General features: G+C 29.5%; 1 protein-coding gene across 2 annotated transcripts; it reads left to right on the top strand.

The window, feature by feature from the left end:
• The first annotated feature begins 10,591 nt into the window (after positions 1-10,591).
• Positions 10,592-52,516, top strand: LOC107436259 (vascular endothelial growth factor receptor 1). Of its 2 annotated transcripts, XM_043049795.2 has the most exons (22): positions 10,592-10,826; positions 12,381-12,505; positions 16,543-16,714; positions 18,647-18,928; positions 21,264-21,412; positions 22,151-22,325; positions 22,631-22,936; positions 26,083-26,412; positions 28,270-28,434; positions 28,535-28,678; positions 30,804-31,097; positions 33,105-33,244; positions 34,809-34,959; positions 35,157-35,261; positions 37,604-37,723; positions 39,731-39,962; positions 41,063-41,264; positions 45,118-45,240; positions 45,334-45,404; positions 46,092-46,232; positions 48,568-48,673; positions 52,073-52,516. In XM_043049795.2, the coding sequence occupies exons 1-22, from the start codon at positions 10,739-10,741 to the stop codon at positions 52,394-52,396; spliced, it is 3,945 nt and encodes a 1,314-aa protein (XP_042905729.1). In that variant the 5' UTR covers positions 10,592-10,738; the 3' UTR covers positions 52,397-52,516. The 2 variants fall into 2 exon arrangements, 1 of the variants encoding a protein (XP_042905729.1); XR_006226014.2 differs by lacking the exons at positions 46,092-46,232; positions 48,568-48,673; positions 52,073-52,516 and having other exon boundaries at positions 45,129-45,240.
• Positions 52,517-72,089: the final 19,573 nt, after the last annotated feature.

The raw sequence follows: 72,089 nt of genomic DNA on the forward strand, positions 1-72,089 counted from the left end.
AAGTAACTTCTTTAAAAAAAAGAACATGTAGGTAGAAAAGTTTTAACTTCCATTGCAGATAACGTAAAGCAGGGGTCTGTTTGGAAGAAATTTGGGTCCGTTAACCCTTTAACGGGCCGTTTATTTCTAGTAAAAGTAAATTAAAGTATTTTTGGAATTGAAATTGTTTTAAGAACAGTAATTGATATATTAAAAAGAACTCATTTAGTTTATAAAAATGCCATTTTTTTTGGTGGTAAATATATTTAACATGACCTATTAGGAACTTACTGACTTTTATTTTTCTTTATTTATAAAATAAATTCCTTAAATGCTACAAACTTCAGTCGGAATTATGTATTTTATAAATTTTATACGTTTTTTAAAAGTGACAAATGGTTACCAATTTTATTCAAACTCACTTCAAGAAAGCTGAAGTTATTGAAAAATGGAAACCTAAATTAAAAGTGNCAGGGGTCTGTTTAGAAGAAATTTGGGTCCGTTAACGGACCCTTCACAAAATATCTTTTCATAAAAACGGACCCTTCACAAATTATTTTAACTTAAAAACGGACCCTTCACAAAATAATTTATCTTTTAATCGGAACTTTCATAAATTTGTTTATCTTCATTTTTGTTAATCGAGTAAACCCTTCCCAGGAAGGGGGAGAAAGTCAAATGTAAACGAACTAAGTTTTGTCTTCGGCAGACGCTTCTTCCTTCATTCGTCCGAAATGAATATTCTGCTTTCAGCAGTATAGGTTAAATACCAAATATTTGTATGCTGCAACTCTAATTTAATAGCAGTAATTGCTGTTTATTTTTTAAGATAAATTTTTTTAAAATTATAATTTTACAGTGTTGAGCATAATCCTGTATCTCTTTACAATTTAAAAACTCCTTGAAAAAGTTTTTTGCAATAACAGGGTCCTATTTGCACAAATTCACAAAAGCTGGACCCTGGTTGAAAGAATTTGACTTAATGTTTATTTTATATTCCCAAATTACGAGTAATTTTTTCACAATTTTACAAACACGGACCTTTCGCAAAATGTCTAGACAGATCCCTGTATAGGCAAATCGCGAAAACTGAACTATTTCGAAGAATAAACATGCAAAATCACTGAATTGATATCAAAGCAAAACTGAAAAAAAAAAAAGTATTTTCTTTAAGAAACATAGTGGATTTATTCCCGCATTCAAGAAACGAACCTTTGTGGCATTGAAATAAAACTTAATTAGGTTATGCAATATTAAACATTGAATAAAATCCATCAAAATGAATAAAAGAAAGTTTTATACATCAGCTTTTCGTTTCGATCAAGCTATTTTTAACTTAAAGGGCTTAAAACAGGAAAAATCACAGTTGCTTCAGTGAGAGCATTTATTTCTATATGATAGATTACTACACAGAATGCATTGCATGGAAAACTTATTTCTGATTGGTTCAAAATACATGTCACTGATATTCTTTTCTGGATTGATGTTTGATGATGATGATCATAGCGCCTCTACCGGTATACTCGGAAAATGGAATGTAGAGCTCCTCCAGAGTGGAAAAAGCAAATCAACGTGATGCAGGATAGATCTTGTTTATCTTGTTAATCATGATGAATCACTAAGAAAAGTTTGTGGATAACGAGAAATATCATGCTTTACCTTGCATAACTGAGGTCAATGACCTCTGCATAGGTAATTTGTTGAAAAGAATTACATTTCTAATTTAAAAATAACTTAATGTCTAAAATGAATGATCTAATATAAATAATTAAAAAAAAAACAACTAAAGTGCATACAAAGAATCGAAATGGAAAAAAAAAAAAAAATTCTAAGCCCCCTAAAGCAGAAAAATAAACTTTTTTTTTTCAAAATAGATAAAATTTCAAAATCTGATAACACCTGCTCTTATAGTTGATAAATTCTGAGTAGTTCTGACAAGGCGTGGGGCAGAAGCCACCTTGGTGTCTGCTACCCTTATTTGGGTGTCTCAGGCGTTAATTTTTGAGGGTGACAAAATATAAGCTAAATTATACTATAGCTTTCAAAAATTTTCGTATGGAAAAAAAATCGTTCTTTAATGTTTGCAAAATAATATTTTTAATTTCCAAGCTTTTTTTCAACATAGTAATTTTAAACCGAGGATCACTATTTTTTTACTTAATTTTAAACCAATGATTCATTATTTTTTTTACTTAATTTTAAATTAATGATTTATGATTTTTTTTAAAGTTAATATTAAACATTGATTTGATGATTCATTAATTTCTTCTAAAATATCAGAGAGGATTTAAAATTTAAAATTATTGAGGAGAAAATATCTTTACAACAACGATTCCATTATTTGACCACCAGACACAGGAAAGTACTGATTATTCGGATTCGGATGGTCCAGTTACCAAAAAATTCGGTTTATTGGACATTTTTGAAAAACGAATGTAATTATCTATTTTTTTTTCTTTTGTTACCTTTTATACTTTTTTTCAGGTTTAAACCTGGTAATTGTAGTACTTAATTGTTGTAGCAAATTATTTATGTATTGTAGTATAGGAAATGTGTATAATTTATGTATATAGCTAATGTATATAGTAGTACGAAATGGTTATTGAGTATGTGATTTGTTAATTTTTTTTATTACATATTAATAAAATATTTTAATAGATTTTTATGACCACCAGAGTTTATGAATAGGTTTGATCACCTGATACAGAAAAGTACCGATTATTCGGATTACTAGTGACGATCCAGTTACCAAATAATTTGGTTCATTGAACATTTTCAAAAAAAACGAAAAAAAAACGAATGTAATTATCTTTTCTTTTTCTTTTGTTCCCTTTTACAATTTTTTCTAGTTAGAACCTGGTAGTTGTAGTAATTCATTGTCGTATCAAATTATTTATGTCTTGTAGTTATAATAGTAGTATAAGTAATGTATATAATTAATGTACATAGCTAATGCATATAATACGAAATGGTTATTGTAGTAGTGTATAGTTTGTGATCTGTTAGTTTTTTTAATTACGTATAAATTAAATTTTATTTGAATATTTTAATAGGTTTTTATGACCACCAGGTTTTATGAATAGGTTTGATCACCTGATACAAAAAAGTACCGATTATTCGGATTACTAGTGACGGTCCAGTTACAAAGAAATTTGGTTTATTGGGCATTTTTAAAAAACTAATGTATATTTTTTTTCTTCTTTTTGTCCCCATTTGCATTTTTTTCTGGTTGGAGCCTTGTAGTACTTAATATTGTCGTATCAAATGATTTATGTATTGTAGTATCCTGTATTTTTGACATCGAATTTCTCCCGCATACAGTTGTGATACCAATGCCATGTTTCAGTTCTGTGATATTTGAAATTTCGCATTTTTTTTAAACTTTTTAATAATTTCAATTTTTTGATGTAACAATAATAGAACACTTGAAATCTTTCCAACTACGTTTCAAAACATTTCCTATTATTACAAAACTTGTTAGCTGGATTTTCATTTTGTCTGAAAAAAAATCTATTACTTTCAGGACACTGGAAAAAAAAATGAAATAACTCGATGAAAGGGAAGAAACTCAAGATGAGTTAACAACAATTTTGAAGAATAGTTTTTTAAACAAATTAAATTCAAATATAGTACCCAAAATGTTACTACTGTAAAAAAAAATTATTTTCCTTGTTTTAAAGTTTTATGCAGAAGTTAAAATCTGTGGGAATCTTTAGTGGATATGCAATTTTGTGCTTTTTTTATATATTGTGATGATTAGTACTCGATGTATATAACTGTATATAGTAGTCTTATGTATAGTAGTATTATTAATGTATATAGTAGTATCATGTACGAAATGGTTATTCTTTATGTTGTATGTGATTTGCAGAATGATGTATATGTTTATGCAGAAGTTTAAATCTAGTGGAAATCTTTAGCGGATATGCAATTTTCTGCTTTCTTATATTTTGTGATGATTAGTACTCGATGTATATAACTGTATATAGTAGTCTTATGTATAGTAGTAGTATTAATGTATATAGTAGTATCATGTACGAAATGGTTATTCTTTATGTTGTATGTGATATGCAGAATGATGTATGTGTTTATGCAGAAGTTTAAATCTAGTGGAAATCTTTAGCGGATATGCAATTTTCTGCTTTCTTATATTTTGTGATGATTAGTGCTTGATGTATATAACTGTATATAGTAGTCTTATGTATAGTAGTCTTATGTATTGTAGTATTATTAATGTATATAGTAGTATCATGTACGAAATGGTTATTCTTTATGTTGTATGTAATTTTCAGAATGATGTATGTGTTTATGCGGAAGTTTAAATCTAGTGGAAATCTTTAGCGGATATGCAATTTTCTGCTTTCTTATATTTTGTGATGATTAGTGCTTGATGTATATAACTGTATTTAGTAGTCTTATGTATAGTAGTATTATTAATGTATATAGTAGTATCATGTATATAGTACGAAATGGTCTTGAGTGTGTGATTTGTTGGTTGCTTTATTACAAGTTATTGCTTGTTATAGTTTATTATTTGTTTTCTATTTTCCTTATATTAATAAAATTTTATTAGAATATTGTAATAGGTTTTTATGCTCTTTTAAATTAAGTTTGCTATATCTACACCTCAAATATGCTAATTTGTGCTGCCGATATTTTTAGTATGCGAAATTAGCCACAAAACGTAATTTCTCCTTTTATGGTCTTGATAGTGCGGTCAAGAGAGCGGTCCAAAGTCTGGACCCCCTAATTTTAATTTCTACGTATTTCGCCCCATCTCGTGAACTTTTCAAGCGAATTGAAAAAAATTTTGCATTAAGTTCAGAAATTCATTTATCTGAAGATAGTTTCATGTAAAAATTAACTTATAGCAAATATTTATTTTAATTAATAATATTCGAAAGAATTTTCAATTTTAAGGCTATAATTTTTACATCATTTTTAAGAATGTATGTTTTAACATATGTTGTGCCTAGAGAAGTTTTATTATTGTGTTTAAATTTTCACATTACTTTATACCATTCATAAATGTTCTGTTAAATATACATTATTACAGCCTAAAACATTTAAGAAAGGTACCGCAAAATGATTTTGAAAAATAATTCATATTTAATTCAATACATTTTATTAGCTTTCATATGGGATGAAGGTTTAACTAAACTATGCAATTTGAATAAAAAATGCATCTAGGGAATTCCTCAAAGATAGATTTGAAGAAAACGGGCCTAAGAAAGCAAGCTGAGGCGTTTAAATTTTTTTTAATTAAGATGAAGATTTTATGAAAATTACCGCAAAAGTTTGCAATTTCAGATGTAAAGAATAAAAGCATTTTTATTGCAATACATTTCAAAAATTGCTTTTATCGTTAAATATAAGAATTTCTGATGCGTAATTATGAAAAATATATTTATTTTTGGATTCGAACTACATATAGGAAATTCTCCACAAAGAAATCCATATTGTTACTTTTATAATGAACTGAAATAGATTCGAGGAAATGGTTCTAAGTACGCACTTGTTCATTTTTAATAAGGTTTAAAATGTTAAGAAAAATGACACTTGTTTTCCCTTTTAGATGTAAGAAATTTTATTAAATCTTCTTTTTTTGCTAAGTTAAACATTTTATACATTTAATCAGAAAAAAGTGATGATTTAGAATTTGAAATACATATACAAAATTATTCACAAAGGAATCTATACGCAAATAATTAATTAAAATCTGAAAAAAATAGACCTGAGAAAGCAATTAATACATTTTAAGTGCTTTACTTAAACCTTATTATTTTATTCATTTTCAATTAAAATGTAAATTTTAATGAAACTATTCCAATAGTTAGCAGTTTCAAAAAATAATAAAAATTAAAAGAAAAGTTTTATTTCATTATCATACGAGGCAATTTACTTAAACCTCATTATTATCCTATCCAATTTATTCATTTTCATTAAAAATTAAGATTTTAATTAATCCGATCCAATTTATTTTAGCGTTATTATTTTATTCATTTTTTATTAGAGTGAAGATTTTATTGTAACTACTTTAATAGTTTGCAATTTCAAATATGATAAGTACAAGAAACTTATTTTATAATTATACTACTTATTTTACTATATTATTTATACTATATATATTATTTATACTATTTATTTTATAATTATACAAACTCAAAACGAGAGTGCAATTTTTTTATAGCTTTACTATATTAGATATTATATAGAAGTAAAAGAAAATAATAATAGGATTCAAAATAAATAATTAGTAATTCTTCAGAAAATTCGACATTTTTTCACAAATAATAATTAATTTGGGAATATCTTAGGAAATGGGTCTAACAAAACAAAAAGTTTAAAATAATTTATCCTTGAAAGACAACAGAGAACTAATTCGTTAAAACGAAATATATTTTTAGATGTTTTTGTAGGTAGTTTTAAACATTTATATAAACATCAGTTATAAAATTAGTTACGGTGCCTTTACATAAGTAACTTAAAAACTATTGTTTTTTTTACATAAATACCAAAAATCATTACTATCTCTGATACAATTTTTTCTTTTTTTCTGAAACGCTATTATGGGTATCCTCCTCGCATATTTGTAATAAGATCATGTGTGAAAGGCAACGAGTGTTATACGTTACACCACGTCTGATAAAAACAAATGAACTTTTTTTCATTAATATAAAAAGTCATTTTTGAAGCATCTTGTTTCATTAAAAATATTTTAACAAAATAAATTAGTCTCTCACTTTTGTTCGACATATTTCAGTGATCAAAAACTTCAAAGAATAACATTTAAAAGAAATTCTAACCTTTTCTTAGAGAGACTGGTTTCTAAAACATTTCATTCACTTTTCTTACTTTTTAAAACTCTTTCTGACATAAAATTTTTTTAAAGAAAATGTTGAGATTTTTTTTTCTTTAAATAAAACATCTTTATGATCAGTTGCTATTGCATAATATGGAGGAGGAGCATTTTTCTCATTATTAAACAATGATATGGGGGAGAGAAGAAGGTAAGTTTATTTATTTTTAGAGAAATTTGTTTATTATGATTGGAGTTTACGGCGACCCATATTCAGGACCGTAGCCTTGTAATTTTTAACCCAATTCCGAAGACAAGAAAACTTCAGGATTTAGTATGGGGAGAAATTTTGCCTTCGTGGACGACTCTTAACGGAACTAACCCGCGTTTGCGTTACACGGAGAGGTAAACCTCCCACGATTAGCCTGACTGCAAGGGGACTCTAACCCATGATGTGGTGGACTGCTCGTTAAGACACAGTTCCCTGCAGATCACCGAAGGCAAGCATCACTGGCTGCGGTCAGTGTGAGGGTGGGTGACCACTCGGATCAGTCTGCGTAGGGACCGAGGGTGTGCGTTATTGGTCCTCGTTAAACTGTTCTACCGTAAAGTGCTCGACTTCGCGTGCTGGTCGTCGGGTATCCGAAGCGGGGGTGCCATCCCCTCTGCAGAGGATCAAAATTGTGATGGCATGTCTTCCGATCATCCTCAGGGATGTTTCCCAGACCGTTGCCAATAGCCCATTGTGCAGCTCTACTGTGACGTAAATGAACTACTACTACTACCGTCTACCCCAGTAGATATTTTACCCCAGCAGTGTGGTCGGTGCGAGCCGGGTGCGGAATTAGCATCAACCAGCCTTAGCATGGATTTGAACCCGGTTCACCTGAGCGATCCCCTGAGCGACAACGGCTCGATAATTGATATTAATAATTTTTATGCTCAATGTGTTTATTCTCTCAGCATGCTCTCCAGCGAATGATATATGCATCAAGTGCTGCTGCTAAAAATAAAAATTATTAATAATTTAATTCTCGACAATGTAGTGAATGACGTTTTCGATATCCTTTTATTGTACTTTTTTTAATCTGCTTTTTCACATTTTTCGAAAAAATAAACTTTAACTAGACGGTTCTAAACGTAAGCTTATAAAAATTCATAATTAATAACACCCTAACTTGTAGATATTTTGATTATTTATACTATCGTAGAGGAAAAATGGAAATTGGTTGAATAGTTTCTGATATATCGAAGGATCGAGGATATATAAAAATATTTTTTCCCGGCACACGCAAATTAAGTCTGACATTTCGTATCCGTAACGTGTTATATAACTCCATAACTAAGCATTATTCACTGTAGCGTGTAATTTAAAAACATCCAATGTCAAAAATCAATATAATTCATTACTTTACGCATAAGCTTTCCAAATAAAGGGGATAAAAAATCTGAGAAAACTGTGTTGTACTTTCCTAAAAATCAGACAAATTTTAATTCACAAAGAGACGTCCGATTATATTCGTAAACCAAGAAATTCATACAAGAATGAGTCTTTTTAATATTTATGGCTTAATAACTTCAATAACACTGCTAGCGTTAAATGTTTTGTAATTCGTCTCAAACCAGTAAGTCAAAAATCTGAAGGAATGTTTATTAAGAAAAAGAGAATGTTTTTGCGTTTGAAATCGTGTATTAAATTATGATTTGCACCTGCACGAATTAAATTTAATATCTTAACTGTGCCCCTCAAATCTGGACATTATGGTATCAATGTCAGTGATTTTAGATTCTTAGGAACACACTTGAAAAAAATGATGTGAGAAAAAAATTTAAAGTATAAAATTCGTTTTAATTTAAATATTTTGAATTAATTTATTTGAGCCCCCTGTCGGGGGAGACTTGACCCTTTGTCGGGCAAAATCTGGCGCCATCCTTGCCTCCTAAATAAATTTACAATATTTCAATTATAAAATATTTATATCTTCTTATAAGCAGAAATGTCAAGAAGATTTTCAACTTTAATGGAACATTCACGGAAAGTTTTTTTTTTCGTTTTCCTTTTCTCTCCTTTATTTTTATCCCGTTTCACTAGATCGAACTCTAGAATTCCCTAACTGGATATACATCACAGACACTTTTGTTGAAATTAAACAATTGTTCACTAAATCAAAACACCAAACAACAAATCTCCAGACAACTTTAAAATCCACCACTAGAGGACAGCACGACTCAGCTCACTTTTTCTAACAAAAGAATACTTTTGATGATTTATAAAACTTTTTTTGAGCTCTCTAGAGAGAAATATTTATTAATGTTTAATAATATTTATAAATCTATCTCTTTTAACAAGATGATATAAAGTTTAATTGTCTAATCGCAAAGTTTTTTATCATGTAAATAATCCCCTGTAAAAAATGACCCTCATTTATATCATCATGTAAATATGCGCAATTCATCTGTTTCTGTTATCATTTCATGTAAATACCTATATCATCCCTGTATATATTTTCCTTCAATTGTAAATAAACTTGTGCGTAAGTCAGGAACTGACCTCCAAAGCCATGAAACAAATTTTATCGACAACTTTATGACTTAACGAAAGTCAGACATCGCAACTAGGATCTTGGATCTCACCCCCCTTTTTTTTTCTCTTCTTCTTCTTTTTAATTTTTTTTTTCTTTCCTTTTTTTCTCCTTTTTTTATCGTATACTTAAGAGAATATATTTAACTTATTAACTAGTGGAAATCTTCAGCANTTATTAAAATATAAGTAATATTATATTTTCTATTAGTTATTTAGTTTAACAAAGGTGTATAACGCTAACTGACTTCTCAAAACTGTAAAACTTCATCAACACAATACATACCAATGTTAAGCGTACACAAGCACGTTAGTATACGAAACTACTGTTTGTAGTTATTTGTGTTTCAAATGGTCAGTAGCTATGCCAGCGCCATCAGTACAGTTTCTCGTGGCAAAATTTGCAAGTACAAGAAATTCGTACTTCTTTCTAATTATCTTGTTAACAATGAAGAAATGTATCTTGAAAAAATTAACAGATGAAAGTATATGTAATAGCTAAACAAAATGAAATAACAGAATATTTTTTTGTGTGTGTGTGGGGGGGGGTAGTTTGTTAGAGGGTTGCACCCCCTTTTATATTATTCTGCCGGCGCCCTTGGTATCATCCCTGTATATATTTTCCTTCAATTGTAAATAAACTTGTGGGTAAGTCAGGAACTGACCTCCAAAGCCATGAAACAAATTTTATCGACAACTTTAAGACTTAACGAAAGTCAGACATCGCAACTAGGATCTTGGATCTCACCCCCCTTTTTTTTTCTCTTCTTCTTTTAAATTTTTTTTCTTTCCTTTTTTTCTCCTTTTTTTTATCGTATACTTAAGAGAATATATTTAACTTATTAAAAATTTATTTTTCGCCAAAATAATGTAAATAGATTATTTTAAGAAATTTATCCCTTTGTCAATAACAACTTTCATACAAGGGATAAACACTTCGGTGTATAGGTTTCCTGCTAAATTATTGTAGTTCCAGTTCCAGATTTGAAATCAGCGACACGCAAATATCTCAGCTCGATTAAAAAATAAATTATGAAACAGAAAAAAGGAATGAATTGTTCCCCAGTGAAATTAATTGATAAGTTTTTATATTTTCCTTTCATTTAATGATCAGCATTTTTTTTTCTTTTTTTTTTACTCCGGAACAAAATTATCTATTTTACCCGTTTAACTATTTGCAGGATGTATTTCCGTTGAAAAGGTACATCCTGAGTCAAAATTTCGTGAAACGCAGAAGGTGAAAAGCTACAAGAAGATATGTGTTTAAAGCAAATAATATGCTTATGGAATTATGAAAATACATTATTTATTTATGTTCAAATTCAAAGATTAATTCTTTGTTAAAAAAAACTTCGAAATTACTAAAACAATATGACATTATGATATCTTTATCCATAAAAAAAGCTGGAGTGAAGTTATTTTTATTCATTTGCATAAGCAACGTGAATGAAATTGTAATTTCATCAGGTAAGTTTTTATAGCTTATGCTTTGTAATTTGTCACAGAGAACAACTATGTTAAAAAATTACTAATTTTATTTATTTTTCTGAATTACTTAACATAGCCATTATCAAATTTTGATAAACAAAGAAAACGTCTACTAGCTATATGTAGAAAGTGAATAATAATAAAGCAAATTCTATGCAAACTATTTAGAAACGGCAAGCAAATTTAATGCAAACTATATGCAAACTGCAAGCAAATTTAATGCAAACTATATGCAGACTGCAAGAAAACTTAATAATACAAACTATTTTTAAATTTAATAATGCAAACTATATAAAACTATAATTAAAAATAATGCAAACAATTAGATTTACTTTTTAGTTTTTTAAATAACATAAAATGGCCATTATGCATAAAGTTTTGATAATAAAAAAAATCGTCTTGATACATTTCGAAAGATAAAAGTTCAAACTTAAAATTTTTCAAACAAAATGTAAACTTAATGCAAAGTATGTGCTAAATGAATATAGCAAACTATTTGAAAGCTTAATAATGCGAATAATAATTAAAATAACACAAACAATATGATTTAGTTTTTTAAATTACTATAAATGGTTATTGCTAAGTTTTGATGAACAAAAAAATAAATAAATAAAAACGTCTTGCTACATTCCGAAAATTAATAACTCATCCTAATAATTCAAACTTAATAATGCAAACATATTTTAAACTTAATGCAAACCATGTGTAAACTTATTAATGCCAACTGTAAGCAAATTGAACATTAACTATTTTCAAACTTAATAATGCAAACTATAATGAAAAATTACGTAGAAAATCAGATTTATTTTTTAAATTGTTAAAATGATCATTACGAAGTTTTGATGAATAAAGACTGTCTTGCTACATTTCGAAAGTTAATAATACAAATTTAATAATGTAAACTGTAAGCAAACTTGATATTATGAACTATTTGTAAACTTAATAATGCAAACTGTAATTAAAAGTAATACAAACAATGAGATTTTAGAAAGCATTTGTTATCGCAGGGACAGTTAATTTTAATGTGCACATCATACTTCGCCATTTATTAATTTTAATGCACTTTTTAATTCAATATTCAATACAATATTCATGCAGCTGCCGCTTTCAAAATTGCTTCTATTTATTCGGTTAACAGTTGGGGTCAATGTTTCGAATAAAGGCCTTCTTCCATAGTGATTCCTCCGAATTCGGTGGCGTTTTTAGTTTTGTCCTAGCTTAAACATTATATTGCAATCCAGATTAGAACTCCTTTGGTTCCATTTTTGATAAAGATTTTAAAATATATAGATTAAAGATGGTCACAAAATACCCTCTATAATCCTTCACTCATATTGTTTAATTTCTCATTTTTACATTAAAAACTGCACATTTTAAAATGCTCGGAGAGAAAATTTTATTACTTTTAGAGTAACCACTTTTCCTCTGTGAATTTGAATTTTTTTCTATTAAAAAACCAAATAAATTTTGAATTTCCAACTGATTTCTAATCTGGAAAAATCTATGATTAATTCCAATTTTTTTAAATTTCAGCTGATCCGAAAATGGAAATTAAACTTAATGTTACAGAGCCTTTTATTGACATTAAAGTAAACTCAACGATCGTTATAAAGTGTGAAGGACCGCAATATCTGTCATGGGGTTATATTGATCCAATGGTGAGTTATGTTCCATAAAAAGAAGCAAAGTTATGTTATTTGCCTGCTTCTGATATGCATGTTTTTAATCTTTATTAGTTCTGATATTTTTGCGTATTATTCTTGCCTAAAATATCAAACGAATAGTATTTTTATTAAAAAATATACACCGAAGAGCCATTACATTATGACCACCCTCCATCTATAACAATGGACTCGTCCAGGTTTTCATGGTTTCTCGCCCAGGAACAATGTTTTCATGGGGCACATTAGGACCCATAATCCTCATAGAACAATCCCTGACGTCTGTAAGCTACTTGAACATAGTTGCAGACCAGGTTCACCCATTCATGGCAACAGTTTTTCCTGCGGGGGATGGTGTTTACCAACAGGATAATGCACCATGTCATAAGGGTCGAATCGTCATGGATTGGTTCGAGGAACATTCCAGTGACTTTCAAGTCATGTCTTGGCCCCCAAATTCACCTGACCTTAATCCAATAGAGCATTTGTGGTCCTACTTGGAAAACCAAATTCGCGCTGCCACGCTACCCCCTCGCAATGTGAGGGAATTGCAGGACCAGTTGGTGAGAGCTTGGTACCAGATACCTCAGAATATCTATCAGCACCTTGTGGAGTCAATGCCATGGCGGGTGCTAGCAGTTTTGAGGACTAAAGGTGGTTCTACATGTTATTAGCAGTGTGGTCATAATGTAATGGCTCTTCGGTGTATGTATCGTAAATTACGCTAAGGAAAAAAAAAACATGATCTGCATGCGTTTCGATCTAATATAGTAAAATACAAATCTTAATCTTGAAATGGGTTGACCTTGAATTTTATAATTAATTGACCCACTTTCGGCCAAAGATGCGTAAACGAATCATTTCTATTAATATTTTATGATATTCTGATCATAATAGATTTGTAATGCGTTTTTGGAGTCTGATTTTAATAACGCAGGATATCTGTAATCAAAGTTGTTCAAATAATGCTAATTTCGCTTGTTGTATTTCGAGTTACATCTAAAATTATTTAGTTAAAAAAAAAAGGGAGGGGATTTTTTATATTTTTTTATTTGCGAATAATTATAAAACTATCTCCCAAAGATATGACTATGAAAATTAATATCTTATAATTATTTATTATTTGATTGAAAAAAATTGTAAGAGCTGTAGAGTTTTACTCCCTTTTAAGTATATAAGTAAAAAACAAATGGTATTTTTAAATTTCCGTTTCCCCAAAATCAATTTTAGAGAGATGGCGAAATAATACGCGAAATTAATAATTAAAATTAGCTTTTGATTGCTACATTAGTAGTCATAAACCTTAAAAATCCGGTCAGCTGTTCAATGATGGTAATAAAACCATAAAATAATATCCCATACATTGTGCCGTGGTGGCTTAGGGGATAGAGCGTTCGTCTTCCAATGATTCAAACCGGGTTTGAATCCCAGCTATGACTCATCGATACGAATTCCGCACCCGGCTCGTACCGACCGTAGTGTTGACATAAAATATCCACAGTGGTAGAAGGATCATGGGTTATACTCCGCTTTTCATCAGGCTAACCATAGGAGATTTTTGTGGTTTTCCTCTCCATGTAATATGTCTCCATGTTCCTTCAAAAAGTCCTCCACGAAGACAAATTTCTCCCAATACTTGATCCAGAAGTTCCCTTGTTTTCTGGATTGGGTTCAAAATTACAAGGCTACGGAGCTGAATATTAGTAGTCGTAAACTCAAAATTATGTCGGCTGTTCAACAACTGTTATAAAATATGAAATACCATATATTGATTGTAAGAAATTCAAAATCAGTGAAAAGGTACGCATATTTAGAAAAAATGAGTTGTCTGATTTAGATGCTCAAAATATCGTTTTCATTAAGTACACGTGTGTTGTTGAATTTATACAAATACTTAATCTTGTTTAATTTTCGGGTGTAAGGATTTCAAATCTGAAATTAATTTTGTTCCTAAATCTGCAGATTTTTTTTTTCAACAAAAGAAATTTTTTATCTATATTTTGTCGAATTGTACAAGTTTAAAACATTATACATAGCAGAGGGCTGAGTAAATATTGCGAAAAACTTCTAGGAGAGTAAAGTTACATAATCAGGATTAAAATTGTAAAGGAACCCATGCCCAGAAATGCCATCCTACGCGGCTAAAGGTTATTTCCTATTAAGAACTGTTCAGAAGCATGCGAAGAAAAAGTTCATTATAGGAAAGCGCTCCTAGCGGCGTACGATGACATTTCAGGGCATGAGTTCCAATCCAGTTTTAATTCTAATGATAAGTCCTAGGTCCTCTAGAAGTTTGTCGCAATATTTATACGGCCTCCTGTTGTTTATAACGTTTTTAAACTTGCACATTTCGACACAAAATAGACAAAAAATGTCATTTAGAAAGAAATTGCAACTTGCAAAGAGAAACTGATGGCAGATTTGAAATCTGCCATTCGAAGCTTTCTAAAACCTATTAAAAATCTATTGCAATAGAAAAGAAAATCCTCAGTTTAATTTAACATATTCAAGGTTTATTATTGGATCCATAGCTTTTCCTCCTTACTTACTTATCCTCTTTGTGCCGAACTGACACATAAGGCCTCGAGTCTTTTTCTCCACGCACTCCTGTCTTTGGCCAAGCAACGCTCTTCTTCCATCCAAATAATCCAGCTCTACTAAGATCTCCCTCAATGCATCATTGCCACATTAGTCTCGGTCTCCCTCTTTTTCTCTTTCCGTCAAGTGCCCATGAGCTTGCAACATTTACAGGATTGTTTCGATCTGTTCTTTGTATATGACCTAGCCATCTTCGTTTTAAAATTTTTTCATTAGCAGATGGGATTTTGTTAAAAGTTCTTCTACTTTGAAAGATCGATTTTGAAAAGTGTCAAGTTTTTCTTTTTCGGAATTCCGGGGACTCCAGCATCCGGCACCATACAGAAGAATGGAACGCACGATTGCCTTGTAGGCATTTATTTTTGTTTTTAATTTTATATTTGAGGCTCTCCAAAAATTGTACAGAACTCTAAAACCAGATCAAGCTTTTCTGAGGATGATTCCAGAGGTTGATTTTCTTCTTACAAAGTGAAAATTTAGACTTGAATTCAAAAGCAAATCAGATTGTTAATTCTTTTCCCTTTTTCTGTACACTATGCAATAATTTTTATAATCTATATAGTAATTTTTTTATTGTATGCATATTGTACGAAATACGATCAACAATCCACAAGAAAAGGATTTATATATTTTTTTCGTATTCTTGTTTTAATAAATGTTTATAGCATTTTCCTATTAGTTCAGGGGGAAACTCAAGGGCAATTTCATGACGCACATGAGGAAATCTGATACTATAATTTTTTTATACAGTTGAAATGATGAAAAAAGAATCGAAATATAAATAAATCATTTTTATGCATTAACTTTTTTTCTTAGATATTTCAGACAAAGATAGACGTTTCGACAAAAAGTAATAATCTTCAAGAATCTCGTGCGTGACTGTTAGGAATGACTTGACTTAGGAATGACTAAATGATAAAAATTCAGCTTAACGGATGTTACAAACTTAATCAACGATTTAAAATTTATTTGAAGAAAAACGAAAGGCGATGTAAATAGGTCACCTGCATTCTGTTTTGGAAACCAGAGATCTCCCCCCCCCCGGTTTTCAAAGTTAATCAAAGTTAATTTCAAAGTTGTTATCATAAGTATTTTTCTTTTCATAATGTAGAATTAAACAATGCAAGGATAATAAAAAGAGTTGGGCAATTACAAAAAAAGACTTAAATCCACTTGATGTGCGATTTAATTATCAAGATAATTAAACCACTGTAAGAAATAAAATTAAATTACATTACGCAGCAAAATTAATTAAAATCGCATAAAAACGTTTCACAAACTTCCGATAGCAATGTATTGAAATTAACACTTTATAATTAGAGTAGAAATTGGCCAAAGTGACGTTATTGACGTCAATTGGTCATTTAATAACTAATTTTTGTGATAGTTTTTTCTCTCCATAATTTCAAAGTATGATTTTCAATCTTTTTTATTAGTCTGATGATAAAGAGTATGAAAATATTAGTGCTCCAGCCACATGGAACAGCAATGCAGTTGAAGATGGCTACGAGAGCATTATTAGTTTACATTTTACTTCTTTTTATGATACTGGGAGATATGTATGTTACCATGAAAATGACAGAGCTTCCATTTACATTTTTGTTGATGGTAAGTAAATATTTAGTAAAACTATGACTTAAGGACAAACTGCGGACGACACAATCTCAACGCACAGAGTAGCAAATAAGATAAAACCGCATATGCCGAAATTATGTTACGCTTTGCTGTTAGATTGTGAATAATGACGGATTATTGTAATAAACTCTCGCAAATTTAACTGACTTTTTCGGTTCGCAGGGTTTTGACGATAATAATCAAATTACTACACTGTTAATGTTCTTTTGAGAAAGTTCTACATCCCGTGCTTAGGCATCGAAATTCTTAAAAACAAATCAATATAGGGAACACTTATTAATGCCCCTAAAAAGCATATTAATAAGAATAATATAGGACAATTGGCTAACAACTGAATCTGCATTCATTGTGATCAATCGGTTACTAATGTCATGGGTACACAGGGATCTGGATAAAATTTCTTTGTCCTTCTTATCTATGTCTAAAATGAAGAAGTAATCTCATGAATGAGTGGTGCTGCCATCTATTCGTGAGGTTCTGAATTAAGATGGATTTTCACCTTGCAGCTCTTGCAAACGAAAGGCGCATATTAGTGACGGCCAGTATCTGACGTGCTTGACTAGTCCAAGTGTTATAAAAAAGAACAATGATTTTAATGATTTTGTTTCATGATTATTAATACATATTCAATTGAAAATGTTGACCTATATGAAATAATTGCGTGATTTATGTTAAACGAGATTCATATTTTTAGGATTTTTATAACAATTATTGTAAATTCAATAAAATGATTATTAAGTAAGTGATAGTAGGCTATAATGAATTAAAAAGCTTATTGGAAAAACATGAGGAGTGGTATTTTGAAAACATTCAAATTTGAGGCTTTAGTAAACTTTAAATATGCAATATTAATGTATTTTTCAAGTCCAAGTATTTACGCGTATTAGCCTATAAAATAATTTCGTGATTTATTTATAACCAGACTCATATATTTAGGAATTTTACTGCAATTTCAGTAAATTCAATAAAATGAATGGATAGTATTATAAAATCTATAATAAACTGAAAGAACGTGCTAGAAAAATGTGTTGAGTGACGTAAAATTTCGATGCACAAATATGATTCCCATAGCAATTTCTTGATATTACAATAAATTTGAAATGATTTTTCGAACATTTAAAACTGCCACCTAATATTTCTTCTATTCCTACCTAATATTTAATGAGCTTTTCAATGCAAAATATTAAATTTTGAATAGGAATTTGTTTATTATCTTTTAAATTCAAACGCACACTTTCTTGGTTTTTATATGCCTTGAAATATGGACTTAACAGTAAAAAACAATCAAATTCTATAGCTGTTTTATGTTGATAAACTAATCTTATGTTTTTTCTTTTATTTTTGAATCTTATTTAAATGTGTGAATTTTCAAAGCACACATATGTTTTGCAAATAAAATTCTTGATATTTTAACACGATTTAAATAATTTTCTAAAATTTAAAGTTACCACCTAATATTTCCTTTGACTGCCAAATTGTGAATGGGAATTAATTTAATTTAATTTGTTTTCTAGCTTTGAAACTTAGATTATTTATTAATTTTTATGGGCATTGAAATATGGTTTTAACAGTAAAAATTAATTTACTTCCAGTAATTTAATCATATTTCCCATCGAAAAACATTTTTTCAAAGTTTAGAGTGAGCTGCAAAAAAAAAAAAAAAAAAAAAAAAAAATAAAATTAATTTTTTAATAAATAAATAAATAAAAATAAATAAATTTGCTGAAAATTGAATTTAAATTGCTAAAATTTATAAATATCGATGGAAGATTGTTGTTTTCAAATACTTTTTTCAGTATTTATCAGTAGTATTTAAACTATTCATAAATTTCGCATCAAGTCTCTTTTGAAATTGTATTTTCTAATTAAAAAAATGTTGTTTATAATAAAATGTGATTTTTGTAGATAATTCTCATCTTTTGATACCACTGTATGAGGAATATTTTCACATTATGACACTTCATCAAGGTGTATCAGCGACAATACCATGTCTTCCCACAGTTTCAAACACCAAAGTCAGTCTTTGGAAGCTAAAAGATCTTGTTCCAACCAATAAAAATTTAAAGTACGATCCGACGGTCGGATTTGTTTTAAAGAATCCTAGCAACTATTTCCAAGGAAGTTTTCATTGCAGTGCAGAATATGAAGACCGTTCTGCTATGTTTAGCTTAGAAATAGATATATTGCGTAAGTTGAATTTTGATATAATTCAATTTTTGTTTAAAATACATATATAGATGCATTTTCTTAAAAAAGAACAGCCTTACTTTTGCGAAAGAGCTCATATATAATTATAATATTCTTCAATTAAAATAATAAATTGAGCTTATAGAGCTGTAGCATTGAAATATTTTTAAAGTAAGAAACTTTCTTATGATTTTTTAATTATTAAAAATTTATAATAGATAATAGTATTTTTGTGTCCAAGTCTACTTACGTTTGAGACTTGCATCGAAATAAGTTGGGATGACAAATGATGTTTTTAATAAACGCCTTTCAACTTTTTTTCTATTTTTATTACGAAATTAAATAGCTTTCAATGTTTTAAAGACTGCCTCATTTGTGATTGGACAGATTTTGAGAGCGTTTTTGTTTTTTCGCTTAATGTGTGTACTTTTCTGTCTGTATTTTTTACGAGGATTCCAAAAACATTTATCAAGGATAATGATTACAAAACATCCTGCATTACAAACATAGACAAGTAAATAAAAGAAGGATACAAGTAGAATTTACTAGAAGTTTAATATTATTTAAGTATTCATATATGTCTGTTAATTTTGTGAACATATTTGGAAACAACCTAGACTAAAATTTGTTTTTACTAACTCTGTGAACAAATATGTTAACATAAAAGATCAGGTTAAACTTTAAATCAGAGAAAAGCTGAAGAAAATATACCAATTGATGTGAGGACATCAATTGGTAATAGATTGATAATTTCATATGCTAAGTGGCGCGAAAGCCCATAGAGGGCCAAGGCCTACTGTATCCATCTCAGTTTTCTTGACCTTGGGCTGGAGCAGGAGCAGATGTTCCGGTCAGGTGGTCAGCCGAACGCGAAACTCCCAGTGTTTAGTTCCCAAGCATGCTTGGTACTCATTTATCGACCCAGTTAAGGGATGAAAGGCTGAGTCAACCTTGCTCGACCCGAGGATCGAACTCAGGACCTGTGGCACGGGAACGCGAAGAGCTACCACTCAGCCAACTTCATAATCATTTATTTGAAATCTAATTTTAAATCTATGATCGTTTCCTCATTTTGTAAAGAATTTTGTAACTTCTTTTAAAACTTTGTAACTTTTGCAAAAGAGAAAGAAAAACTATTTTTTTTTCCAACTATTTCCAACTTTTTGACGTGGAATTTTTATTAAAAATATTTTTCAAACTTTTTTCATAATTTAGGCTAAAATAAGTGAAAAATATTATATATTAGGTATTTTAATAATTTACGGTGATGAAATGCAGCTTGAAACACCGGTGTCTTTTGCTGCGTTATTGGTAAAGTCTTCCAAACTCGGCTCACTGCTGTGCAATAACTTTTCATATTGGCACTTAATTGTAGTTATTTATGTAAGTTATTATTATGAAGTTATTATTATGAAGTTATTATGAATGTAGTTATTATGAATTGTAGTTATTTATGTAGTTATTAATGAAAAAGAATCAGACAACTTTTTAGGATTTTATATTTTAGTAGGGGAGAGTGGGGTCAATTGTAACATTTTTTACTTAACTATATTTAACTAACAAAAAATCCAATATATTATTAGTATTAATTGACAGACGAGTAAAGCAGACTATCCTCTACTAGAAAAAATAAATAAATACCTTATTTTAAATGTTATTATATTAGTTATTAACAATTTTTGACAGTCGTGCACTTGTTACAATTGTCCCCACTTACGGGGTCAATTGTAACAGTTCATAAATTCAACTAAAACATAGTTAATTATACATATTATCATAGTTGTGATATATTTTTTTATTGATCAAAATAGTAGTGATATTTTAGGAGTAAAAATAANGGGGGAGTACTGTAGCGTATCTACCACTACAAAATTACAACTACAATTCACTAGTATATAAGACATGTTAACGCGACTCTATGTCGGGGTACCTTTTCATAGATGACGGTTGACATGGTCGATTACTCCTCTCCCCACATATATTATAATAATTCGAATAAATTATTAGACGCACTGTACTTTTTGAATAATTGCATGTTTTGCACGAGCTTATATGCAATAGTTTTATACTTAAACATACATGTAATTGGTTTTTATTCAGGAGATTTTTTATATACTTTCTATTTGTATTATTTTTAATGTATTGCATTACAATGTCAACCAATTATTACACGAACGTAAGCAAGTGCAAACCGGTTTTAGTCATGTAGAAACAATAAAGCTATATAGTCTCACCTGATAATTAAGATTTTACATAGAGTCTTTAGTGCGTCTAATAGTTAGGCCAGGGACTGTAGACTTATTCGTAATCGTTAACTAGACTTATTTCTTTTTAGCTGAAACTCATTCTGTTCCTGAAATTGAAATTGATGATAGTAATGCAAAATATGTATTAGTAAATTCAAATTTTAGCCTGAAATGTAATGTAAAAGTCGACTTGGGTACTACTTTGGTTGAAATGAAGTGGATTTATCCAGTAAAAGATGTAAGTTGTCTTTCAGTGGCTTATAATTTTCTTAAATTTGCTGATATTAAAACATACAACAAGAATCTGTTGGTTCAAAACTTTAAACATTATCAAACAAATTTCTCTGCTTAAATACGTGTCAAAATTTTTTATTTTTACAAAGGTTTTAAACTGTGTTTTCAAATTAGAGCATTTAAATAAAATAAAAATATCTCCGGTGGTATTTTTTTACCAATCAGGCTAAGGCATACAATCTAAAATTATTTTTCAGTTATTTTATTATTTTTTTCCTAGACTGAGCGAATCATTCTCAGAAATATAACTTCTGGAAATAATATGAGAGACAAATTTACAACTGAAGCTTTAACATTAATCAATGTAGAAAAAGCAAGTGAAGGAACTTATGTAATGTAACTGATCATTCGGGAAAAACAAAATATCAGAAAGTTAAAATGTCTTTTCATAACATAAATCTCATATGGTATACACCAATTTTTTATTTACGTATTAATAATTTTCCTAAATTAGATGAATTATCTCAGTAATATTACCCATACGAAAAATATGCCAGACGGATTTACAACTGAGAATTTAATAGTAATTAATATAAAGAAAGCGGATGAATTAACTTATCATAGTAATGTAACAGATTATTCAGGGAAAACAAACTCTCAGCAAGCTAATATCTCTATTTATGGTATGTATCCATATTGTATGAAAATATTTTTTCATCTATATTATAAATAATTTTCCTAGCCTGAACGAATAATTCTCAGCAATATTACCCATACAAGAAATATGAGAGACAGATTTACAACTGAGACTTTAACAGTAATCAATGTAGAGAAAGCAGATGAAGGAACTTATCAATGTAATGTAACGGATCATTCGGGAAAAACAAACTATCATGAAGTTAATATCTCTGTTTTTGGTATGTATATGGTTTGTCTTTGTTTTTTATTTCTTTAAGAAGTAGTAAATTAAGTTAAAATTAGTAAACTCTAGTAAACACGTTAAGCCAATTATATTATATTATATTATATTCAGCTATAGTGCCCGAAACTATAGCATACTATATTGTAGTTATTCTTATTGCAATTTTAACATTAAAAATGTGCATTTGTTTTTAACTACAAGCTCTTTATAGCTATAATTCCATCTGATATTGTGAATTGTGATTATAACCGATATTTACTGTGTATTTAAATGATTTTTAGTGTTTTTAATGATTTTCAGAACTTCCAAAACAATCCACTGTCAATTTTAGCGTTGGAGTAAATACCGTAATTAAGAGAGTTGGAGAAAATGTGCAATTGAGAGCAAATTACAATGTTTTTCCATACACAAAAGACATTCGAATTTTGTGGACAAAAAAAGGTCAACAGCTACCTTTAGTTATTGGAAAATACATAACCAAGTCTACGGATTTTGAATTTGTTCTAGAAGTATTCAACCTCACTAAACATGATTCAGATGATTATATGGTAACAGCATATGCTCCAGGAGGTTCTAGCAACAAAATATTTCATTTATTAGTTAAAGGTTAGTACATTTTTAAATACATTTGCCAGAGAATAGTAAATACTTATTTGTTGAAATGTTTAAATGGCTTTTTAAATTTGTTTAAATGGCTTTTTATCATTCGAATAAATATCTTAACGTAAAATAATTTATCAGAAATGAATGCCGCAGTTTAATTTGAGTCCAAGTTTCATTTGACTTTTTTTTTATATATTTATTTTTTTTAGTAACTCATGTATTATATAAATATAATTCTTTTGCTTAGTTTCATAGCCATTTGACGCAGAATTTTTATAAAAGATATTTTTCAAACTTTTTTGATTATTTTGTATTAATTAAAGCCAAAATAAGTGAAAAATATTTTATTTAGTATTTCAATAATGTATGGTTATGAAATATTGCCTAAAGCACCCATGTCTTTTTCTGCGTTATCGGTAAAATCTTCCAAACACAGCTCACTTCCATGGATTAATTTTTCAAATTTTTATTTATTTGTAGCTATTTAGATCTAAGAGAAAAAGTTATTTATTATTAAATATTTTTTTTTAATTTACAGAGTCAATTATTGATAAATTTTTGAACATGAATATGAATGAAATTTTTTTTTTCAAGCTACTTTTTTGGGATTTTATATTTTTGGACAAACATAATTACGATAATTTAACAGATGTAACTATTTGACTATTTTTTATTATTAAAAAATACGAAACATACTTTTGCTTCTAACTAGAGCATCAGAACATATAAGAAGGACACCCTTGTCTCATCTACGTCAAAGGGTTAACTATGTTAAATATGATTTTAAGAACAATTTGCATCTTAATTAAAAATCAAACACTAACGTTTTAGTTTCTAATACACAACTTGATATAGTTAGAATAATGTTGTGTGAATTTCGCTAACATCAAATAATAGATTTTGCACCTTTTTACGATATTGTGTTCAATCTTTAACATTGTGATTGATTTTGGATTAATGAACAGTAGAGAACCAGCAAATCTGTAAGTTCATTCTATTTCCTTTATTTACTTATTTTTTCTTTCATTACTCATATTGTCTGTTTTGTTTTCTAATAAATTTTTGTAGTAAAGATTTAAATCATCCGGGTATTGTCCGGTACGAGTTCTTGGCTGTCTTACATAATTATTGTCTTTTCTCATATAATTAATAAATTAGTCTCTCACGTTAATTTCTATTATTATAATTATTCTTAAAAGTTCCGAAAGCTCTCTGTAATTCAATATCACTCTTGTTTATTATTGTCTATGTATAAATTTCCCTATGTATAGTTGTATGATAAACTTCAATACGTTTGTGAAGAAATGTTAACGTAGCCTATGGAAAAATTTAATTACAGACTATAGCTCACCATAATTCTATGCAAAAATTTGCTATATAAACAATACCATAGGATATACCAGTGTAGTTTTACCGATGATAAATTTTCCTCATATACTTCTTCATATACCGACCTATAGCAAAAGCGTACCATACGTGTATGGTAAAGATTTGCCATACGCTTATGGCAAAATTTTGACATACGTTTATGGCAAAAGTGTATAACAAAATTTTGCCATAGGCAAAACTCTCTAGGAATAACCTATGGCACTTTTTATGGCAAACTTATGGCAAATTTTCCTAAGGGAAAGTTTTATTAATTTCTAAGCTTTTATCTGTTACAACATTTGTGGTAGTTTAAGACAAAACATTTATTTACCCAGTTAATTTGTCTTTTGAGTTGAATTTAAAATTAAAAATTCACTGAGACTAAGAATAAGAGTCATAAATCTGCTTGGTTGACTAATTTTTCTACGCATATGATAAAAGAAGATAAATAAAAGATTGTATTTAATTACCTATAAAGATGCATGCAGTTTTCGGTTTGCATTTTTCATATCATTAACAAAACACTATAAACACAAAACACTATAATAGAAAGATTATGGTTCGAGATCATGGTTTCATGAAAAGTATTTGTTGATTTCTTTGCCAAGTAACGCTAATAGTGAATTCTGCAAACAGCATAGCAAATTCTGCAAACAGCATAGCAAATTCTGCAAACAGCATAGCAAATTCTGCAAAACTTGCTAAAAAGTTGAGACATCGACGCCTTTGAAGGCTTTCTGAAAGGTAGTTATGCGTTTTTTCTTCGTGAACTACAGTGTAAAAATTTCCGAATCAAATCACGATATAAAATTACATTATCCGTAAAATCCATTTTATCGTAAAAACCTTTTGTACCGTAAAACATTATACCCTTATTTTTACAGCAATATTTATTTAAATAGAGTGATTCAGGGATTCTACAGTAATTATTACTGTAAATATTAAGGTTTATCACATTTTTTGTTCCATAACATTTTACTGTAAAAAGTATCGGCATTTTGAGTGCCGATACTTTTATCGTAATTTCTCTCTTTATCGTAATTTGATCCCGAAAATTTTACAATGTACGTTAAATTGATTCCTAAACCCAAAAAAATAAGCCTCAAGAGTTAAGATCAAAAATAGTAATAGAGAAGCTAGCTTGTCGATATACACTGCTTGGCAATTTCTAAGGAAAAGTCACATTTTTCGGAATAATTAATAATAGACCTTGATTAATAAAATAAAACTAAGTACATATTTATCGAGGCAATGAGGATTTATTATTATACAAACTAGTTCAGATATCTACAAATTGAAATATAATAAAATTTTGAGAAAAAATGCTCATTGGACGATTTCTAAAACGCAACTTGGCATAAATCACAATCCGATGCTTGACAATTGTTTCTTAGCGGTCAAGCACCGTATAAGCAAGGAAATAGTTCTAGTTTAGATCACGAAAATTGAGATATATCTTGATGTATGCTTGATATTACACTATTTTTCACTATACGCTTGATATTACACTATTACATTATTTTACACTATATGCTTAATATTGCACTATTTATATTTATTAACTCAGAAACATTTAATAACAATAAGAGTGCGCATGATATAATCAAGTGATAAATAAATATATCCGAATTCATGCATTAAATATAAACGGAATCTCGCTAACAGCTCAACAGTTATTCAGGTTTTTGTTTCCATAGACCTCAGAAATTGTCACCCTGATGATTCAAACATGATTAAATAATAAACTTTTTACTAAATTTGCCATTTTTGTAATCTTACAGATAAACCATCTGTTAAAATCCACAATATCACTTCCAACTGTTTTATGCCTGGTCAAAAAAAGCAATTTCTGTGCCATGCTGATGCATATCCTCCTCCAGATGACATTTTCTGGAGTTGGAATCCATTCAGCTTCGAAGACAAATGGAACAATTGGACGCATCTTGATGATGACAATTCGTTGGTTAATAATGATTATGTTTGGATGATGAATGAGGATGATAAAGCTGCTTCGTCGCTGTTTGTTACAGCTCATAAATCGGGATATTATAGGTGCAACGGAAAGAATGAAATAGGAGATGCTTATGATCAAATGCTATTCATTGTAACAGGTTTGCTTCAATATTTTCTTACCCTACTTATTTCTTGAAAATTGAGACCTGAAACAGCCTCATCTTTAAAAAAAAAAAAAGAATGAGTAATGAAAGTCAAGATTTATATTCATTCCTAGAATGCACAAACAAAATTACATTGTCTTATGCACTGTTAGAAATTTCTGGGAGGAAATGGTGTAATAACAATTTATTTAATTGTTATTTTACCATATTCACCCATAACAGTCAAATAATCTCAAAAAAGATGGTATTCAAACTGTTAATTTTGAGAATATTCTCTTATTGACTGTTTTCATCTTGAACGCTTAGAAAACCAGAAATTTACCCACGCCAACCTTGCCACGACGTAGTTCTTTGAAGCAGAGTACCATACTGTAGCCCAGAAAGCTAATCTATCATTTTCATAACAGGTTGTACCGGGGTTCACTTTCCAGCGTTGATACACCCAATATTTGTTCCAATCTTTTCATGTATGAAATGGTTCCAGCGTCTTGAAATCCTCAACTGTTACACGGTTCATTTTAAAACTACAACTCAACCTAACTTCAATGTCACTTGCCTAACTAAAGGCTAAATATAACTTAGCTACAATTGTTTGTTACAGTAGTCATGCTAGTTCTGAATGGTTACAAAACTATATAATTTTGCATTCATGGTTTCTTAAACATGCCAGATGTAAACGGTTTCAAAATTATAAAAGAAGGGGATTGTTCTTAAACTGTAGGGGAGAGTGGGGTCAATTGTAACAGGGTACGATTGTAACAGAGCAAAAATTTCGAGTGTCCGGTTCTAGATTTGGTTCCTAGGTGGCGCACAAGGTGTATTTAATAAATCTACATGTACACCCCTGCTGGCAACCATTTTTATGTACTTTTGAAAGAGTTACATCACAAAAGATATTTTCACGCTACGTAAGTACTTTTTTTGGTATTAGAATATTATATTGTAACAAAGTAATTTTGTTTAAACAAATAAAAATTATTAACCGAATATGTAAGTGGACACCTTAATTAACATTTCAATAAAAAAAAATTAGTTTTGTTAATTAACTAGCATTGTTTTTAACAAATGAAGCTGAAATGGCGTCTTGGGGACGATTGTAACAATAAGTAAAGGGACGATTGTAACAGCTGAAAATAAATAATCTTATGTTTACAAACCATTACTTAACTCTTTAAGAACCACCAATAGTTTCCTATATCATTTATATTATGTTGCATGTGCATTATTTTATTTGTCACCTTTCACAGCATAAATTAAAATTTTTAACCCCTTAAAGTTAAAAGTTTAACCCTTTAGGTCTCTGCTCATTATTATTTTTACTCCTAAAATATCACTACTATTTTGATCAATAAAAAAATATATCACAACTATGATAATATGTATAATTAACTATGTTTTAGTTGAATTTATGAACTGTTACAATTGACCCCGTAAGTGGGGACAATTGTAACAAGTGCACGACTGTCAAAAATTGTTAATAACTAATATAATAACATTTAAAATAAGGTATTTATTTTTTTTCTAGTAGAGGATAGTCTACTTTACTCGTCTGTCAAATAATACTAAAAAGATATTGGATTTTTTGTTAATTGAAAATAGTTAAGTAAAAAATGTTACAATTGACCCCACTCTCCCCTACTGTTAATTAGATGGACAAACTGCTACCGGTAATTTTGTTGTGATTTTAGAATGAAAATTCCGACAGTGTACCGTATACTTTAAAAATATCTGCGTGTAGGCATTTCAAAAAATAAAACTAAATACGCTTACCAAATAATGTGTTAAATGATAAGTTCACATTTGTTTTTAGATTTACTATAGATGTAGTTTTGAAATAAATTTAATTTTCAGATGTGAATGACTGCTTTGATTTGCATGTTAGCGAAGAATCACCTTTAGAAATGGATTCGTTTTCCCTGACTTGTGCAGCAAGCTCTGATCTATTTGAAATGTTAACACTGACATGGATATCATTTAATTATAATCAATCTAGAGTTATATCAAAAGAAGAATTAAGCAAGTATAAATTATTCTCTATTGCAATTTTTCATATTCCAATAATTTTTGATGTCTTATCGTTTTCTGATTACTTTTCAAATGTCGATTTTCTTTTCAGATATCTTCAATACCTCCAATTCTATTTCAATAGAATTGCAGATTGATTTTATTACAAAAAATGAAACTGGAGAATATAAATGCACCGGCTATAAGAGATTGCATAATGATACTGAAGAAAGATCTGCTCTAGTATTTGTTCGAGGTAAAAACAAAATATATATTTTTAGGTACATAAAATTTAGATTAAATATATTTTTATGGCACATAAAATTTTTTTAAAATATATTGAATCGGGAAAGCTAATATCGGGTATTTCAAAATTGACCGGTGATTTGAAAAATTAGTTGAAGAAAAACAATTCTGATGATGAAACTCAAATTATTTTTATATCCCTTACCGTTTTTTCAGTTTCAAAGTTCATCTGTAGATGTCGCTGCTGACTAGAAAACAATAGAACTCTCAGCTGCATATCATTCCAAATGTAACCACGTTTCAAATTCTGATTACTTTGAAAACATCGTGTTATAATTTTTTCGTTCTATTATATATATATATGAATAAATAAAATCTTCAATCACATATTTACATAAAAATAATGCTTTTTTTCCCCTGAAAACTTTGCTAATGACCTTTCAATATACACAGTAGAAATTCTAGAACTTATTCATCATAATATCGTTCAATTTCTTAGCAATTTGTACTAAGTAGAATAGTATTAGCAAATTTCTTAAACATCATAACACGCTATAATATTTAAACTTGAACAGAGCATGGTTGAATTTAAGGTTACGCATGCGCACCGTACTATCTTTTAATGTACTGATAATATGGTTCAGTCTTGAACTGATTATTCTAAAAGAGTATATCTTAACAGTTCAGAAATTATTTTTTCCACGAAATTGTGGCGAAGGAACTAACTTTTAGGACTCATTGTGCACTAAATATATCCAGAAAATTACTAACAATCCTGGTGCCAATACTTTTTAATGTAAATTCAATATTTACTTTAAAAGTTTACGGTAAAAAAAAATTAAATGTAAGAATGATTGTGCACTCACCTATCATCAGGATTTGAACCTGGTGAGCATATTTCAGATGCAAGATTAATTTTTACCTTCATGGTGTGTTTTTTGGTAGAATTTTCTTTAAAAGCTGAATGGTATTATGGAGACAAAAATTACGATAGTTTGCTTTTACGGTAATGTTTAATTTATAAGTTTTCTGGATCTTTTTAAAAAAAGTGCATGCAATCATCCAATATACAGAAGATTCTATGTATAAGATAGAATCTATATACTACAGAATGTATGAATCTACAGTAGATTCTATGATAAGATACACAATAAGATTTCATGTAAAATCATAATTACCAGGTGATACTATAGCGCTGTATTGTTTTTACTCTCATGAAACCGATCTGCATTTGTTTACACTCTTGTATCAATTGGTAAACATTGTAATGCGATGCGTTAAAAATAAATGCAGGTAGGAAGTATATAAGTATATAAAAAATCTCCCGAATAAAAACCTATTACATGTATGTTTAAATATAAAAGTATTGCATATAAACTCGTGCAAGTCATGGAATTATTAAAAAACTACAGTGCGTCGAATAGTTTGATCTAATTATTATAATTTACTTATAAATTGCTTGATACAATAAATATTCTATATTTATACAATATATCGTCTAATTTAGCTTATGGTCAAATTTGTATTATATATCGTATAATTTAACCAACTGATGCACTAACGTAAACAAATGCAAACCTGTTCCAGTCACATAAAAACAATAAAGCTGTATAGTCTGGAAATAGTCTGGTATCACCTGGTTATATAGTTTGTTTTAATACATGTATGTATTTAAACAAATATGTATTATACATGTATGTTTAAATATAAAAGTATTGCATATAAACTCGTGCAAATCATGGAATTATTAAAAAACTACAGTGCGTCGAATAGTTTGATCTAATTATTATAATTTACTTATATATTGCTTGATACAATAAATATTCTATATTTATACAATATATCGTCTAATTTATCTTATGGTCAAATTTATATTATATATCGTCTAATTTAACCAACTGATGCACTAACGTAAACAAATGCAAACCTGTTCCAGTCACATAAAAACAATAAAGCTGTATAGTCTGGAAATAGTCTGGTATCACCTGGTTATATAGTTTTTACATAAAATCTTTTAGTGCGTCTAATAATTTGGCCAATGACTGTATATATTAGATTACTAAAAACAATAAAAAATGTTTTAGATTTAACAAATAGTTAAACTGAACTGTAAATGAATCGTTTTTATTTTCCAGAAATAAAGAGACCTTCATTTGTTAACTCTAATTGGAGTTCCGAGGAGCTTCTATTAGCATCAAATTCATTTCTGGAATTGGAATGTCATGTTGATGGTACTCCTTTTCCTACAGTTGTTTGGTACAGAGATGGAAGTATTATAGATGCTAATATTACCGGAGGGAAATTCGAGGACCAGTTTCAGAAACTCATTATCTCACGTCTGGTTAAAGAAGACAGTGGATTCTATCAATGTAAAGCGCAAAATGTCGCTGGAACTGTTACTAAAAATATTTCCCTCTCGGTACTTTCAGGTGACTTTTCAATTACTATTTTATACATGATTTAGGTTCAGCCATTAAAGAGCTCAGAAGATAAGCGATATTTTGATGAATTTTAGTCAATTAGCTTTAGATGCTGACAATGGGAAACTAAAGATTATGCTTTGCTTTTATTTCTTTTTTACAATTTTCGATTCCCACAAGTTATAACGTCCTTTACACGAATTTAAATTGTTCACATCTTTGCATTTGAAATTCGGTGTGTTTTAACTTTTAGCCGAGTTTACAAATCGAATGTCAAAAGCACAAGGAACCTAATTTCACCCCGAAGTCGTTTAATGATAGTCAGTTAGTTAATATATACTCTTAGATTTGTGAAATTTGAAGGCTTGGTTAAATGGATTCGTGTTGTGTAATAAGACTAAAATAGTATACATACTGAAAATTTTTTTCTTCAAAACTGCTAGATAAACTAACGTTCCGCTAGCCTTGTCAATCGTATTGTTATTCAAATAATCACATTTTGCTCCTTATTGAAATCATTTAAATAATTTTTAAAAGTAATTTTGGCTTCTAAAACAAAAGGCTATAGTTAAATTAGTGCTGCAGTTCTAAATCAAAATTCTGCGATTAAAGCAATACTATATCAGTAAGTGTTAATTTATTTACCTATACTTAAGCGATTGGTGCGTTGTCTTTCACACTATAAGACTTCAAATTTTTAAATTTTAAATTTTTTTATTAACGTTATAATATCCTTTTGTGTTGAAAATATTTAAATTGATGTAGATTTCGATACAATAAGATGGAATAGAAGATAAGAAAAATAATAATGTGAAATAACTAAACGTTTATGGAAGTAAACTGGGATTAGTTTTCAATTAATGACATTAACACCTTCCTGTTTTTATGTGTCTGCTGTATCAGCTTTATTTAAGCATTTTTAAATTAATCTCACAATTAATTTTTTAAAAATTATGAAGATTGGCCCAGGCTAGAAGTGGGTCAAAACGAGTTAAGTTTAGCAGCCTTAGTGTTAGAGTGTAATTTTTGTTTCTAAACTTATTTAGATAATCAAAACTTTGGAATATTTGCTTCATTCTGCAACATATTTAAAAAAAATCTAAACTCTTTGAATTCCTGCCTACTCAACTCATACGCTAATCTACAATAAGAAAAATGACAGAATGGGAAAAAGTATTATTGTAATTATTTCATGGTGCAATTCTGATGAAATCGCATATTTCGAAAGTACTGCACTGTGCACTGTGAAAAATAAAAATAAAATAAAGGTTTTGAAATGTTTATAGAAATCCTCAAAATAAGTAATTTTTATTGTCTGAAAATAGCGGTAAAAATTATTCAAGCTATATATATATNATTTCTGAATAAAGAATAATTATCCTAAGATAAAAATTATTGTTTATATGTGTCGATATCGCAAAAAACCTTATGTGGTAAAAAATCATGAAATAAAAGAAACATGTAAAAAGGAATCAAACTTACCGGCGTGAATAAAATAATGCAGTTTTTTGTTTTTATATATTTTTGAAATTTAGGTAAAATCACAACTTTTGGCGAAGTTTACAAAAAAAAAAAAGTCTTGCAAGCGCTTGTGTTTATCTGAGAGACATATATCTTTGCTTACATAATTAGAAGGTAAATTAAAATAAGCTACGGAACCTTGTGTATTTATCTGAAATGAATTTTGAAACTTTCAGTTATTTTTAGCGTATTGTAAAAAAAATTCAAATCAAATTCAAGCTACATAAACGGATGTAAGTATAATTCCCCTGTTCGAAATTAGTGATTAATAAACGAATATTCACCTATTCCTATATCTTAATTTTTGGCTACTTAATCTGCAATCCGCCCCACTGTGCGTCGTATAGGCACTTTGAGAAGTATTGTTTTCGCATGGCATAATCTTTTTTATTTTATTAGTATTATCATTACTGCATATTTATTATTTATATTTAAAAAATTATTACTTTTTTTTTAATAATTTGCTTTATAATTTTTCTTAAATTCATTTTGCAGAAGATGGAATTTTGCAAGTATTTGAGCAGAGAGGAAATTATGAGTCCGCAAAGAATTCGATAATCATGTTAGCAGGAGTGGCTGCTGCTTTAATTATAGTATTTATTTTAATTTTCGGAAGATGGTTTTATAGAAAAAAGGTGTGTACAACTAGGTCCTGCTGATATAAATTTTCTTTAATTATTTATTTAATAATTATTAATAGAATTTGGATTTAGAAAAAAAAATATTTCGTTAACTTCGTTCAGAATTTTTTTTTACTTAACAACGAACATGAAGTCTTATAAAATCCACGTTTAAATTTTAAGTCAGAACTTCAGGATTTCTCATGATTAATTATTAAATAATTTATGCAGAATTTAATTTCTTGCAAAGTATAAAAAATTGCGTATCTAAATGAGTCTGTCAATTAATAAAGCAATAGAAAAATAAATTATTTTTGGTTTGACACTTGAGGCATTGTTGCTAATCGAATCTAATATATAATATGACATCGCATAAAAATCCATTAAAAAGTAATTAAAACGAACAAAACAAAAAATAACGATTGTCAACTTCTAAACATTTAAACTTATCTTAAGTATTTTACTTTACTTCTCCACATTCAAATAAAGTAGGATTAATTTTTCGAGTGAATATATTTATAATTACGTAATAAAAGTAAAAATGTTATTTAAGCAGATATACGATCTATTCAGAAATTACGTAAACTCAATTCTATTATTAGAAGACAGAACTTTTGTTAAGAGATGCGTGATTTCTTCCTCTAAATTCTTTTACTGACCTAGATTTCTGAGAATCATTTCACATTCCGAAAAATTCTAATAAATTACAAATATCCTTTCTTACATTTCAATTTTATTAAATGTTTGAAAATCCATTTTCTTCCAGTTTTTGTATCTGTAATATCTTGGGTTCTCAACCTACCTTCGACGTTTCTGTCTGCTTATGTGAAATTATTTGTTTTTTTTTTACATTGCTTAAACTTCATTCGTATCTCTATTCATTTTGAGTTTCTAAATTGTCCCTTATATAAAATAAATTATCCTAAAATTCATTCGAGTCTATTGTTATCACTGCTTGACAATGCTTACTCTAACTTAAAAACTCCACTTTTAAGAGTAATCGACTTCTTTCTCTAACTTAAAAACTCCACGTTTAAGAGCAATCAACTCTTTTCTCTAACTTAAAAACTCCACTTTTAAGAGCAATTAACTCCTTTTTTTAACTTAAAAACTTTGGTTTCAAAAAGTAAGAGCTGTTCTAGTTTTGTGCATTAAAGGTTTTCTTTTTATTTAATGTTTTCAAATACACATATTAGTTTAAAGTATTTACTCAAAGTGTGATAAAAATGAAATTTATATTCATTAGAATGAATGGAAAATCTTATCAGTTTATCTCAATTTCTTTCAATTCTTTTTTATATTATATTATTTCCTTTCTTTAACTTAACATTGCTTTAAGAGTTAGATTAAATTTTAGTTTTTCATGATTAGCGGTTTTCTCGAATTACTTCGGAAAAAAAAATGTTTAAGTTATTTTTTTAAGGAGTGATTAAAATGAATTAGACATCTTTTAAAATGGATGGAAGGTTTGAACTGGTTATTACAGATATTTGCTTCTTACCTTATTTTATTTTTAACAGTTGATTACTATTACTGGTGATGAAATATTAAAAAATTTTCAAAAATATTTTTTATTTAGTATACAATGCGAAAACTTCAAGGATTTGATCATCAATTATTCAGAGAAGGTCGATTGAGTTATTATGATCCCAATGTAGCGTTAGATGACCAAGCTGACCTTTTACCATATGATGAAAATTGGGAATTTCCGAAAGATAATCTCAAACTTGGTAAAATAATACTTACTTATTTTTGTTATTTATGCCAAATTATTTTTATTCAATACATGATATAAATTTTCATATGATGAATTTACTATTTTATGTATTCTTGCATTATGATTTATCTAATTTGGATGGTATTCAATTTAGTTGGGCATTTTATCCATATTTTACGATTACAATGAAATTTTCTTCTTCTTATAAAGGTCGCACTCTTGGTCAAGGAGCTTTCGGAAGAGTTGTCAAAGCGGAAGCATTTGGTTTGAATGACTACGAAGTTTCAACAACGGTTGCTGTTAAAATGTTGAAAAGTAAGTACATTGACAGATTTTTCATTCTAAAATTATGGAAAAATAATCGGCAGCAGCCTGCCTATCAAATTAACCGTAAAGTTTACTATAAAGAACATTTTAGACATTTACGGTTTTGAAACCGTTTGCAACTAGTATTGTTATACTACTATAAATGCAAAATTATACTGTTTTTTAACCATTTCCTACTAGCATGGTTTCAAAACCGTAAAAACAAACGAATATAACTGGACTTTAGAGCTTGGCTTTTCGTTAAGTAATGGGTATTGGAGAGTGCAGGGCACTGGAAACTCTTCAAGCGTTGGAGGGAATGGAGGAAATACTATATTGTCAAAGCTGGGACTCGAATCCCAGTTCATGTGACTGACTGATTACCTCTCTCCATTACAATGTGTACTTAGCTGCAAGGAACTAAGGGGCTTCATAAGGCGGGCTTAGTTGGTTCGATAAAATTCTGGTTTAGCCGTATTAGATGAGAGCAATTAATAAAATTTTTTTATCGCAGTTAACAGTTTGAATACCATCTTATTTATGGCTATTTGACGGTTTTGTTTGAATATGGTAAAGTAAAAATTAAATGAATTGTTATTTAATCATTTTTTCCGAGAAATTCTTAACAGTGTATGCTTCATACTCTACTCCGAACAAATCTAACTATTGAGTATTACCAAGGTTCTGATAGTCTGTTTACACCATTTTGTAATTACTTTACCAAATAAAGCATTTCATTGCTAATTTTGACGATTTTCCAAAATAAGAAAAATAATTCCTATTGAATATACATCATTTGACTACAACACTTTTACTATATAATTATCAAATATAAACTAAAATTCATAAACATTCATTAGATTCAATTGAAGCTGCATTTTTATATTCTTTTTAGGTGTATGAATAGTTGATTCATGAGAAGCTTTAGAAATTAAGCTAAATTTACTGTGTAATTCATTATAAAAGGAATAAAATCATGTCAATATGATTCAGTTGATCTTTGTTCTGAAAAAGTACTGAAAATAGCTTGTGATAAAGTTTTAAGTCTCAAGAAAGAAAAATTTTTCCACGGGAACGCATACTTATTCAATCATTTAAATACAAAGCTGAGTTTGTAATATTAAACTTCGACAAATTTAATGTTACAAGTTTATACAAATTTTACTCAATTTAAAGGAAAATTAAAATAAATGTCTAAAATTCTATAACTTTTTTCGTCAAAGATTATCGTAGTACATAGCTTTGTGAACTGAAACTGAAAACTTTGTTGGAAAATGAACTCCTTTAAAGGGTAGGATAATACTAGTGGCAGTTAAGAAGCATTTTTTGGGGATTTTTTATCAGAGGCACAACAGAAATCAAAACTAAAAAAAATATTATGTTAAAAATTCAAAGTAAAAAATAATTTACAGCTAAACCAGCTGTACTTAGAATTTTTAAGTTAGGATGAAATATTTTTTTTTTTAGATTATACTTACAAATATTTAAAAAAAAATGAAGAAAAATTTTATAACATGCAGATTTTTGAAAAAAGAAGACCCATATTTGTTTAAAAATATTCAACTATCCTTAAAAAAATCAGCAATAGTTGTTTATAAAGAACGATGCAGTGGAATGAATTAAAAGAATTTAATTTTAAGTATGCAGTTAAAATTTTAAGACGATTAGTAAAAATTTGTTCGGTCAATGAGTTTAGCGGATATGAAACTTGTAGCTTTGAGAAAAACGAGTTTGAAGTCTTCAAGACGCATGCGTGAATAGACCAAAATTTCAGCACAGCGCAAAAAGCAGAATTCGACTATATTTTCTTACCTCATGAAGCGTTCATTTTAAATACACCTTTTAACCCCCCCGGTTAGAATTTAAACAAAAAACATTTTTTTTTTAAAAATTCTACAATTGACTAGCCTCTAGCTTATATTGATCACTAAATAGTATATACATATATATGTCTGTAATATTTTCTCAAACTATGAAAGAAACAATGTCTTATCCAACCGCTTTAAAAATAAATTATATACTATTATTTGAAACGTTAAGGTATGCGGTATGCTAACTTTGTCTTTGTTGAGGATGTAAATACAAATTAGCGTTTGAGAACAATGTATTTCGACCGTTTACGTCTGCAAACAACGTCAGGTTAAGTTGACGCATAAATGTTTTAGTTATGCAATATTTTATTTTAATAAAATATTTTAATTTTGCGAATTGCTTATTGGTAGTTAAATAACTAGTTTGAAAAATACAAATGAATTTGGCATGAAAATATTTTTAAAAAAGTGTGTGCGAATATTTACTAGCTTATTCTTTTTACTTAATTTAAATTAACCTATTTTTTATTGATTTTTCAGAGCAAGCTGATTTGAATCAGCAAAAAGCGTTGATAGCTGAGTTAAAGATTCTTATTCATTTGGGTCACCATATTAATATTGTTAATTTAATGGGAGCAGTGACAAGAAATATTCCACAAGGTAAATTTTCGTTCACAGAGTTTATTTACAATTATGTACAATTGAGCGTTTATGTGCAATTTTGTAATTTCTGGAATATTAAAATTTTAACCGATAGCTTAGAGCAGGGGTGGCGAACCTTTCTGCACCAACGTGCCATTTTTTTCAAAAAATTGTTCAATGAGGTCATAGACGTGCCGTCAAATAGTTTTGACTTTCTGATTATTGGGAAAATAATAATACTAAATACTATCAAATCAAAACTATTTACTATAAAGAAAATTTTTTTTGCAGGGTCTCAGTTATAAGTGTAATTCAACTTAAAGTAACATCAGTGTGAATTCTGTTGTTGCAGATTAGATGACAAATAATTTATATTAGGTTGTAAGATGTTAGTTTAAGCAGAACTGTTAAATCTCTTTTTGCTGGTTATTTATTGTTAGCTTGTTTTTTATGGTTACTAATTTTTTTTGGCATTAATTATAAATTTTTTTGTTAATAATTTTTAATTTTTTTTGTTTGTTTTTGAGAATTTTAATTTAATTGTTAATATGCTTTGTAGTGAACTTTCTGATCAGTGGCGTGCGCAGAATAGTGTGTCGCGTGCCATAAATGGCACGCGTGCCATTGGTTCGCCATCCCTGGCTCAGAGAAATGAAATTTTTTAAATGCAAGTTTTGAAAATTTTTGTCACTCAAAAACTTGTATTCAGCTAATTTTGTCCACATTTTGAATTTTGTCATTCGTTCCGGAACTGAATTGGGAAATTACCGAAATAGTAACGGAAGCGAAACTACGGGACCAAAACGTCATGGACCGTCTACTTTCTTTCTTAAACGTAAAATAATGAGTACGGCATATTACGATAAGTCCGCTATCATGTATAAAAATTGTTTTAAAGAAATAAAAATTACTAGTTTTCCACAATATATTAATGTTTCTAAATATATTATGACAATTGTCTTAGAGAAATGGAATTTTTGTCTGAATAAAGGAGCAATATTATGTTAAAAATATTTAAATGGAAGCATTTTTATTTATTTCTGGTATCAATACAGGAAAATGAAAAAAAAAAAAATCGTTTTCTTCTCAGAATTGGAGCCTCTTATTTTTATATAGCAATGTGTGGGCGACCCTCAACCAAGTTATCTTTTTCCGCTTCTATTAGAAATCCTGCCAAACAATTTTGTTGACCACATATCTATCAGTATTTTCCATCTTGACAACTTGAGCCGGGATGGCCCAGGGGATGGAACGTTCGCCTTCCAATGAGGCGAACCGGGTTCGAATCAATACGAACTCCACATCCGGCTTGTACCGACCACAGTGCTGACGTGAAATATCCTCAGTGGTAGACGGATCATGGGTTAGAGTCCCCTTGCCGTCAGGCTAACCGTGGGAGGTTCTCGTGGCCTTCCTCTCCACGTAACGCAAATGCGGGTTGGTTCCATCAAAAAAAGTCCTCCACGAAGGCAAATTTTTCCAAATACTCGATACAGGAGTTCCCTTGTCTTCTGGATTGGGTTCAAAATTACAAAGCCATGGAGTTGAGCATTAGTTGTCGTAAATCCATAAAATTGGGTCAGCTGTTCAACGACTGTTATAATATAATTATAATATCTCGACAACTTAACTTAAAAATCAACATTCACTGTTATGAAGGAAATCGACTTTATTTTATCTCCATCTTGCAAAAACTTGCTACGATATGGACAATTGTTCAAATTGTTCTCGTTAATTACATTTTTACTTTTCACAAAGTACAAAGTTGCTTAATTATGTCTACAATCTGTAGGCAAAAACAGTGTATTCCAGTTGCGTATTTCAAATCTAAATAGTTGTTCAAAATGAGAGAAGTAAATATGTTTCCATTTTTTAGTCTTTTCATTAACATTAAATAAGTGTATTTGCTTATAAAGATAAGATCTCTGTAACAATAATTTTCTCTGATATTATGAATTAACTTTTTAGCGGACTTTTTCTTTACTTACATTATGTGGTTTTTTTTCTTCCTGACTTTTTTTTCAGGAGAACTTTTGGTAATGGTGGAATACTGTCGCTATGGAAATATTCGTGAATTTCTTCTGAGATATCGGGATAACTTTGTAAATGATACGGAATCAGGGTTTAAAGAAATATTTCGTACTCCGGAAGTTTCACGCATGGATAGCTTAAAGTCTTTTCGGGTAAAAGGTGAATCAATCACATCTTCACAAGGTTCTACGTCAACTGGAATGGCCTTAGACAATCCAAGTTATAGGTATAAGTTATTAAAAAATATTTGTTTTTACAATATTTTAATGAAATATATTGTGTTGCTATAATAATATATTAGTGATTAATTTAAAAATTGACTTGTTGTTTTGTATGTAACTAGCTAGATCATGATGAAATTAAACATAGCGAAATGTGCATATCTTTTAAATAATGAAAACTATGTTAAAAATGGCAGGTTATAAAAATTGTTGGCGCTATGGGTAACTTTCAAACATGTAGTGATAAAAGCTGAAATTTCTTAAATTATTTTTATAAGTTTTTTTTTGTCTTTGCTATGTTGAAAATTAAGAAAATTAGATTAGATTAACATGCAAATGAGGTATCTGACTAATATTTCATTAAATAGGAATGCTCTGTAAAAAATTCTGGCATAAAATACCGGTACTTTTGCTACATTATCCGTAAAATACATTTTTACGGTAAAATTCCTTCTTACCGTAAAAGAGTATATCGTAATTTTAAAATAATATTTATTTAATTAGACTGATTGAGAGATTCTATGGCAATTACTACTGTAAAAATTACGGTACATCTGATTTTTTGTTTTGCAATATGATTTGGTAAAAATGGATTTAGCTGCAAAAGGGAATTTCACCGTAAAAATGAATTTTACGGTAAAAAGTATTGGCGGTGTAAAAAGTATGGCCGGTAATTTTCACTGTTATTTCATCCGGAATTTTTTTTAGTGTATAACATAATATCCAACAAATTATAATTTAAAATTTAAGCTTTTCGGTGCACAGTATTATTTTTTTGCTCATAACCTACATTTAGTTTATAAACAAGAAGTGTGTTATTCAATAATTATTTAACATTATTACATTGTTTGAGATTTATTTTAGCACTTGTTTTTCAAATTTAGCTCTATTTATTTGGCATCTATGATTTGTAAATTTTTTTTTGATTAAAATTAATTTGGAAAAAATAATTCAGGAAAGGTTTAAGACCTATATTTTCTGAACCACTGTAAGTGTAACGCAACTTTTATGTAGCAGAAATGTAAGAATTTGAAACAGAATATTAAGTAGATTTTCAAGTGAATTAGTAGTTGTTTTTTACTTAAAACTGATTTATTTTAATTAGGGAACAACTTCAAAACGTAGAAGCAAAACCATCTACAACGATATCAACTACAGGTCGTTCAATGAGTTGTTCATCTGAATCTAGCAGCGTTTTTAGAAATTATCATCGAGTTGACAGCCATGAACATGTAATTTATACATCTGATTTGATTTGTTATGCATTTCAGTGCGCGTGTGGCATGGATTATTTATCATCGAAAAAGGTATTCAACTTACTTTGCCTACAAATAACATTAATTTTCATTTAATTTAGAAATTCAGAAATACAATTCTAGCAGAAAACAACAAAAATGTTAAGATATGTGTGTTAGCAGGACTTCATCAGGGGACACACTGCCTGCTACCTGCTAACACACAGGAGCCTTTCTGTTGTCAGTGGTAAAACTCCAAAACTGACAGCTCCCCGAGGCCCCATAGTGTAAAAACAAATAAGAAAAAGCAATTAAAAAAATGAAATGTAAATGCAAAAAAAAATTAATGGCGAACAATCACAATTTAAAAGCACTCAGAGTAAGTCTTAATAATGATTTAAAAGTACACAGAGTAAGACCTAAATAAGAGACGCCCACCTATAGGAAAAATAAATAAAGATAAAGTTACAGTTAGAATAACTACATCAAAATAAAATATAAATTTCCAAATTCTTAAGGAAACATGGGAAATAAATCAAATGCTGACTCCTTTTTTGAAAATCTTGAAAAATAAAACAAAAAAAAAAAATGAGTAAAAATTTAAAAAAAGTTTTGCCATCTATATGCATCAGGAATATAAAATCCTAAATTTCACAGCATAGGCCTATTAATGGCCTTCAATATCAGTCGAATTATTTGAACGTCTTTAAAATATTTTGAATCAAAATATCATAATTACAGTAATTAGAAGGAAAAATATTATTCTCGAATGTAATCTTGAAATTTCCGATAGCTGAAACACATATCTTAAAATTTTTGTTGTTTTTTGCTAGAATTGTATTTCCGAATTTCTAAATTAAAATAAAACAAATTTGGATTTAACTGCCTTAAGCGCTTTTCTATTATGATTTATTATTTTAAATGTTACTTACTTATTTTGCCTTTTTCTGAATTTGTAAATTAGTTTCATTTGTTTGATTAAATTAATTTTTATTTTTCATACAATGCTAAATGTATAGGTAATTCAGCAAAATGAAACATTTTTTCTTCATGAAATTAACAAGTTTCAATTGTACATGAGACAAAAAATTTGGTAGGTGCCTTTATTTGCTTTGTTGGGCCACTTACAACTTCATAATGAAAATGTTATCTGATTTTTATGAATTAGTGATTTTTGATTAGCTAATTAAATGTTAGAAGAAAAAAAAATGACCATCGTCGAATAAGCATTAAATGATAGGGTTCTTCGAATTTATTCGATGCCGTCATCATATAAAATTATGTTTTTCTTGAGAAAAATATGCTGTTTTCATAAGTGTTGTATTTGCAACTATTTCTCATGATTGTTAGATCAAGTTTAGCCGATAGCCACTGCTCTCTATGCTTATTCTGAAAACGGCTCAGAACGTCAATATAGAGAAAGGCCATAGTTTTGCGAAGATGAAAAGAGTTTGTGGTTTAGTTTTTAGTTTTCTAAAATTTACTTCACTGCGTAACAATTTGATTTGTTATGCATTTTTGGCCTTAGCCCACTTACAACTTTATATAGAAAATAATATTTGATTTTGATAAATTGGTGGCTTTTGACAAGTTCATTAATCGTTAGTTAATTAAACGTCTAAGTTCGCGACCGTAATGTGGAATTAAGCCTATCTATTGCCTGCGTTCTCTATGCTTGTACTGTAAATTTCGCAAAATTTCAATATGCAGAAAAGCCACAGCTTTATTAAAATTAAAAGCGTTTGCGGTTTAATTTTATGATTAGAGACGTTCCCCAATGCTGCATTATCTGAGCTCTTAGAAATTTTCTGAAACCAAGAATAAGACAGTGATTTTGATAAATTCCTTCTATGTGGAAAAATGCCGCCAAATTGAGGATATTTTAAAAAGTTTAATAACTTTTAAATTTTAAAGTTATTTGTCCGTTCAAAAGCCTAGATAATTCTTCACGGTAAGATGGCATAGAAAATTAAAATTATAGTTTTGCTTTAATTGCAAAGCACTTAAACTGTGGCTATTCTTTTTATTTTCCTTGGCGAAAGAGCGTAGAAAAACCATGTTATGGTGATCTGTTCTAGCCATGTTGAGAGAATCTGAAAAGGAAAATGATGCTATGATATTGCCAACACAAAACCCGCACCAAACCATTAATACAACAGTTCTGCTTTCATTGGGACGAATGACTTATAAGTTTCGTGACATTTCTAAGCATATTTGAATCATAAATTATGAAAACAATTTTTCCGGCAAATTCAATAGCTTACAGTCGATTCTAAATTTTCGTAATACATATTTCTTTATTTGTGGTGAATACCTGAATTACTCTTGGTCACCTTTCAGTTTTGTTTCCGAACGTTTAAACGGTATTTATTGGTATATCAATGACAGTATCAATGGTATATAATGGAAAAGTTAACTCATTACGAGGGACAATTACAATTACTTTATTACAGACAATAATCACAAAATATGTTGTACAGTGTAATTCACATTTATAAGAAATCATAGTCAAGTTAATACTGAGTTTTCATGTAGTCAGTTGAAATTAAATGTCAGTTGAAATTAAGTCTTAGAAGTTCTTATTGCATAGTATTCAGTGAGATATTTCTAGGAAAGAAGTTTCTTCTAATATTAGAAAAGTTTGGGCAGGTTGTTAGGACTCGATCTTCAGTGGCGTTACACATTGGACGTTAAGGTTATTTCTTGAAAAATGTGCGATAATTAAAATATTAACAAACCATAAGGCAAATTAAACATATTTATCCATGATATATCTTTTAAGAAACATGTTTAAGGATTTTTAATTTTGTACAACGTAAAGAATTCGACTTTTAAATAGTTAATTGAAACAAAATGTATTTTGCCATGTCTTTGCTTGTTCAAAAACATTAAAAATATGTTCATTTCTCAGTTTAAAGCATTTTTTTTCGTAAATTAAGATTTATCAAAACAAATTTTGAGTTGTAAATATTTTTTCATTGATACATTATAAATTGTTTAAAATTAGTATTTGTATAATTTTAAAATAGTTTTTTATAATTTATGAATTTCCTGTTTTCATAAATTATTGGGGAATTGTAGTGTTTAGTTGCATTTTCGGTTTTGAGGTAAAGTAAATGCATTTTTAACAACAGAAATATGGTTATCATACAAACAATTACATAAAATTAGCAAAATAACAATTGTTCAAAAGAATTCGACCGAATATATTAAAAAATTTTTTTTTGCTTTTTTGACGAAATATTTTTTCAGAGAAGCCAAAAATTGATTCTAATGCACATTGAAAATACGTATTGTCACTAAACAAAATGGAAGAAAAAATGAATAAATAAATAAATAAACTATAACTGTGAAAAAGTAAATAAAAATGTGACTGCATGCACTGTAAAATACTTTAGTTTTCTGAAACCCCAAAAATAGTGGCAAACATGTACAAAAATTTTTTACAGTGTTCACTTTAGTATTTTATTATAATAGTCTAAATTTTTTGTTAAACTGACAAAATTTAACCGAACCATTAATTTGTTATTTCACACCTATAAGTAAGTTATATTAATATGCAGTCAATCAGAAATAAGTATGCACATGTATTGTATCTGTATATAAATAATGCACGTTTAAACTTATATATATATCTATAAAAAAAGATTATGTAGTTAAATCTTTTTCCTGTAAAATTATTTAGAAGTAGGTTTTTTATTTTAATAACTGCTCAAGATTGATCGTAAGTAATGCTTAAAGTATAAATTTCAATGTGTACTCTTGAAATTTTTTCCTTTTATTTATGCATTGCAATTTTCACACATTTAGGTTGTAAAATATATAGTTTATAACTTTTTTAAGAATTTATTGTTATTGGGTTAAATAGAGTTTAATTTACAATTTCTGATCGAATTGTTTCTAAGAAAAATATTTATTTATCAAGTTAATCCATAGAGACTTGGCAGCAAGAAATGTTCTCTTGGCAGATGATAAGGTGGTGAAAATATGTGACTTTGGATTGGCTAAAGATTGTTACAAATATGAAAATTATGTAAAACAAGGCGACGTAAGAAAATATTTTTCCTTCTTTTTTTTTAAAAAAGTAATATTTGATTTTTTTTAACAATCAAAAAAGATGATTTTATATTTTTATTTTTAGGGTCCACTTCCAATCAAATGGATGGCTATAGAATCAATACGAGATCATGTATTTACAACAAAGAGTGACGTGTAAGCTAGTTATGATTTTTTTTTGATTGATTTGTTTTCAGTTGAAGAAATACCACTATTCGCTTACTTGGCATTGGCTTTATCCCTTAGATTTCGTATTTCTTTTATTTCCTCAATATTTAATGCTTATATTTTTATTAAATGCTATATAAAATATCACTTCTGACCTCACAACTCTGGATCAAGACTTAATAGTTGTCTGGATCAAGACATGAAAATAGAATGGAAAGATAAATCTAACCCACGCACGAAGCGGAATTCGAATCCGGAATCTTCCTGGTACGGGGTCAACTAAATGCCCACCATATAAACCAGTCGGCTTATTTCGTTTCTTTTCGATTACCTATATAGTCTTAGTTAACAATCTCCCACAATGCATTACGATAAGGTTTCGAGTTGAGGAAACATTTTCGTCATATATTTGTGAGTTCCCGCTGTCGTCACTTGATTTCATGGGTAAATAATTCTCAAAATTAACGAAATATAGCTCAAGTATTGCTGAATCGTCAAAAGTGAGAGTTTTATTTCTGAGAAAGAGGGAATTAAATCTTCAAAAAATAAAATAAACTCACGCTTGACTTTCATGAAATTCTCCCTTACATAAATTTCAAAATCTTATTCTTATCACATAATTTTATTGATCTGTTTTTATATTTCAAAAATATTAATGGCTTTATTTTTTTTCAGATGGTCCTTCGCAATTTTGATGTGGGAATTTTTTGCTTTGGGGAGTAATCCCTATCCAGGAATTGAAGTAGATGAAGACTTCTACAAGAGATTAAGTTCTGGTTATAGAATGGAAAAACCCCAAAACTGCCCTGATGCTATGTAAGAGAATATCTGTAATCTTACCAATTCCTAATAAAACCCCAAAACTGCCCTGATGCTATGTAAGAGAATATCAGTTATCTTACCAATTCCTAATAAAACCCCAAAACTGCCTTGATGCTATGTAAGAGAATATCAGTAATCTTACCAATTCCTAGTAAAATTTACTATTTTAATTGTATAAACTTAATTTCGAAATTGATATAGAGTGAAGTTTTTTTATTTTTATAATTAAGTTTTCACACGTTTACAATACTTATATCTTTATCAGACAAAGGACGCTTTTCTGAATTGATAATCCCCTTTACTTGAAATTGTCAAAAGTTCAAAGGGTCTGTTGGTTTCATTCCTTTAATAAGTAAGGTAACCCTGTTGTCATTTGATGATCGTATTGACCTATTGTAAAGTGCGCAAAATAAAAATTGAACCACTGAATAACTTTTTATATAATGATCAGATCTTTATGTTTTAGGACTCATTCTTAACACTTAAATAGCCTAATTAATGGTGCAGATGATATTTTAAGTTCGAAAACCAGCTACTAAAGCGTACTTTTTCTGAATAAACATACCTTTTTTTTGATGGATTCGGATTTCTGACCCCTAAAATATAGGGGGGGGTGGCAATCTGGAAATATAGTCCAAATAGTTTGATCAGGAGAGGGGTCCAAATTCTGTACCCCTTAATGTTATTTTTTCTTTTTGCGTATTTTGCAATATTTCGAGAACTTTTAAGCGATTTGAACATTTTTGCACACAATTATAAAATTTGTTTATTCAAAGAGAATTCCATGCAAAAATTGACTTTCAGTAAATATTGATTTCTTTTTATTTTTTCATTCAATAACAGTCGGAAAAAGTTTGAATTGTAAAGTATACAGTTTTTTACATCATTTTAAAGAATACAACTTTTGCAAAGCGAAATTCGAAGTTTGAACGAAATAGGTTGAATTGTTTCTGAGAAACTGAATTTAAAAAAACTGTATTTTAAAAGCTCGATTTCTCAGGAACTATTCAACTGATTTCGCTCAAATTTTATTGCTAATTATTCGCTAAATGAAATTTTTTATATTTTTGATTTCTGTTATAAATTTTCGTATTAACACTTATAATGCATAAAAAAATTAGCTTCAAAATATGGAAACAAGGAAAAAAATATAAGGACATGTTTTAAAATATTTAAAATTTTCTTTAATTATTAAGAAAACTACTTTTTTTTTCAATCACTTGAGTAAACTGAGAAGTTATTGATTCGGAAAGATCCTTTGAAGTATAAATAGATTTCTTGTCTTAGCTTCTTTGTCAACGAAGACAAGAACCTGTGTGCATTGATATTGTGTGCCATTTTTATAAATTTCTTGGGTTAGTTTTCGATTAGATTAAGATCTGGCCTTTCCATGGCTAGTTAAGAAAATTAGTTTCAAACCGGAGTTTTGCGCTCTTAGAAACCTGTATCGAAGCATTATTCAGTTAAAAAATTTAGTCCTGTGAAGAAATCAGTGGCCCTTCTGGTAACAAACTTTTTTCTAACATAACATAATAGTCCGTATTTATTTTGCTATCTATAAACACTATTGAAGTGGTTTTATTTGCGACAAAATGGCCCCTAACCATCACTGAGCCAACACCATGTTGACGTTTGCAAAACACTTCGTTGGTCTTTCACAGATCATACCAAAAATAACAAAAATCATGAGGTCCATCAAAGTTTGACTTTTTTTCGTCAAAAAAATCACATCAGTTCATTTTTGACAGAGAGAAATTCATTTTTTTGGCAAAATTAACTCTTTTTCTCCTATGATGATTTGTAAGAGGTGGACGTGAACACAAGTTTTCTATAAAAAAAGATGAGATTGTTTATTTAAAATATTTTGATCAGTCCTTGATGAACATTGAAAATTCAAAATTTTATTCTAACTTCATTTGCAGCTTTTTTTTTCTGGTAAGCTCTCTTTGCAATAATTTTTTTCTGTTAACGAGTGCGAATTTCAAACACGTTTTTTTCATTCCTATAAATTCTAGAATTTCTTCTATTCTAGAATTTCTTGGAAGTGCTACCAAAGCAGAGGAGCTAATCCCTCTGCAGAGGATAAAAATTGTGATGGTATGTCTTCGGATCATCCTCGGGGATTTTTCACAGACCTTCGCCAATAGCCCATTGGGCAGCTCTAGTGCGATGTAAATAAATTACCTACCAACTCCAGAAATTCTTTAATTTTACTCCCAATTTTAATTCAAAAATTGCCCACGATTCTCTAAATAAGACTTATAGAATTTCCGATTTTTTCGCTCACTTTACAAGTTAACCATGCTTATATCTTCTTTTTTTGCCACAGTTATCGAATCATGCAAGACTGCTGGCAAGCCACTCCAGAAGCAAGACCAGATTTTAATGAACTCTCAATTATTCTTGAAGGTTTTGTGGACTCGGGAGTAAAACAGGTGAATGATGATTAATATCAGTTTAGGTTGATAATATTGATATTTTTATTTTTAAGTCAGAACTGAAAGCATTTTATTTTTACAATTTGCTGAAGAAAGTGTTAAATTTGATTTACTTTTAATTAATTTATTTTATTCATTGAATATTTTAGAACTTACTCAAAGAAACAGGTAAGTGATATTTTATTGAATTTCGATAAATGAGCTTTTGTTACTTCGCTTAATCTTGATATATTTAGTTTGTTTGTAAAGTTATAACTCATAAAAGTTTTAGGTGGATATTTATTTGACACTAACTCTTTTATAAAGGAGGATTTTTAATTAGTTTTGTGCATAGCATCTGCTTGTTTTCATGGGAGATTTTTAATTTTTTATTTACCAAAAATAATTTTGTTTAAAAAGCTAAAACAAATATATTAAGTTTCATATACACGAAATAAAACTTTAGTAACCTCAATTTGAGACAAAGTGACATCAAGTTTTATCTAGCCTTGTTGTTTATCTAGTTTGTCCGAAAACCGTCCAAAAATAATTTAGAGATAGCTCGAGCCTCAACATTTGCGATGTTTTGCCGGTATTTATCGCTTAAAGAGGCGAAAATTCGGTAAGTATTGATTTAAATTCTTTTCCTTAAATAGTGCTGATTATAGTCAAACTATTATGTTATTTTGTTACATCTAAAGGTAGGTCTAAGATTCAATAAAAGTATTTTTATTAATTTTTAGGCAAAAAAATAGATATATATCCATAGCTATTGTAACACATTTTTAAAACAATTTGCTTTATTTAAAATTAGTAGTTTCATGCAAAAAAGTATGTTTGTTTTAATTATAAAAATGCTTACAAGACTGTTTTGGGCATTTTTTCTATCGTGGTAAACTAAGCTAAGTTATGATACTCTCGATTTTGTTCATAATTTAGGTTACCACTTCACAAATTTCTGGCGTCGAACATCAGTACATTTAGTGAATATGCAATTTTTTCTTTTCTTTTCATTTTCAACTTCTTAGTGCCTGGAATCTATAGGACAAAAGAGCATCAATTTAAAGAGCCAGTCACATTCGCCTTCGAGAAGAATTTTTGTAAGCGAAACTAATCAGCATTTTAGTAAATGGGAGGTTAAGACCAAGATGTTTCATGGTTAGCTCAAAGAAATATAAGCTCTGTCGTTTATTTCTACTAAAGTATAATTTGCATCAGTGATTTAATCTCTGAAGACAGAGAACAAAATAAAACTTAACCTATCTCCATGATTCATTCATACGTAAACTTGATATGTCTTCACTGAGCCATGCTGATATTTACGAATAAATTGTCGTTAGTTTTGTCAATTGCTGTGTCTGTTAAGGCAGTAGGGTTCGATTGTTCTTGTTTTCCTGTGGCGCCATCTATGGTCAAGAATTCGAGTTCTGTCACCCTCATACGTCACACCCGTTTTATAGGGTGGACCCATTCATCCACAGATCGTAATTTTGACCTAAACCAGAGTATGATCAATCTCCAATTCAGTAACCCCAGAGGTATTGATTTGTTATGGGAACATGGAGGACTTTGCGACTCGATAGATTTAACGTGTTCAGTCACCATTTACTACCAGGGGAGTCTTCGGTCTGCGTAGTTCGAACCCACGAACATGGGTCCAGCGCCCTACTGACCAGGTTATCCCGGCCCTTTGTCAATTATATAAGATATGTGCTTAATATTTTAAGTGAGTGCTCACATCATAAAGATTGCTGATGAACCCCTTTTTATTTTCAAACCAAAAATAATAATCCGAAAAAAGAACATTTTACTGTAATATATACTAACAATATTGTGTTAATCGATACTGTTTTAATATACACTATATATACTAACATAGTACCATAATATAGGTACGGTGGTTGCTTACGACCCAGTGATTGGGTTAAGTATAGGAGAAAATTGTTTATTATGGTAGTTTTTGATAATCAGAAATCTGTCTCGAGCTATAGCATTATACCAAATGATACTGAATATTGTTAATCTTTATTTTGATAGGCTGAACTTCTAAAAACCTATTTTGCTTAATCTAATAACGTGAAACCTTCAGAACGACCATCAAATAATAATGAATAGAAAGAGACTTGAATTTTTTCAACTTAATTAACTGTGCCAGTTTTTTAAGTTTTCAGTTTTGAGATGATGTCATAGTGTTGGTCATTTATTTATTATCTTGTTTTTATTTCAACCCCTTAAGAGGAATGAGTATTCAGCTAGTAACAGTAAAAATTCACGAAGAAAGCTGCAGAATGCATTTAATAATATTTATTTTCCACGCGAGTTTGCTCAGAAAAAATGAATTTATAAACAGGGCAATGTGTCTAAAACAACAAGGATTGCCAACCAGAAGGAATAAAATTATATGTCGAAGACTTTCAGAATAACTTCGAACACCTTCCAGAAGAGAGAAAGCCTCAGAACGGGTTTATTTAGTAGTCAGACATAACGAACATAAACTGAGCAATGGAGAAAAAATCACTTTCACAAGAAAGATTCACTTTCGCTTCTAAGCTGCGCAGTGGGGGAAATACGAAGATGTCATTACGTTTGGACAACTAAAGGGTTAAATTCTTAGTCTATGTTAACCCGTGATGAGAACTTCTTTCTTCTAGGAGGTATTGGCCGAACTCCTCGCATCTTAGCGTCTGATGCCATTGAGTGATTTTTTTAAGGTTCTTTCTTGACTATTTGTTGTTTAGCTCATTTACCTTGCTCTTTCATCCAAAAGATACTCAAATAGTGTCACTTACCTACTTCTTCCACTGAGCACATTTGGAATTAATACATTTCGCAATTTAAATGAGTGATTTGCATTTAAATAAAACTACAATAAGATCTTTCTGTGAGAAATCTCAAGTTTTGTAAAAATGTCACTTACCTGCTTCTCCCGTTATACTCGTCAATTGTAAGGATACATCCATTAAAAACAGTTTTAAAGCAGCAAAATTTGTAATTATTTTTTGATTTCAAGGCATCTAATAATATTATACCTAATTTAATAAAAGACTGGGTGACTTTGGCATTATAAGTTAATCAATCAACGTCAAATTTTGTAAGGTAGTTAAAAATCCCTTTTTCTACCAAAATTCGTCGAATTTATTTATAAATCAAAATTCTTTTTACTTAAATTTAACGTTACTTAATTATCAGCGTTTTTTTTTTATTTAGAATAGTCTAAAAGTTCTTTGCTTCCTTGCACTTTGTAAGGATCAAACAAATATTTTTTGATAATTTTATTTCTACTAAGGTGACTTTTTGATGTGATACATTAATATCATGATAAAATCAGCAAAATAATAATATTTCTTTTACAAATAATTCATACAAAATAATTTATTACAAAATAATAGTACAAAATAATTTATATTTCTTTTATAGCACTTTGCTGATTTGAATGCCCCATACATGGAAATGAATCGCCAAAAAGAGAAGCATGATTATTTGAACCTGTCAGAGGATCAGCCTAACAAGAATTCCTCCTATATAAATGCCAATGTTAATCCAGCAATGTTTTATGATCAAGTACCACGTGTAAACAGATCAGTATCAGATTCATCAGTAGTAAAGGAAGATATGGAAGTTCCAATGATTCAGTTGGAAACTATAAATGAAGATACAGTAGAATATAATCCAGCGCATTTTGAATCAAATGCTGTTGTTCAATTATCTAACTATTTAAAAATGGACGATAATAGAGTCTAAAGTTTCAAGAGCGAGTTATTTAAAATCTAAACATTTTGTTAATCCTATTATTTTTGAATGTATAATCCAATTTGTAATTGCAAATTAGGAGTGATAATAAATAATTTGTGTAAAATATGAGACATAGTTACGATTCATTTTTTTACACAACTATGAAAGTTTATTACCTTATTCAGTAAGTTTGTTTTGCGGAGAGATACATGTAAATGAATAGTCAAAAGCAGAAACACGATTATTTAAACCTGTCAGAAGACCAACCGAACATGAATTTACTCTTATATAATTGCCAATGTTAATCCAGCAATGTTTTATGATGTAAATAGAGGGATATCAGATTCATCAGTAACTGTTTTGGCCCTCGATATCTCTCTATTTTAAATACTCCTCAAATTATAACACCACAAATGAACTGTAATTTTTCTCACATTTTTAATTGCGCTCTCTACTCCTTCACAATTAACATTCTCGTTTTCCTGTTACATAGGTTTCTAGATGGCGCTACAATCGTACACTACATACCGCCGGGTGTTGCATTGTTTAACAATCAACAAATCTTTCATAATTAACAAATCACATACAAATCACTATTACACAATGAAATATTCACAAAAATATGAAAAAATAATATGCAGTTGAAAAAAAAAAGAATAATATTCATTCCTTTGGCAATAAACAATTCTTAGAAATTGGCCGCTTGAAGATTCGTTTATTTGTTTTGTTACTACAAACACGAACTCTGCCATCCTTTCTCGGAAAGACCTCCACAATTCTACCAATTCGAAAATTACATATAGCTAAATTGTCTTCTTTTATCACCACCATATCTCCAGTTTTCATGTTTTGTTTATCAATGTACCATTTCGACCTTTATTGCAAGGTTGACAAATAATCTTTGTGCCACTTTTTCCATATCAGTTGCACGAATATAGTGATTTTGTGCTAAAAACTCAACCTATAATCAGTTACATTGGTTACATCTGGTTCAACAATTGTTGTAAATGATCTTCCGATCAGGAAATGGCTTGGAGTGAGAACGCTCAAATCATCTGAAGATAACGGCGTAAGAGGTTTTGAATTTAAAACGTACTCAATTTCCGTAGTCACTGTCAAAAATTCTTCATAAATTAATTTCTTATCACACACTTCTCTCTTCAGATGATATTTGAAGAATCTCACACCAGCTTCCCTGAGTCTTTCAAAATTCGGACTCCTCGCGTGTCATTGTCAAAAATTTTTCATAAATTAATTTCTTATCACCCACTTCTCTCTTCAGATGATATTTGAAGAATCTCACACCAGCTTCCCTGAGTCTTTCAAAATTTGGACTCCTCGGTTGTCACTGTCGAAAATTCTACATAAATTAATTTCTTATCACCCACTTCTCTCTTTAGATGATATTTGAAGAATCTCACACCAGCTTTCCTGAGTCTTTCAAAATTCGGACTCCTCGGTTGTCACTGTCAAAAATTCTTCATAAATTAATTTCTTATCACCCACTTCTCTCTTCAGATGATATTTGAAGAATCTCACACCAGCTTTCCTGAGTCTTTCAAAATTTGGACTCCTCGGTGGCAAAATTTCCATTTGATATTTTCATAACTCATATAATTACATAAACTCTCTTGGGGACATTTAACTAAGCTAAATAATCGTTGTAACTCATTATTACTTCCAACGAAATTAGTCGCATTAAATAAGGACGGGATATTTTTTATTTTATGACCGCTTTTGAACAGCCGACCTAATTTTTGAGTTTACGACTACTAATGTTCAACGATGTAGCCTTGTAATTTTGAACCAATCCAGAAGACAAGGAAACTCCTGGATCGGTACCCCCAGAGATATTGATTTGTAATGGGAACATGGAGGACTTTGAGACTCGACAAATTTAACTTGCATCAGTCACCATTTACTACACGGGGAGTCTTCGACCGGAGGGGACCGAACCCACGAACTCTTGGACATGGGCCCGGCACCCCACTAACCAGGCTATCCCGGCCTAGTAGCGACATTTTCATTTTACATTGATTAACTATCAGTGTTACATTACAGACTCAAAGGATGGACATCGACAATAACAGTACAATATAAAATAGCTAGTCACGTCACAGGTAATTTTTTTTTTAATTTTTCATTTTTTAAAATTTTTTTATTTATTATTCTTATTTTTTTCTTACATTTAACATAAATGGCCATCACGGGTAGCTGAAAAGCTCCGGACTCACTGTCTGTCCCCAGGGACTGGGGGCAGGGTCAGTGGTGAGGAGTGTGTGGTGATCAATCACGTTGGCTGCTATTGTGAGCCAGTCCGTGGTCGATTGTGGGGTATGTATATTTTGTTTATGCTGTATTGTGTGTTTTACCTATTTTTATTATGAGTAGTAGTTGAGGCAGTGTTTTGGCGGATAGTGAAGAATAAAACTTACCAAAATCATAAATGGTGGTAACTTATTAGAAATTAGTAATTAAGTTGGCTGACTCATCCCCCACCATTTTAATTTTTTTTGAATTTACATGAATAGCCATCACGGGTAGCTGAAAAGCTCCTGGCACACTGCTTGCCCCCAGTGTCTAGGAGCAGGGTCAGTGGTGAGGCGTGTGTGGTGATCATCCACGTTGATTGCCATTGTGAGCCAGTCCGTGGTTGATTGTGGGATATGCGTGTTTTGTGTGTGTTATGTTTTGAGACTATGTATCAGTGTTAGTCATAGAGATTTTGGGAGTTTTGGGAGACATAGAGATATCAGTTAGCGGTAAAAATATCGGCCAAATATAACCTAAGGACGGGATATTGCATTTTCCTCTATGCGAAAAAAATATCTTTGAATTAGCTATAAATGCTTAAGAACTCACCTCTGTCACAAGCTCCAAATGAACCGCCTTTGTGACAAAGCATACAAAAACCGCGACATCAATTTTTTGAAAAATACCTTTCCGTTGGTTCTTGTATTTAATTGTAAATGGACCGCAAAAGTCCACTTTTGAAGTGGCAAATGGAAAGTTTTGTCTCACGCGACTTTTAGGTAGGTCACCCATAAGTTCATCACAACAAAAAAAGATCGTTCTAGATGACTTCACTATTATACTGAATGAAGTTGAGAGATTTTCCACTAGTAGTTAAGATCGAAGCATTGAATGCTATTCGAAGTTTTGTTGTGCTCTTTTGCAGCTTATAAGTGCCATGATGGGGCATATAAAATGAAACCTCGGGTTCAATACACTCGTTTACTTCAGTCATATGTCCTAATTTTTCATATTCCTTCAAAAAATCTCTATACAGTTTTAGGTAGTTTTGGTCACGAGACTAACTAACACACAGCGATTCAAGTTTCCTAAGAGCTATGTGCCTCGAATCTCCCTAATCTGAATAATGCTCCTTAAATGGCATGTAAACTATATATTTTTCGGTCTCATCTCTCTTATGAGTTAACACATAATGTTCTTCGCATATGGAATTTTCCTTACTTTTATGTAATTCGTTTCCTATCTCTTCGATCTCCCAAAACTTTTTCAAATTCGAATTTAATTCATCTGACTCGCACATTAAACCAAAATAACTAGAATTAAGTTAATCTAATCTGGAAACACTACCTCCCACTATGTAACCAAACACTGAGTCTTGTAATGTTATGTTTTTTACTTTTAGCTTCTATTTTTCCCGGTTTTATGACGTCATAAAAATATTCTCCTGAAAGAATAATGTCGACTGTTCCTGGGATATTGAAATTAGGATCCGCAAGATTAAATGACGCTGGAATTCGCACTCGCGTATTTATAATTTTATGTGGAATTAAATCCGCTATTTTTTGCTCGACTAACACGGAAATACTCCTTTCGAAACTTTTATTTTTTTTCGCAACAGTAGCGTAACTCTACTATTAGTTATTAACTCGGCATTATTAATGCAAGAAATAGACTATATTTTTCACTTTTCGATTGTAATCTCTTTAACACTAAATATACCAACATTTAATAAATACAGTAGGAAACCGATTATCCGGAACGGTCGGGACCATCGCTATTCCGGATAACTGATTTTTCCGGTTTTCTGAATCGCTACAAAAAGCCGTTTTTTTTTATTGTTAAACCCAACTAAATAAAAAATATTTGGAAATAATCTAAAACAGAAGAAAAAAAGATGAAGTAATACACTAATGATTATTTCCAAAATGATGGTAAGGTAAACATCTTTTAAAAAAGAAAGAAAAATCGTAAAATCTTATGAGGAAATTTTTTTTTTAAATGGCGAGAAAATTTATCGAATTTCTTTCCGGTTTTTTGGTATTCCGGTTTTCTGATTTCCGGATAATGGGTTCTGTACTGTACCTATTTCTACCATAGCCGGTCAAATGTTTCTTAATTGAATGAATGAAACATTGATGTTAGGAAGGAAATAAACAAAGTAACTTTTTCATAATTAAACAAATTGTAGCTTGTCAATTTTTATGTATTACAAACACAAAGAATCAGAATTTTTAATTCATTGCTCAACGCATTTTTTACATATACATGGTGTTTCCATTGTACATTTTCCGCAAGCATGTTTTTCACATTTAGAACAAATTTTGATGTTTTTATTTCTGTTACAATATCCTGTTTGGCATGTCATACGTTGATAAGAATCTTGCTACTCACCAAAACTTTTAGCTTTTGTCACTTTTTCTTACACAAAAATGCCAATCTAAAATTTTAGGTACTGCTTGAAATTTGAATCACAGTTATTCTGTTTGAACTAATTACGCAACAGTTTTTGCAGAAATGTGCAACTAATCGAATGCAATACGTTGAACACTCATAACATTGTAATTTCTGATCCAATAACTTCATAAAGCAATAAATTGTTCTCGGTCAAATGACTGGTTGTGGTAGAAATTGGTATACGACAGGTTTTATTCGAAACAAACAAAATACGAAAAAATAATAATAATGGAATATTAACTGTATATAATGGTTAGAAAAAGTCATGAAGTCAAATGTGCAAAAGCGATAAGTTGATATGCGCATTTTCGATGTATAAGTTCTTAAACGGTCATCTGACCGCTTATGGTATGTTTAGTGTTAAACACTTAAGATTCATTACTAGAGCCCGGATTTTGATGACCTAAAAAATCTCAACTAATGCCCTTAAAAAGTGCAAAAAGTATATGTTCTTGTGTCNGTTTTGCTCTTTAAAATTATTATAAGTCATTAAAAAAATATAAAACAATGCAATACTTGTTCTATGTTCATTAAAGTTTGAAAAATATGTTTTATATCCTAAAATAACAAAAAAAGGAAAATATATTGACACCAAATTATTTTTATTTTGTATAGAAACTTTAATGGATATAACAACTTTAATCTCATAATATTACTAAATATCAGAATTACATTGGATTATTAAATGTTGTTTGATAATTTGAAATGTAAACGAGCGTCTCTTGTCTGAAAGTTAATTTTCATTCCTGCAGAATCTTCTTTCAACGTCTACTGATGTTATAGGTGCGTACTTGAAAAAGACGGTCTCACTTACTGACAATTCTTGAATTTGAAAAAATTTTTGCTACACCTGTTAATATCCTATGGATTTTCTTCATTATTTGGAAGCCAGTGTAATAATGAAAATTGATAAAATATTATAAAAATTGGAAAAAATTAGCAAAAACTTTAAAAAATGCATTAAAATGCAAAATACGCCCCAAAATTTAAAGAAAAATGCCCTATAAATCTAAAAAATTGCTCTACAAGACTAAAAATGTCCAAAAATGCAAATGTCATCAAAATCCGGACCTTGCTCATTACACAGATTTCAGAACCAGAATTAATTAGAATACGAGCTTTATGCCATTGCGAATATTTATCTTTTATTATACCTATTACAGTAGGTAAAATAACACTAATAGTGTTTTGACTAAGATTTGTAGCGACAAAAGGCTGAGTACGCCATTCGGTTATCCTGTGGCAATAAAGAAGAATTAAGTTAATTTTTTCCCCTCCTCGATACTGACTTATTTACAATTTCATCGACTGGTTTACATTTTGTTTCTTTTGTAGACGCAATGTTTTTCATTTCTCTCACGAAGTGAATTAATTTGTTGTGAGCTTTTCCGCAGATACAATTTTTAAATGAACACTTTTTTACATTGCAATTAGGGGATAAACATTTATTAAAGCATACTTTTTTTTATCTTTGACCACGTCGACCACGAGACGATTTTGACCACGAGAGAGATAATGCATGTTTTTTATTGCCCAAACACAAATCACGATTATTATTTTTCTCATATCTTGCACAGTTTTTACCGATTTTTTTTTTTGGTTTTGAAAACAATAATTTTGTACTTAATTTTAAGTTGTTCCGAAAATTATATTTAATATTACTGAATATTTTCAAAGTTATAGCAAAAAATAAATAAATAAAACGCGAGACAAAAATATGCTTAGAAAAATGTCCATGTATTCATACATATTTAGGCAAATTTTATGAAATTTTACGTAGTTATTGCAAATAACAATCTAAGTAATACATCAATATAATTAAGTAATATAAAATCACTACAAGATACAGATTTATTGCTTTATTTTCTGGCATCGCTCGTTTAAAGATACTTGTTTTCTTTCGTAATGAAATGCAAACCTTCAAAAGTTTTGAACCTTATAAGCAAACTATAAAAAATCGCATGATCTAAGCACTTATAAAGCTATAAACTAGTTCTCGAAGTATTTCTTGAGAAATTCCAAAAATCTCTATATTTTATTCAAAAACTGAAAGTGTCTCATCTATTATTGTAGGGTAGTGTATATAGGTCTGAAGTTAATAATAATGAGTCAGATTTATTTATAAAGAAAGTGATTAACACTGTGCACATATAATTAAATTCTAAAAAATATGCTACTATTTTTTTTTCATGGATTTGCTGAGAGTAACTAATCACATTATTCTCCCTTCTCGAAAACTTATTAATTTTCACGCGAACATTATCTCAGTTTTTCAAGTCATTTAAAAGAGTAAAAGCAAATATATTGGTTTATTGTGAAATCTGCTAATGCATCTCAAAGTTAACACTTAATCTTGAATTATATTCTTTGTGTTTTAAAATTATTGAGCATTAATATTCCGTAAGTCAAGATTCAAAGATTTATTCTCAACTTTTTTCAGGGACAAAGAAAAAAATCTAACTAAGAATAAAAACCGAATTAAGCTGTTTGCTTTCAGTGATTAATGATCGAGAAATATTTACTTTGGGTTTTTTTTTATGATCATTTATATGCTTTAAGCTTACCCAGCAGAATAAAAAGATAACTAAAGAAACTTCAAGAATTTTAAAGGAAGATACTTCGGACAAATATTGGTTGTTCGTTTTTCGTAATTTTTTGTAATATTCAGATAAAAATGATTAAAGTGTCCCGTTTTTTATAGTTATCTTCGTTACCTTAACCAATCTTTCCTTTTATTATTACTTATTATGAATGTATCATTAGAATTTAAACCTTCCGTAATAACAGCTTATTGAAAAAATCTGAGCTTAATAACTTTGGCGTCATTTTTATTTAGTGTGAAAAATTTGAATTAAAATAGAATACATTGAAAAGAGTATTATGTAACTCCCGTTTATTCATCAAGTAAATTTTTCTTGACTCAGTTTATTAAAAATTAACTGAATTTTTAATGAAATATGAAATTTAAGGATTTTCATCTACTAATATATTTTACTCTGCGTTCATTAATTAACAAATAGTATAGTACCTTTGTTTTTAATTTCCTTACATTTACAAAAAATTGCCTATCATCTGCCATCAAAAATATATAAATAAATAAATAAAAACAAATAAATAGAATAAGAAACTAAGAAAACTAAATAATTTAATTAAAATAAATAAAAACAACATTTATGAATTGAAATGAGTTTTTGGAAGGATTAAAACTGTAACGATTACTAATAAATGAACTAATTTAAGATTATAGTTTGAAATGCTTTTTGAATATTTTATATGTAAAGATAATAGAATAATAAAAGGACGCAAGTATCTTTTTACAAAGAGATTTTTTTAATTAATGTTATGATTTAAGAATATGCTGCTTGATTTCGCACATGGTCTATAGGCTGGAAAGGGCACACCATAGGGATTGAGAATTGCATAGTAGCCTACGACAGGAATGGATGTGCCTACTTGTTATCGACTGGCTGTTCATGCGCATTTGAATCGGAACTTCTGTTCAGGCAAATTATTTTAATTTAATGTTTTATAATATGCATTTTATAACTGTCGTTGAACAGCCAATCCAGTTTGAGGTTTACGACTAATTATGTTCAACTCAGTAGCCTTGTAATTTTAAACCTAAGCCAGAAGACAAGGGAACCTTTGGTTACAGTTTTGGGAGAAATTTGCCTTTTCAAAGAACTTTTTGATAGAACTACGCTAGAACATTTGTGTTACATGGAGAGGAAAACCACGAAAACATCCCGCGGGTAGCCTGACGACAAAGGGTCTCTAACCCATGATCCATCTACTACTGAGGATGTTTTACGTCACCACTGTGACCTTCGAGACTAGGAGGCCTGCTTACCGAAGAAAACCAGTAGCATTAGTCATCACTAGCAGGGAGTTGGTTTGGAGGGAGAAAGAGCGTTTACGTTAATGTGAGCGATTCAAAGGTTGTCCAATTTTTTTTTAGATTTATTTATTTAAAGAAGATTAGGAAGGAATCCTTTCTGGATTATAACTACAAGGAACATCTCTATCAAAGGTGAGTCGAAAAATTTCTATACTACACACTTTAAATTTGCTTTAAACATGAACTGTTTGCTGTTTTATTCTCTAAGCCTAACATATGAATTCTATTGGCAATATTCCTAGTTATTTGAATCTAGTTATTCTAAAATTATTCCTAAATTTTCTGTCCGCAAATAAAAGAATAATTTATTTTACAAATTCTTGATTCCTTAAATAAACTTCATTCCATATCTATAGTTGACTATTTTTTCAGAAACAAAGTTATGTTACATAAACAACTAAGTTAATAGTCTTGTTTAGACTATTAACTTAGATTGCTAAGAAAGATCGCTTTATTTATAAATTTTAAATGCATTCTGTGTTTCAGAGCCTCAATTTTAGTTTCCAGCTAAATTTTTATTGATATAAGTGAAAGCAGAACATTTTATTAGGAATGTTTTCGTTTAGTATTGTTATATAACATTGTTCGTATCTAATATTTTAACACCGAATGTGAACTTTATTTTGATATTTTAAGCTTTTGGTTAAATTAATTCTTTATTAATAATATTTCCTTTTAAATTTTTTGGCTTCTTTGTATGATTAGGACTTACCCTCTTTAATTTTTGCATGTTAAGCAAAAAATCTTTCAAAACATGTTGTTTTAATTTATTAATTTTATTATTAATTAAGAAGGTACATCCTATTTTATAAGTTATACAATGAGGAAAAATTTATATTGCTATCATAAACTGTAATTATGATTGTCATGTCAAGTTTTTAAATATATTTTCTTTACAGATGCCGAAAACATGCTGTGTTACCAAATGCAATGGTAACTATAATTCACAAAGTAAAGTACATATATTCAGTTTCCCTAAATGTGAGGAGTTACTAAAAAAATGGGTTAAAGCGATACCGAGAACTAACCTAATTGTGACTAAAAATACTAAGGTTAATTACTTTTTATAATTTTTACTTAAATTAAAAATCTATTCATATTTTTTACTAGCTTTACTCATGCAAATAATTAAATATATATAGTCTGGCTTCTAAGTTAGATTATTCACTAACATTTGCCCATTAATTTTATATGCAGTGTTACAAATGTATGTCATATTAAATTTAATTATGGAGTAGACAAAGAAAAATACTATAACAATTTTTTTTCTTTGGAAAAATGTACATAGTTACCTAGGCATATATTGATATCAATGAAAGTTTTTAAAAATGCTCCACTTTGCACTTTTTTTTAAATTAAGTGTGGTTGGGCAAATAGGTTAACAATCAGGCTATTTTTGATGATTTATTTCTATATAATTGATGTTACTTACGATTTTTCTGAATATTGCATAGTTATTTCGAATTTAAAATTGAGGTAAGAAAATAAAGAATAATTTTGTTCCGAAAGAGAGAACAAAAAACGAAAGAAAACATTTTAAGCTGTCTAACAATAAGTTATGTTGATGTATAGGTAAAGAATCTGAATATATTTTACCTATAATATAATCAGAAAATAAGAAATGAAATTTTTTTACCATAATACATTAATATTTTTTTTTAAAGAATATGAGAAAAATTTAAAGGAATCATGCAAAGATATAAATAAATTTAGTTAGTTTAAAATAATTTGTTTGTATATATACTCAGTGATACAAATGATTTGATAGATAATTTTTTCCTTAAAGAATATTGTATATCAAAAGAAAATAAAAAATTGCATGCATAATTAAATAATCTAACAATTCATTATATCAAGATGTGTATAGTAGAAAAAATATTATTTTCATCATTTTAGTAAGTTTTTAAGCATACTTTGTTTATTTATGAAAATAATTACACAATGTAATAGTATATTTTTTTCAATAAGTTTTTAGAGATTAGATGAATATGAATTAGTGTTACCTGAAATATTCCTGTCTTATTCTGAATGTCTATATAAAAATCGTCAGTGTAATTTTCGAATAAAATATTCTATTTCAGGTCTGTGAAAGACTCTTTCAATCAGACGATATTGAGTTTGAAGATAGTTAAAGATATCTTATTGTTAAAAGAAATATGGGATTTCTCAGTGTGCAGCTGTGGGTTTAATTTTGATTAAAATTTAAAATTTGTATTAAAATAATGAGGTCAGCAACAAATACTTTACTTAACAATTACTGTAAACTTAAAAATGATGTACAACAAGCAAAAAAATCCAAAGCCAGTACCAAAAAGACAGACAAGGCGGAAGGAAAAGGAAAATTAAAAACTTTAACTAGTGATACTTCTGCTAATTCTTCTAAGAAAACTATAATGTTCAGACGAAGAAATAAATAAAAATTTTAATAAATTTCATTTTTTAAGTTCAATGGTTTTCTGAAGAAAAAAAATTTTTTTGTACTAAATTTAAAAGGTTTTAAAAATTAAATTGTATATTTAATGCATGCAATTTAAATTTTTTAAAATGCATACAATTTAAATTTATGAAATCTGCTAAATTTTGCAAATTCTGCTAAATAAAATTTTTTTCAAGCTTCGTTTTTTTTTCTTTTTCTATGCAGTGTCAGATTTATTATGGATTACTACATCAGTAGGATTTTATTTATTAGCCATTTATTATTTTTTTAAAAAAGAGTATTTTTCACCCAATTTTTTAATTTTAGAAAACATTTTTTATAAGTTTTCTATTTCGGGTATTTCTTGAATGTGAACAAAAGTTTTTATGTACGTGTATATTCAATTCCTTTATTAAAAAAGAGAGATTTATGGTAAAAAATTATTTTTCAAAATTTTTTATGTAGATAAAACTAAATCCTAAATATTCCATTTATTGCATTATTGTCAGTGACAACACTAAATAATAATCGTAAACCAAAACTTTGATTAAATCAACTGCTTGTTTTTTTTGTTTTTTTTTTGCTTGTTTGAAATGTTTTTCTAAAAGTATTACAAAAACATTTGTTTAAAGTATTTATTAAATGTGGGCTCAAATCTTTTTTACTTGTTTTGTATGTTGTGGTTGACCAATAAAATTGTTTTGCAAAAAAATGTTTTAGCTCCTTTTTTATTATGTTTAGATAAATTTATCAATTTATAATTGAACAATTTTGTTCCATACAATATGGTTCTATTTAACGGACGAAAAAAATATAAAAGGTTTAACTAAATTTAACAACTTTTTTCTTGATAATTATTCTGAATTTGATTACAAAAGTTGAAAACAGTTCTGCTAGCTAACGCGTGACTTAGTTTTTTAAGAGTAATATCTTGTTTCTGATAAAAGTAATGGTGTTAAAAGAATGCCAGAAAGATAGTCATATTTTTAATAAAACCCAGCAATAGAAAGATTAATTAATCAAAGCAATTTCTTGTTATTTCTATATTTATTATTCGTGATAACTATTATGAAACACAAAATTAGGCTCTACTTTTGTCTCGAACATAATTTGCAAAATAAAGAATATTACAAAAATTTGAAGAATCGCCTATATTATTATTTTTTTACTACCACTGTATAATATAGTTGCTGAAATGATAACATGAAAAGAATCTTGTTTTGCGAAAAATCGCCGACTAGAGAAGCTCTTCATTCCCCGTGATGACTCATTGCACGAGTAAGCTGGCCTCTAGTCTCGAAGGTCACGGAACAGCTGACCGAATTTTCAGTTTGCGACTACTAATGTTCAACTCCAATTTTGAACCCAATCTAGAAGATAAGGAAGCTCCTAGATCAAATAGTGGGTTAAATTTGCCTTCTGTTCTAACGCATGATCCGTCTACCACTGAGGGTATTTTACGTCAGCACTGTGGTTGGTGTGAGCCGTGTGCGGAATTCAAATTAACTAGCCATTGCCGGGATTCAAACCCGGTTCGAACCATTTGGAGGTGGGCACCCAATCCTCTGGGCCACCGCAGCTTCTCCATAATGCATGGTCAAAAAATGCGCGTAAATCGACCCAGATATATCATACCTACCTTGGGTCCGAGTTTGAAAATTGTAACTTAATATTAAAGGGAGCTAGGAGGTCTCGAAGCCTTAACCTTATTCTCGACATTTTACTTTTTTTTTAAAATTTATTATTATTCCATTATGTGTTTAACAAAGAAAGATGCTCGATTTTACACACAGAACACCTTATGCATTATTGACTACCTAAAATGTTGCAAAAGGAACCGAAAAATAGCAAATAAGCTGATTTTCCTGGATTTTTCCAGTTTTTTTTCCCATTTTTCGAATAAAAGAAAGTTATTTTCTATATATAGGACCCTCTAAAATATCAAAAAACACATTTAAAAAATAATATAATGTAAAGTAAACAAAAGAAAAAAAAAGATAATTTTTTGAAAAAGTGTCCGCAGCTGGGAGTCGAATCCCCACCCCTCACTCCAGCCTCGACTTGCCAATCAAGGTCCTACCACCAGACCAAAAAGTTAAATGGCTTATCATGAGCCGCGATGCCCCAGGGGAAAGAGCATTCGCTTTTCAATGAGGTGAACCGGGGTTCGATCCCGGCGATGACTGGTCGATACGAATTCCACATCCGGCTTGCACCAACTACAGTGCTGAAGTGAAATATTCTCAATGGTAGACGGATCATGAGTTAGAGTCCCCTTGCCATCAGGTTAACCGTGGGAGGTTTTAGTGGTCTTCCTCTATATGTAACGCAAATGTGGGTTAGCTCCATCAAAAGTCTTCCACGAAGGCAAATTTCTCCCAATTCTCGATCCAGGAGTTTCATTGTCTTCTGAGTTGGGTTCAAAAGTTTAGGGCTACGGAGTTGAGCATTTGTAGTCGTAAACCCATAAAATTTGGTCTGCTGTCCATCGACGGTTAGAAAATATAAAATAAAATGAGTCACCATGAATTGGAAGTAACTTATTTTGAAAAGTATGGTCGATAACTTAAACTATAAGAGTTTAACTCATTAGGCTTCCTCTATAGTGATTCGTCAGATTTTGATAACGCTCTTTTTTTAGTTTAAAAGTAATTAGAGATTAATTTATTGTATAAGTTTTAAATTTAAGTTTTGAAAAGGATTCTAAAAATGCATATTAAAAATTGTATATACGGAGCAACGTGCATGTTTCCTGATTATAATACAAATTTGACTAATATTACTTAAAATATATTTGTTAAAAAATTACGTACTTTAAATTATTCATAAGTACAGATTTTAGTATTGGTCCACGAGCATAGTTTTAAGAATTTTTTTTTTACAAGAATTTTAAGAAAAGTATTAAGGTGTGTTTACGGAACATCCCTAATTGCAGGATAAATTTAAAGGAATTTTCAGAGTAAATGTATGCTTGTTTAAAAAGTATTCAAAATTTTATTAGAAGTTTTTAATAATTCTAAAGTATTGGCGGATGAATTCTAAATATGAATGAATTTAAAATTGGCCAACATCTGATGCCAATGTTTGCTAGTAAACAAAAAAAGAAAAACATACGCAAAAATGTGTCAAAATTACTCCAAAACAAATGATAGGCGAATTTGAAAACTCCGTGTTTTTAACATTAAAACAGCATATAATCATTTTTGAGAGCAATGAAAAGTCTCATAAGTGTTGTCCAGAGAGAAGTATGTGAAGTGATATTAGTTGGCAGTCGCAGGATTCGAACCAAGGACCTTTGGGCTCGTAGTAGAAGTTCTAAACACTATAACTGCACACCTAAGTCTTGAGTAAGCTACATATAGCTGCCGCCGCAATCAGACATCATAATATACTAATTTCCAATTTCAATGGTGCAAACAGTTGCAATTTTGAAAATATGTATCCAATAGGAGATGGGTAAATTTGATTCTACTTTTTGCTAATTTCGCTTCAACTTAAAAGTTTTGAAGCGAATGGAGTGTATGCGTCATTACTATATTAAGCTTCAGTTGAGTGAACAAGTGAAGAATCAGAGGTTCGAATCCTGCCATCACTCAGCAACCATCATTTTTTGCTCAGAAATGAGTACATGCTGTTTCAATTTTGAATGTTCACATTCGACTATCATTTGTTACGGAGTTATTTTGACACATTTCTTACAGTATTTGTCGGCTTTGAAATGTTTTCTAGAATGCGATTTTGTTGTCGTAGGTCATTAAGGCAAGGGATGCGATTGTTTTCATTTTCTAGTGGCGCCATCTATGGCCAGGATTTCGATTTCTGCCACACCCATGCGTTACAGATGCTTATACGACGAGCCCATTTATACATCTATTCATTCATCCAGAGGATAATTTTGCAATTTTGACCAGAACAAGAGAACGATCAATCACCTATTCAGTACCCCCACAGGCATAATTTGTTATGGGTATATAGAGGACTTTGTGACCCGATAGATTTAACGTGCACCGGTAACTATTTGTCTTTGGTCGGCTGGAATCGAACTCCCGTGCTCAAGATCGTAAGACTAGGGCCCTGCCAACCAACCTACCCCGGCTCGCTAGAAGGATATATTTTAATGATATCAATACTGAACCTTGGTGTAGGAGTCAAAGTGTTTTATATTTATTATTAGTTTTCCTTTATTTTCACTTTTGAGACTGCATTTTATTGAGTAAAATCCAACATTTTGTGCAGACAAAAAGAATAAAATACTGGACTTTCGTAAATTGATTTTACCAGATGCCAGTTTTCAACGAAAATAAATAAAACAATATTCCCTAAAAATATTTTTCCGTTTGTCTTTCATGAATAAATTTAAAGAATGCCTAGAAGAACAAAATTGAAATCCTGAAATTAATGTCCGTTACCAGATTAGATTTGCTTGGATAACAAAATTTATCGCAGACCTTTTGCTACATCTAACAATAACTTATAAGAAAATATATTTTTCGTTTTCTAAATATGTTTTATTAACTTTGGAGTCAGAACAATTTCGAGTATTAACTCTAGAAGGCACATAATTTTTTTGATCAATAAGAAAGTGTAACAGTTCCATTGTACAGTCGATTTATATTGGATTTGCAGCTAACAAAAATAAGGAACGTAGCTTTTTGAACCTAACCCAGAAGACATAAGACATCATAGACCATGCATTAGATGCATTTATACGCCAGCATTGAGATCAGTTCCAACAGGAGCAGTATACTAATCAACAAGCTTTCGTCAGGGTTCAAACCTGGGTCTTCTCATTAGGAGGTGAGGGTTCATTGCCTTGAATCATCTCGGTTGCAAACTCTGATTTAACGAGATGCATGGTGTTCAAAGACATTTTTATAAAATGGTAAAAACTCTATCGTTACAACCATAAATTAACTTTTTCGTTAATATCTTGAAAATTTTTTGTTGGAATTGTCAGAACAAAAAAAGAAAAAAAAGAACTGCATTTGTGTTAACAAACTCATTATTTTATTTTTATTTTATCTGTCGTTGAACAGCCGATCCAAATTTGTGTTTATGACTACTAATTGCTCATCTCCGTTGCCTTGTAATTTTAAACTAATCCAGAAGACAAGGAAACGCCTGCATCAGTATCCTTAGAGATATTGATTTGTTATCAGAACATGGAGAACTTTGCGACTCGACAGATTTAACGTGCATCAGTCACCATTTACTATAAGGGTAGTCTTCGGCCGGTGGGGATCGAACCCACGAACTCTTGGACATGGGCCCAGTGCCCTACCAACCAGGCTATCCCGGTCTAACAAACCCATTACTTCAAATTGTTTTAAGAGTACCTGTAAATGAGCAATAAAGAATAAAATGTGAGGTGCCTAATTTTTCTTTTTGGGAATCAGGTAATCATGACTCTATAAATTCAACGTATGAGTAAGAAATTATGATCATTAAAAAATGTTGCTTTGCAAACTATTGAATAGATTCTACATCTATATCTCATCTACTTTCGTAGTTGTTTGAGAAGTATGTGTCTAAATTGTTCTCCCTTTTTAGTGTTGAAAATTCTACTCGTTTTATCATTAAGCGCAGATGACACTTTGGACGTGACACTTCACTGTGCATGCCATATCAACCAGTGCCATGTTTTGACAAATGTTTTAACAAATACAACTGGAGTTCTTATTTTTTAGCTTTGTCTTTAGAATATTTTTCGGTAAAAGTTTTTTTCGATTTTCTTGTAACTTAAATCGTTTTCTATTTCTAGCCCTCAATTGTAATTGGAAGAGTTACCGAAGAAATGCACAAGTTAAATCACAAAACTCAATTTTGTTTCTTCATCATATCATAATTTCTTCATTCTTTAGTTTATTTCTGTGAATTAAAAATTTTAATTTTCATAAATTCAACCAACAAGTACCCTCTGATTTAACAAGTAAAAAATTATTTCGGCCTCTATGCTCTCGATTTAAGCAACTTTCAAAATAATTTTGAGACATTGGCACAGAATTTTTCACTGAATAATTTATTGTTACATTACTTTCATCTCATAGTTTCATTATCAGAAACTTTTTGAGCAAATTTTATCTTTAAATCAAAAGGGTCAAATGATTGTTAAAGTAATTGTAAGAATATTTCATTTTGCTTTTTGAAAAAAAAAATACTGTTCTTCATTTATCTCTTTATAGCTACATTCTGTAGTTTTGTTTGGGTCACAGTATTTACAAATCGAAAAAAAAAATTCTTTATTTGCATAATAATGATCTTAAATTACAATGAGATTAAAAATTGTGTCATTTTTTATTTCTTCCACCCACAAAAGCAGAACTCTTAATTATCATTACAAAGTATGCACATAAAAGTTTTTATTACCAATTTATCTTCAGAGAGGCTTTCGAATCTACGCATACTTTATTTGTATTGCTTTACGATTTTCTTTGCCGGAAATAAGAGGAATTTCTATGTTCCTCTTGAAAAAGTGATCACATATTTTACCCCTTTACATACCTGACATTTTTTTTGGATATTACAATTATGTTTTTTTTCTGGATATAGCCACCACTAGAGTGGATTTATATATTAAAACAATACAAGCACAAATTAACAAATAAAATTGATTTTAATTAGTAAAATTTTCATAATTAGCAAAAAATAATAAGTATTTGAACTATTACGAACCAATGTTAACACGAACTATTTTAAAGAAAAAAATCTTTATAAAGACTGGCAAATTCAATTATTTCATTCCTTAAATTTATCAATTAGAAATAAGATGAATTCTATGAATGAATGTCATCTATTAAATATCGCTTTAGAAAAAAAACTAGGATTCTGACATTTAAGCACCAAAAAAATGAAAAAAAATTAAAAAGTCAGCACAACGCTGACGATATTGATATTATTTGTAGAAGTAAGATAGTTTTCCAAGCTTTCGAAAGACCACAGCTGAATTCTTGGTTTAATAGTCCATGAAAATAAATAAATGTCTGGTATTAGCAAATAAAAGACAAGACTCTCTCTCAATAAAATAAAAAGCTACTATTTTCGAATAGCTTGATCAACTTAACTATTTGGGAGGAATTACAAGCGATGTTAAAGACATTAAAATAGAAACTAACTATAGAATAAATATGGTTATTAGATATTATTTTGAAGAGGATGTTACGCCAGATGGTACAGTGTGATAATGGAATATTTGCCTTTCATAGAATTTCGAATAATGAAGAGAGATTAAGAAAAATTAAGTCAGTTTTCTTATAGGCAAGGTTACTTTTATTAGGCAATCAAGGAATAGAAAGTTCTTGAGCATTGTCATATGCATTCGAATTTCAAAAACCCCTTTTCGCCTACTTGAAGGTCAACAGGCATACCCTTCATTTAAATATACAACTATAAAACTTCTTTTTTTAAAAATTAAAAAGAATTTTCTTAAAATCGTCAATGGTTGAGCTGAAGGGCCCTTGGGACAGCCCTCCACTCTTACAACCACCAAGTTCCAATCAAAAAGTATTCAATTGACGCTTTCTAGTACAGGTGAAAGATTTAAAATGAAATACAATGTAAGGTAATGTAATATACTTAAATATATGTAAAATTGATTTAAGTAAAAGTTATGATAAAGATTGAAGATAAATTATAATAAATTATTAAAAGTATAATTAAAATTCGATAATATCAAATGATATTTTCAAACTCAAATTTTGTATTTTGCCATGTAAAATTAACTTAAAAATGATGAAAAAAATTCTATATCTTACGAATCAAAATTTTTCAATCATTATTAAATATAATATCATAAATTAATAAATATTATCTAAAATTTATTTATTGCATGGAATTGTGTTTAGACAAGCGAATTTATGATTATGTGCAAATTTTTCTTAATTAGGTAAAAATGTTTTCAAGATATGGAGAAATACGTAAAAAGTAAAATTAACATTATGGGGTCCAAACTTCGAATCGCTCTCCTGATCAAATTTTGGGGACCATGTTTCCCACATTGAGGCTACCCCCTATAATTTGGAGGTCAGAAATCAGAAGCCTTCGAAACAAGGTATGTTTATTTAGAGAAAGTACGTTTTTGTGTCTGATTTCACAACTAAATCATCTTTTGCACTAATAAATCAAGCATATCAGAGGGCATCCCCTCGAACCATCCGATCATTAAAGCAAATGTTATTTAGGTAGGTCCTTTCTTTCAGCGCACTGTACATGAAAGCAAATGATGAAAAAATCAAATGAATAAATCAATAATAATAAAGCAATATGAATAAATTAAAGGAATATAGAGAGCTAATTTGAAAAAGAAAAATCTTGAGAAGAAATTTCGGTACTGTATAAAAGCACGCTGTATGAAAATAAAACTTTTAAGTTATACAACAAATTAGAGATGAAAATATAGTGATGGTATTTAAAATCCAGCAAATGAGATGGTATGGTCTACTGATAATACCAATGGGATCCCAGTCGAAAAAAAATAATTTTCTTCTAGCAAAGATCTTTTCTTCTAGCAAAGATCTTTTAGCAAAGATCTAATTTTCTTCTAGCAAAGAAAGTATTTTGGTGTTTACTTGAAAACTTTAACTTGTTAAAATATGCGAAAACAACAGAACATTTCCAGATAATTTATGTTGGTGTTATTGCATTTTAAAGTTAAGAAAACAATTGTACAAGGCATTGTCCTTTTA

This window comes from Parasteatoda tepidariorum, chromosome X2 (assembly GCF_043381705.1).
Source record: "Parasteatoda tepidariorum isolate YZ-2023 chromosome X2, CAS_Ptep_4.0, whole genome shotgun sequence".
Classification (NCBI taxonomy): Eukaryota; Metazoa; Arthropoda; class Arachnida; order Araneae; family Theridiidae; genus Parasteatoda; species Parasteatoda tepidariorum.

What these genes read in the sequence shown, in the direction of transcription:
- LOC107436259 (XM_043049795.2), top strand. Translation starts at nt 10,739, where the DNA reads ATGATATCTTTATCCATAAAAAAAGCTGGAGTGAAGTTATTTTTATTC. An exon ending in CATTTACATTTTTGTTGATG is followed by an intron (nt 16,715 to 18,646) that starts GTAAGTAAATAT and finishes TGATTTTTGTAG; the next exon opens with ATAATTCTCATCTTTTGATA. An exon ending in GAAAGATAATCTCAAACTTG is followed by an intron (nt 34,960 to 35,156) that starts GTAAAATAATAC and finishes CTTCTTATAAAG; the next exon opens with GTCGCACTCTTGGTCAAGGA.